Source organism: Ambystoma mexicanum, chromosome 6p (assembly GCF_040938575.1).
Source record: "Ambystoma mexicanum isolate Mex_15411 chromosome 6p, UKY_AmexF1_1, whole genome shotgun sequence".
Classification (NCBI taxonomy): Eukaryota; Metazoa; Chordata; class Amphibia; order Caudata; family Ambystomatidae; genus Ambystoma; species Ambystoma mexicanum.
This window is the reverse complement of record NC_090935.1, coordinates 435,696,892-435,768,980: the sequence shown is the minus strand read 5'-3', so window position 1 is coordinate 435,768,980 and position 72,089 is coordinate 435,696,892.

Below are 72,089 nucleotides of genomic sequence, written 5' to 3'. Positions count from 1 at the left end.
GGCAGCCCCAGGACCTTCCCCTCTTCTACTGGAGCTGCGCGCGGAGAACCATATTGCAGCACCCCAGCGTGAGATGGCCTCTCCTCCTGCTACTCTTCCACAGCGAACGGCTGACCCCGCTGCGAGTCCCGCCAACCAAATCATTCACCGGTTGGGCACAACCCCAGTTGAATCCCCTGGCCAGCTCTGCATCATAAGGAGTGGGGCATCGGTACTGTGCAGACCCGCGGTGAGTGACACCCGCGCTTGCCCCCCACGTACATCAAAGTTCAGCCTCCCCAATCTTGCAACAAAGACCTGTGGCCCCATTGAGTCTATGGAAAACCACTGCACAGTGCCATCAATCCCTACTGTGTCACCCTGAAACTACGCATCAGACACTGGTTCATGCCCTGGCCCAGCGCTGAAGCCTCCAAGGACCCCGTTCCAGCTGCAGGGCCATGCCCGCGACCTGGTCCTCCTTTGGCTCATTGCACATACGTTGTCCGCTCTCTAGGGCTCAGGTGCAGGCGTCAAGCTCACCCAACAGTGAGACCACCAAACACAGAAAAAAAACCTGGCTGGCAATACTGGACGCCCAAGCCCAATGGTCACATCGACGACAAATACATCCCATAAGCCCACGGCGAGGCACATAAGAGCAACATCCCTCTGGCCTTCAAATAATAATGCCTCAGTCTCTACACCAAGTTAGTGCCTGACACATACCTCAAGGTCCTACTAAACAGTTGAGGGTCCGAGGGTTGGGCCTCCAGTGTTTGGGGCATGTGCCCTCCTCAGACGCAACCTGCCCTCCATCAACCCAACTAATCACAGTTACGTCCTACCAGTAAAGCGGCAAAACCGAACACACAACGATAAGGGGCGCATACAAACCCAGAGGACATGCAGAAGAGTCCCCCAACTTTCTCCTCCTGGAATCAATCTGGAGTCATCCCGTCATCCAAAGAGACGAAGTTGTGACCGCGCACCTTGGGTCTGCAATTTAACCCCTGCATATCGCCACACCAGCAGCTCCTTTACTTATCTACGCTAAGCAAAACCTGGCGCGATACAAGTTTTCCTTGGCTCCAGACACACCTCAAATACCAAAGTACACAAACATGGCATTGAAAGGACCAGAAGCGGCCTCGACCAAAGCAGACATCGCTGACCTGCTCACTGAAATGAGGGGCATGAGAGCGGACATTGGGAATAAGATCGACAAAATCACAAACAGAATAGACAAAATGGAGGAGAAGCTCAAAAAGTTGAACATAATCAATCCTCATCAAGTACGATGGAGATGCAAATAGTCCAGCGTCTTGCGGAGATTGAAAACAAGGAGGAAGAATTTTGCTTGAAGGTCGATGATCTGGAAAATAGAGAGCGCCGCAACAACATACATGTATTTGGCATTTGGAATCCGAGCTATACCTAAAGAAAACCCTACATGACATTCTGAAGCTACTCTTTAAGAATGATACAGTGGATGAACCTAAAATAGATCGGATTCACAGAGCTGGGGGCAGGCCAGGTGGCCCGAGAACGGTACTAGCTTGGTTCCATAACTATGCAGACAGAGCTCGAATCCTGGAGAAAGCTAGGCTCATGCCGCAAATCACAATGGGGGAAGCGAACATCACCATCTATCAAGATTTATCCTCCCTCACGCTGGCACTGAGAAGAAAGTGTCTCCCGATCACCAAATTCCTCAAGGATTAAGGCATAAGATACCACTGGGGCTACCCATTCTCACTTACATTTGAATGGGAAGGAACAAAGACAAAATTGATCTCCGAGAGAGACATCTCCAACTGCATAGCAGACTTATTGAGCGCCCAAGCAGAGGGGGCAGCCCTCGGTGAGCAGGGGAATGAGGACAGAGAATGGCGTATTAAAGGATACAAGGATCCAGAAAGTTCAGGAGGATGAATGCCTCCCCAGACATGGAACATTGACACTCCGACCAACCCAATCACTCTCCCCAGGGAGAGACACAAAAGGATAAGAGTGGAATAAGGTCATAACGAGGCAAAAGGTGACCTACAACTAACAGTCAACCATTAAAGTACGGCAGTAGATCTCGGTGAATACAGGTACCGCTAGCGAACTTGAAACATGCCCGAACATGACACTTACTCTATAGTTGTAATCTAGTTGGGCGATGGCAGGTTTATAACCTCCTTCATGCAATGGGGGGACTGTGGGCTCAAAGTTAACTTGTTTATTATATAGATAGGACCGCTCGTTGTGTGGTCCACACTGGTGGTCCGAAAGTGGCTGGCTGATGTTAACTCGGCCGGATCGGACGCCATAAGGGGCGGGGAGGGGGTGGAGGGGTATGGCACTGAGTCAACTCAATGTTGAGGGGGTAAGGGGGGACGGGGTGGGGTAAGGGGAAGAAGATGAACCTCTATCCGTATTATCCGTTGTGCACGCGGAACGCACACTGACAACCGTCAGGTCATTCCTGGCACATTCTGTTAGCAAAGAACCAGGTATATGGTTCTACAAGCCAACAGAGGCACTAAAACAGGCACCAAATCCTCACAATGTCAAGCACACTTAACAACAACAAACTGAGCATATGCACACTCAATGTAAAGGGTCTAAATTCCCCCACGAAACGATCCATGGTGGCCAGAGAATACAAACGGTCTAACATTGACATCCTATTCCTCCAAGAAACACACTATCAAAAGGGGGAGGAAAGGGCGATCCCGGGTGGTTGTGTAGGTTACTCCCTTTGGAGTTTGGGTATCTAAAAAAAGGCGGGTGTGGGGAGCCTGGTCCGGAAAAGCCTCCGTATGTCGATTCTGAACACCTGGGTTGACACAGAAGGAAGGGCGGTGCAAGTCATTGGAAGTATTCACAACACAATTATCACTCTCGGCACAGTCTATGCTCCCAACAAGGGACAAAAAGGATTCCTTTATAAAACTAGTGAACAAGTGTTCAAAATGGCCATCCAGTCCTTAGGGGCCATTTTAACACCTGGATGAACAGTTCCCTAGATAGACAAACGAAGGCAGATGTGCTCAACCCACTACAGCCCCAAGAGGAAGATGATATCAAAACGACCCTTACCCTATATGGTCTCACCAATAGATGGCACCACCTTCACCCGGTTGATGGCGGCTTTACCTTCCGCTCGATCCCACATGAGACCCTCACACAAATTGATTATGTATTCCTCTCTGAGGGCCTGGTACGAACACTCCAAACTGTGAACAAATACCCCATTACATGGTCAGACCATGACGTGGTCATGGTGGAGATACGGTGGGAGGGATTTGCCCCCCGGAATACAAAGTGGAGATGCAATGAATCAATGTGGTCGGACACGGTCTTCATGGACGACCTTGAAAATGAGATCAAACAATTTTTTGTCACTAATGACACGCGGGAGGTTGCGAAGACTTCTGTGTGGGAAGCAGCCAAAGCCACATGGAGAGGCATCCTTGTTAGGGAGGGAGCCCGGAAAAAAAGGGAACGCACCGTATTAGAAAAAAGCATTAGAGAAAAGTTGAATATGGCAGAAAAACTAGCACAATCAACCCCTCAGGAGAGATCAAAATACATCAGCGAGGCCAGAGAACTAAGTGAGGAACTTAAAATATTGGAAGTGGGCAAAATAACTCCTGCAATATTTTAAACAAAAAATACAATGAAAAAGGTGACAAGGCAGACGCCCTCCTGGCAGCCCGACTCCGAACGCAAAGGGCAGAGAGATGAGTGGATGTGATAGAGAGAACAGATGGCACACTCTTAGACACAATAGAGTCCTCCCCAGAGAGAATAAGGGAACCATTTGCCTCCTTCTATGAAGGTCTGTATACTAATGACCCACCTCTCCCGCCATGGGCCATTCACATATACCTCAAGGAAGCAAAACTCCCGGCACTGACACACATAGAATCCAAATCCCTAGAAGCACCAGTCAGGGAAGAGGAGGTGATGGACGCCATCAAGCATTTAAAAACAGGGAAGGCCCCAGGGGATGATGGATTCACCCCAGGCTTCTACAAATCATTTTCCACGTTTCTCGCCCCCTTTCTAGCGACCCTATTTAATGATATATTCGAGAATGGCCGGGCGCCCCCGTCCTTTGCACAGGCCCTACTTCCCTGCAGCTCTCTGGCCGGCCTCTCTTGGCCCTCTTCCTGCTCCTCCCTGCAAGGCAAAAAACCTTGGGGTCATCTTCGACTCCACACTTTCCTTCTCTCCTCACATATCCGACGTCTCTAAGAGGTCACACTACCAACTACACCTCCTCAGAGGTATCCTTCCTTTCCTCTCCTTCCCCCAGAAGCTCACTGTCTCTAGAGCCCTGGTTCTCTCGAAGCTGGACTACTGTAACAGCCTCTACCTAAATCTGCCCGCCTCTACTCTCCGCCCTTTGCAACTCATCCAGAACAGGACTGCAAGACTTGTCCTTGGCCTCAAGCCCAGGGACCGTATCTCTCCAGGACTGAATATCACTACACTGGCTCCCAGTGACTGCGAGGATCAAGTTCAAAACCCTTTGCATTGTCCACAAGGCCGCCTGGGGCCTTGGGCCAAAATACCTTCAACTCTCTCTTCCTAAATATCTTCCTTCTCGTGCTCTTCGCTCATCCGCCTCCAACTCCCTCAGGGTCAGCCGCGTCTCCAAACAACGAGTTGGGGGCAGATCTCTCTCTGCTGCAGGGGCCTCCCTCTGGAACAGCCTTCCTGCCTCCCTGAAACTTGAGGAGAACCATCTCTGGTTCCGGAAGCACCTCAAAACCTTCCTCTTTGCCTCCGCCTTCTCTCCCCCTCTCCCCTGCTAAAATTACTGAAACTGCACTGAATCTGCAACTGGGCCACTCACCGTTTTCGGTCCTTGGCCCAGCCACTGTCCCCTGCACTGCCTCCCTGGCAACCCCTGCACTGCGGGACTGTGTCTGTATCCCTACAGCCCCCCTTCCCAGCACTTGTCTGCACTTACCTCCAGCTGGCCCTTGTAATTTATCCTGCATGCTATAACCCTGTACTGCACTTTTCCCTCTAGCTTCCCCCCCCCTGCACTTTTCCCTTCCCCTCTACCCTTGCACTTGCACGATCTGAATGGCACCTGGCCTAGTAGGATCGTTGTCTGTCTCCCCTTGTTCCCCCCCACCTCGTCGCGCCTTGAAACACTTGTGTATAGGCGCATTACAAATGCCATATCATAGCATATCATACAGTCATACCGAAAGAGGGCAGAGATCCAAAACACTGTGGATCATATCGGCCCATATCGCTTCTCAACATATATGCCAAAATATATGCAAGAGTCCTCGCAGCCCGTTTAGAAACCCACCTGCCACGACTAATACATCCAGACCAAGTTGGCTTTGTAATGGGGGGAGACAGGGCGCTGACACGATGAGAAAAACACTCCACCTGATATATGAAACACAGGGAATGCAAGGTGACCCAACCCTCCTGTCCCTTGATGCTGAGAAGGCCTTCGAGAGGGTCCTCGTGGAGATAGGGCTAGGCCCGAGACTCCGCCTCGCCATAAAGGCAATATACAGATGCCCGCAGACATCGGTGACCATAAATGGTGGCTACTCCAGATGGTTCGCATTGGAAAGAGGGACAAGGCAGGGCTGCCCGCTATCCGCTATACTATTTGTTTAGTCCCTCGAACCACTAGCACAGAGGCTTGATGATAGGGTTTCTTGCCGATGACATACTTCCACACCTTACCGATCCCCTTGATTCAGTCTCGGCAGCGCTAAATACAACTGAACAATATGGTCAATTAGCTGGCCTCAAAATTAATACCGGGAAATCAATCCTGTTTCCGATCGATAAAAATAGAGATGGCGAAGTGGATAGATTTACCCCCTTGGGAATGAAAGTCAGCCTCACCACACTTAGATACCTGGGCATCAACGTTACCCGGGAACCTGACACTCTGTACCAAGCTAACTCCCCCCCCCCCGTCACTAACATTGCAGAAAGACATGGACAGATGGGCCAGACTCATGATCTCATGGTTAGGCCACCAAAACGCTATTAAAATGGTAATCCTCCCCAGGATATTGTATCTATTCCAGATGCTCCCCATCAAAATGCCCAAAGAATACTTCACTGTCACCAGGATAATGACCTTCCTATGGCAGAATAAAAAACCCAGGGTCCCTAGATCCCTTCTTCACCTTAGGAAAGATAATGCAGGGGTTGGCCTCCCGGACCTGGAACTGTACTATAAGGTGGCCCAACTACAAGTTTTAATTCTGCATTTGAGACAGCAGACAGACTTGCAATGGATAGCCCTAGATAACTTTCACATCCGCCCATACACTGTTGGGGAGTGGCTATGGGTCCCTGGCCCCCAACTACGAAATAGCATCAAAAACCACCCAACCCTCGGGACCATATGGGCGATATGGAAACCAGGCAAAGATATGAAAGGGGTCACGTCGTGGCCCTCCCCGTTGGGACATCTCTGGGTACCAGGGATTTGCGATGACATATCTGAACCATTGAGCTATCAATCCTGGTATGAAGCTGGGCTGGAAAGAGCTGGGCAACTATGGAGAAATAAAACCTTTATAAGCATACAAGAACTCAGATAAGCACTTGCCATAGGCCCATTATCAGTGTTTCAATACTTAAAATTGAAAGGCGTTATGACACGGGAGGTATGGAAAGATCATTTGCAAAGGGACCTTACTGCCTTTGAAACATTTTTAGACACTTGCTCAGGCTCCGGAGCCCTAATAATTGCAATGTACACAGCACTAATAGAGACCCATACAGCCCCCACAACTACACTAAAGAATAGATGGGAAATGGATTTGGGTGGACAGCTCTCACAAGAGCTTTGGTTGCAAATGTGTAGGCAGACAGCAAAATTCTCAATCTCCTGCCAACACAAGCTGCACACACTCAAATTATTATACAGGTGGCAATATGACCCGTTAAGACTTTCCAAAATGTATCAAGATGTGAGTCCATATTGTTGGAGAGGCTGTGGACAAAAGGCAGACTATTGGCACATGTGGCGGCGATGCAGTGCGGTACAAGCATACTGGGACGAAATTCTCAGTTGGATCAAAGAATTATATGAAGAGGAGTGGGAAAAACACCCCTTACTGACTCTATTCGGCCTAATTGAAGATGAAGAGAACATCCTTAAGGCTCTTAAAATGGTCTCGGGATTACTGTTAGCCGCAAGGGCCTGCCTCACAATGACCTGGAAAAGGCCAGCCCTCCCCACCAAAACTGAATGGATAAGCGTTGCCCGCAAAATTTTTAGAATGGATAGTCTGAGAGCCGCCCTGCATGGAGACCGCACTTCTGTTGAAAACGAATGGTCAGAATTCCATGGCAAATATATTACGTGAACAAATGTGTGCATAATATGCCAAAATGATCTGAAATATGCTCCTCATCTGCTGACTGTGTCTGTAAAAAGTTGTCTGCTTCTATACAAGCGCCCCTGTTTATTCATAAGATTAAGGTTCCGTTGAAGACCTCAACGTGAGGCAACAGAAACATTCCCGCTTCGCCAACGGACATACAAGAATGGGAGGGGGGTCGGGTATTAAGTTGCATCCATTTGATTTACATGATGTTATACGGGTGATGCCGCCTCATTCTTGGTATTTTGCTTTGAAGATAATGTTTGTATGAAAATGTTGAAGTTCTCTTCTGTAAAATCAATAAAATTGGAATTTCAAAAAAAAATAAATATTATGTATCACGTCATTGGGGACTAGCCAAGCCCATTGCTTGTTGTGTCACCAATATACTCACTGGCTGCCCAAGTTAGGGGTTTATTAATCATATTGCTCCTCAGTGTAACAGCCAGTTGGTTATGATTACTCTCTGCTCTTTCAGTAATGGCTACATCGATCATCATACGACAATCCATTGCACTGGTAATGAAACAATCAGCAATCGAAGAACAGTGGGAATTATTGAAGGTTTTCCTGCCCCGTGTATCCAAGGGCATCCTACCATTCATTGGGTGGAAACCATATTCCAACAAGATCCGATGTGACTACTACCATGATCCCCTATGCCCGTTCTTGGCCTGAGTCAAAAAAGATGTTCTGGAAGCTGTCCCCCGACTTCAAATTGAAATCCCTGCCATAGGACTGCAATGACATCTACGGCTGCCCTTCACCTCATCTCCCCGAGAGCTCAAAAGACAAGATTTAAGTACTGTTAATCTGTTACAGAATTCTTTTTTGAAGGCGAATCATAAAAATGTACCAGGAGAATGACACATCTTGTTGGATCACGCAATCTCACAAGAAGAAGATGGGGTGCACATTAACACCAATCAACTGAGAAACCACTGGCATCAGAGAGACACACACAACCCACCCGCCCCCCTCGAATTTCAGTCTTTGGTGGTGTTTGTAGCATCTGGTTTAAAATAGGTGACACATCCCTTCAATAAAGAGGGAGTTTTTTTGTGCAAGGGCTTTGGCTAAGGGCTTTGGCTAAGGGTTGATATGGCTGATCGTGCTGCTCATATGCTGAAGATTTCCTCATTTTGTTCCAGCGTTTCTGCCTCTGTGAAATCATTGGCCATTACATTCATGGTAAAGCTGCAGTCTGACCGCTGTGAAAGAGACATTTCAACCAGTTTGTTACAACTATTACAACTGTTCCAGCAAGATTTACAACTGTGTTTACTTTATTTCCCTAGTGCTCCTGCGGCCCCTCCTTCCTCTCCCAGAAGCCCATATCATCTACTGCCCCCGCACATTCGCGTGCGCGCATTTGGGCAAGGGCCTTGGCTAAGTGCTGATATGGCTGATAGAGCTGGAGGGCAAACGGGGGAAGCACTTTGTGATAGCGTTCAAATCATTTATGTTGATTATATCTTTGAGTATTTCATAATAGCAAACTGTGCACAAACATTTTGACATATCAGAATGGATGGCAAAAATGTATACTTTCATGACTGACATGCTGCCTACGAGATTCTTCTCGGAGTGTCCCTCTGTAAATCACACCTCCTCGAAATGTGGAAATCACGTATCAAACGTAACACGACAAGGTAAAGCTTCTCCGCATTGTAGGTCAATTTCACTTGCAACTGATATTCAAAAATTCTGCACTGAACATTTTACTGAAAGCGTGTTATCTAATAGCAAGGTTTCACTGTTACCCGACCTTGAAGGGCCTTCACCGGTGATGGGCTGTCAGACTGATCTAACACGGACTCAACCTATTGACCTATGCTCGCTGTCACACTCCCTTCTGGCGGCGTTCACAGAAACAAATCTCTTGGGAGATTGTGCTCTGCCGCTGAACGCCCAAGTGGTGACTACGGTTCAAGTACATACCATTCAAGAACTCTCTCAAACCCTTTACTAACTGAAGTAACACATATCTCCCAAAACCCCTCACACGAACATTCGACTATTCCGTCTATAACGCCGGAAAATGGCGTTGTGTCCCAACAGGACCAACAAAGTGCTCCCTTTGATTGTGATAATTTATCACAATATCCTGTAATGTTTATAGATTCCCATCACAACTCCTAAGTTTTATCTGTCTCGTTGATTCAACCCACACTGAGACGAATGAACACCCATCACCATATTGTCAGGAAGCATCTACACAGGCTGAGGATGTATTTGCGGAAACCACCCTTCAGGCCATGAACACAGCGTTATTCTCTCTAGCAAAGCTGTATGAAACATTAGATTCACGCCTGGCTGACCCAAATTTCTTACTGCAAGAATTACTAGAATCTAAAATCTTGCATGTAGTAATGGCCCCTTCTTTACCCTCTAATGACAATTTGGACCATGATCTTACCGGTGCTCAACTTCTGGTTGCTCCTTCTAAAATTGAGGATGTTTGAGTCAATTCAATTGCTCCAGATCCTTGCGTTCTAAAACAGGAAAATACCCCCATTAAACGAAACGGTTGTGCTATACAACAAGGGGAGGAATTAGACAAAATAACAACACCTAATCTTGACCCGGCTGTGGAGCCTACAGAACTTGCACTGAATGCAGCTGATTGCAAGAAGGTAAATAATCCAACCTTCAATATTTTTGCTGTACAAAATAAATCTACTTCAAAAAAGTCAAAGAATGAAAAAATATCCAAGGTACAAAAAAATAAAAACTCTCTGCACTTTGTCAAGATGCTGTCATTGCCAGACAGAGGAACTAAAGAAAAAGGGGCAGCAATTGTGAGAAAATATGTAGCCTTGTAAAAAATAAAGCCGTCTGCATCTCAGATAAATAAGATCAATGATGAAATTAACTCTTCTCCTGTTCACAACCTGCAATATGCCCCTCTGGGTGATTTAGATGTTGAAATTAATTAAGTCAGTGCTGCTCCCCCTGGGCTAAAAATGGCTTCGTCATTGCAAACAAACATAAGCAAAGTGCCAGACATCGCTCCCATAGACTCTGTGAAAGAGTCTCCTCTAACCACGTTGGAGAGGAGGCACGAAGAAATCCAGAAATCAATGGGTATATTTATGTCTCGACCTGCTGCCCTTTTAAAATAAAAAGCACAAACACAGACTGACAAATTGTCAAAACATCCATCGCAAAACAAGATGATACACACAACGCCAGCTCAACCTAGAGATGACTTTGTGGGTGCAACTAGACAGCAAACTCATCCAAATATGACTGGACTATCGAGCATCAAAAATATTGAAACAAACATTAAACCAAAGGGAAGACATAACACTACACATTTCTGTCTTATTTTACAGTGTCGAGGTGGTGACTTTGGTATGTTTGACCAAAATAAGTTGTCTTTCTTGTACATACTGAATAATGTCCTTTCTCTACAAGATGTCATAACTACTGACCTAGCGCAGATTGAATGTATTCATGATTACGATAAATCAGTGGTTAAGATATGGATGTTTTCAGGATTAGTCCGAAACGCCATCTGGCAAACAAGACATAGGGCCTAATTACATGGATGGCGGTAAGGATTCCTTACCGCCTTACTACGAGGTCCCTTTGCGGGTTGGGGGATTTAACGCCTGCTTTTTGCAGGCGTTAAAAACCAACCCGCAAAGGGACCCAGGGAGCTAATTACGGTACCGCAATTTGCGGTACCGTAATTAGCGCCTTCCCCATTCCCATTGAGCCCTATGGGCCAAAAATGGGGAAGGGCAATGGTGGAAGGGGGAATTACCGCCCCGCCAACCTTGGAATGAGGCGGTAATTCCCCTTTCCGCCAAGGCGGTGCCGGTATTTTACCGGCATGAACCATGGCGCTAATAGCACCATGGTTCTCTGCCATCCGTGTAATGAGGCCCATAATATATATAATTTGGGATTTATGTTGTTACATCTCGCTGAGGTGGATCCTGTGGATAGTCAGAGGGCCTCATTACGACTGAGGCAGAACAGGTTAACAGGCTCTGCTAAAGGAGGCGGACCCGTTAAACCCGTTCCGCCTCATTACAAGCTCCCCTCGCGGAACCCGGTAAGTAACGCCTGGTCAAACCAGTCGTCCTTCCCGGGACCCGCGAGGGAGCACACAACGGGCCGCTCGTAATCGGCCCGTTGTTTGCTCCCTCTCCCATTCCCATTGAGCCCTATGGGGGCTCAAATGAGAATGAGGAAGGTCTGGGCCTGGGTTCCTGGAGGGAGGAATTACCGGGCCCTCCGAACTTTCAATGGCCCGGTAATTCCCCATTCAGGGAACCCGGACCCAATTTTGGCGGCGCCATGCTGCCAGTAGCGGCATGGCTACCGCCAAAGTCATAATGAGGCCCAGAGACTGTCTAAGTATCAAGGAGCTGTTCAGAACAACTCCTGGTTGAATTACCCTATGACAATTTCGTACTCCACTGAGGAATTCAATCACCCTCGCTCTGCCATGCCCTCAGACTCTAGAGATTAGTCAATAACAATGCAAGTACATTCCAAATAACATCTTCAAATTGGCCTCCTAGAATACGCAAGACCATAAAAATCTGATGTCGCTTCAGTAACTTTTTTATCCCAATATGACATCATTCTATTGCAGGAAGTGTGGCTTAGGACTCTCCTGGTCTGGGAAAACATCAACTATCCCTGATTGCTGCCGTAACTCCATTGAGAGGAAGACCCATGGTGGGTCTCCTAATAGCCACCAAGACCTCTAGTGGTCTGACTCTAGAATCGTGGGCCTCCCCGAATAGTCACATCCAACTAGTTAAGATCACATACAATACAACATGTATTGCTTGTTTAAACTTATATTGGAATCATTCTATCATTAAAGATTCTCGCTTCTTCAAGGATTCAGATACTTGTCTTGATCTTATTACTAAAGATCCCTCTATAACTCATACAATTGTAGCTGGTGATCTTAATATGAATTGTCTGAAAGTGAAAGGGGCTAAACTGAGGGAGACTGAAAGAGAAAGGGCTTACCATGGTCAATGGTTCTGTACAAGATGACATCCCGCCAAATAACACCTGGCACCGTGGCAACCTTTCTTCCCTGATTGAATATGTGTATGTCGACATCAAGTTGTTTGCAGCAGTAAACACCTTTAAAGTGATTGCCCAAGATCTAAGCGACCATAATATTCTTGAACTGATATGGGAATGGTCAGGTAATATCAATAACAGTGCGGAATTCTACAATGTTGATCTAATGTTATTAGCCAAAAGCAATAGATTTAGATGGACTTCATTGTCTTTAGATAATATATTGACAGCTATATCATATCCAAAAGATATTCTAAGATCATATATCCATCATCAAGATGGAATATATGTAGCCATTCTCAAGATTTTTAAACAAAAATAACAACATGGATCTTTAACTAACCAAATATATTCACATACGTATGATGAAGATATTAGAGTTCATAAAACCAGGCTCAGGATGGAAATTAGCCATCTTGTAAATCTTCCTCTGCCTGAAAAAAATTGACAATCTTCTAGACTCAAGAACAAGTACAATAACTGGCTTAAACTGCACAAAGCTGACATGATTTTGAAAGATGCTTGTGTCATGGTGCACTCCGTAGCATCAAAAAGTTCTGCTATGATCTGGGGATTTGATAAAAACAGCATATGTCAGCTCACAATCAATTACACAGATTAATGCAGTTACGGAGGAAGTTTGGACTCAATATTACACTTCATTATACACTGATGTACACTGGCCCAACTATGCTCCTCCCCTTGTTGTCAACATGAGATCTCAATTAATAATCAATCAAGCTGACATATTAGTTAACATCAAAGAATTGAGTATGTCCAGAGCTCCTGGCCTGGGTGGGCTCTCCAATGTAATGCTAAAATCCAATCCTGAAGCTTGGTCTAGTATCTTGAGAGTTATATTACATCAAACTGTTCACTCCCAAATAATTCCCCACTCGTGGAAGAAATGCATCATTGTACCCATACATAAAAAGCGTGACAGATTGGTACCTCAAAAGTACAGACCAATAGCGCTCTTGGACGCTCCCGGAAAATTCTTTGCTTGTCTGATTTGAGATGATTTCAATAAGTGGACCAGCTCCTTTAATATAAATGATCTATTTCAGATGGGTTTCATGCCAGGGCTAGGAACTTCAATTAACTTATACATACTTCATGCTATTAAAGAACATGAGACCTAAATTAAACACCCTTTATTCTTGGCGTACATTGATTTTGAAACCGCGTTTGATTCTATGTCCGGGCATCCCTTGTTTAAAAAGCTAGCAGCGAGTTCTTTCCTCAAACACCTGCAACATTGTACATGTGAATTCCACACCAACATTTCCATTCAAATACGATTGTCCATGGATGGTAGATTAACGCGCTGCATTGACACCTTTAAATGATTGCAACAAGGTCGCCTTTTGGCATCCTCTTTATTTAACTACTTTATAGCAGACGTAGCAGCTGATTTTGCTAACGTGATATCTGACTCCCGTTGTTTAAAGGATTTCACGATCCCCTGGCTGTTTTACGCTGACGACCTGGTGTTGTTGGCGAAAACTGCCAGGGCTGTAAGCCTTATTGGACAAACTGGAAAAGTATGTGACTCACAACAAATTAACTGTCATTTTAAATACATCAGAGGTGATGATCGTTACCTCAACATATGCGAAAAAAATGATCCATCAAGTCTGGTCCTTTCAACAACACTCTCTTGGTAATGTACTAGAATATGAATATCTGGGCCTTAATGTTAATACCTTGTGGTCAGATGCTCCATAATACATTGAAATGAGAACTAAAATGAGAACAGCCATTGCTCAGGCCTCGATTCTACATCAAAAGTATGGAACTTTTTCACTTAAACCATTATTAATCTACTACTGTCAAAAAACTGTTCCAACTGTAATATTTGGTGCTGAAACTAGGACGTGGCGAGATGAGTCGTTTTGGTCGACTATGGAGGGCATGTTTTGGAAGACCTTATTAAGACTACCTGAGGTTACGGCGATATGCTTATTGCACTATGAATTGGGGTTAACCCCCCTTTACACAATGTATATGTGGAAATTATGTGCTCTCTCCCGGAAGTGCATTATGAGCACCATTTTACATGTGCTGTCTAACTACAAGAAAGCAACTACCCATACAACAATGGCAATCTGGCAAGAAAAGGTAAAGGACTTTTTACAAGAGGCGGATGTCTCAGAGGAGTTATTGACTTTAAATCCTGATAAGGCGAAACATAGAATCATGCTCTGGGACTGGATTAGTACTTGGAACAATGTCTGAAAACCAAACATGTGAAAACATTCTCCACTGTAATTAAGAAACATAGAACGCCTGAATCTTATGTGTTAAAATTTCCTCGCTCTAAATACAGAGATCTTTTCCTGAGGTTTAGACTCAATGTATGGCACACGCAAGATATACTTGCCAAATGGAAATTGATTCCCGGTACCAAGAATGTTTGTTGGTTCTGTAAGAACTCTGATACCCCTGAAACTTGACCACATCTGATATCAACCTGTCCCGTGCTTCTAGACAAAAGAATTGCTTATTTTAAATCCAATTTTGAAGCCTATAGATTTTTGACAGTTGAACATTTCTGGTATAAAATGTATAATACTGACACAAACAAATTGAGAATTGCTGTTATACATTTTCTATTGTCACTTAAACTTGGAGATAATGTCTCAGAAGTGTAAGAAAATCTCTCTAACATGTGAAGCTCTGGCTGACATAGATAAGATGTATTATTTAATTACTGAATGCATAGCCCTCAAGAAATGATTGATGAAAAATATGTTTCATATGCTATTATTTTAATTTATTTCAAGATAAGGAGATCGTAGTTCATTCTAATTCTGAGGAAAACGTAAGATGTAAAACCAGTATATGTTATCATGTGGATCATGAGAAATTAATCCTTTTTCTTTTTTTAACTTGAATAATTGTGAAGATATGTGAATATATTGAAAAGTTGATTTATCAGCTATATCAATAATAAAAAAAAAATATATAAAATAAAGAGGGAGTGAGGGACCAGATCTCCTGTAGGCAGATGCCATTCTGCTTTTTAATGTACATGGACAGATCCTTATCATCAAGCCTATTACTCAGGCCTTCAATGTTCCATGTTAATACCATATACTTGACATGGTGTGGTATTGTTTCAATGGAGGGGCTAGCATAATCCGCTCAACATGCGTTGAGAATTTCATGCAGCATTTTATCGTCCATTACAGTGATCTTTTTTGGAAGGGTGTTGTTAGTGTCTTCTTTTCTGACAACTACATTTCTGAGCATGTAGTTGTAGCATGCGAGTCCCTACTTTTAATGTTCAATTTAAGTGAGGTACGTATATATTAAAAAGGAGATGTCTGATCCTTGTGATACTCCACAGTTATTTTCCATGAAACAGGGAAAGTAAATGATTCTGCCATTAGCTTGAGTTGGTTAAGCAATGGTTGTGAATGGGTTGTCATTAAAAGAAATGTCATTGTTTCGATCAATCTGTGTGCTGCATTTACGGCTTGCTGGATATGTTTAATCTTATTTGGGTAGTGCTTGGTGATATTGTTGAACTGATTCTGGGAGACTGTGCATGTCTTTATACAGGAGGAAGTGTTTCCTCATTTTCTTGATGAGTTTTCCCATTCCTTTCTTGGCTCGGGCACGTAGCCATTCTGATGCATTTGATAGTGTAGAGTCTTAGATGGTATTATTGTTGCTTTTCATAGTCATATCTGTCACGGTTATGACCCCTTACCCTGCTGGTAGAAGTGTTTCTGCCAAACCTGTTCTGGTTTATAGTTTCTTTCAAAGGTGTAAGGATATCAGGTGCTACTGAAATTTACTTTTGTAGAATTTTCTCATTTTTCTCAAGAATCGAGAGAGCGTGGTCTATTAGAGTTCCGAATTCCTCTAGTTTGAGTGATTTCCAGCTACTGATGGCAATGACTGAATGCTCTCTGTGATTCAGGAGCCTTCAAGTTGGTGCATTGATAACCAAATGTAGTATCAGGTTGTCATCCCACCAAATGAAGATGGGAGGGGCTGCGGTGGTCAGATGTTCTTTGCAGAAAATGGCATTGAGTGTATATCTGGCAGAATGAGTTGCCCCCTTGACCATGTGTTTAAAGATAAACTATGACCATGATGGAGCTCAAAGATTTGTTGGAAATTTGATTTTCTTTCACAAATCATATATTGAATTGTCCAGGAATCATTAGCTGCTGGTGTTCCACGATAAGGTTTGCTACTGTGCCTGAGAGACTTTATCCAATGGTGGGATAGTTGAATAAAAGGTGTATAGGGAGTGATTTACAGTTGTGATATCTATAGACGTATTGTTGTTGCAGTTGTGAGGTATTCTTTGCTTGAATGGCTATCCCTTCCCCTCTGTTGCCTACCTTTGTGTGCTACAACTGTGTAGTCCTCTGATATTCATGTTTCTGTGATGAAAGAATGTTGGTGCCTCTGTCTCTGAGGATATCTTGGATCTCTGTTCTTTGCTTAGACGTGTATTTTATTGTTCACATCTTAGCTCCATTTGATTCTGTTTGATGCCCTCTGCTGGTCTTGCCTTAAAGAGTTGTCTTATCCTCCATGTAAGTGGAATTATATCACCATGGGTGGTTGGTGGCTGCTTCGTTAGGACAGGTTCCTTATTAAATATATCTTGTAGGTTTCATGTTGGGTAACTGTTTTCGTAGGCCTCATGGTTATTTGCTGAACTCTCCCTTTTAAATAGTCGGGAATGCCAGTCCTTTGTAATGAAGATTGAGTACTAGTTGAATGTTTCTGATAGAGCTGTGAGATCCATGTATCTTTTGGTTGGGGGGTGGCCATCAGTTTTCCACTGGAGAAAGTAGTCATTCTGACACTGGTGTCTGTGTGTATTGATTGTAATTATTGTTATTTTATAACTTTGTTTATAACGAGGACCAGTTTCTAAGCGCAAGCCCGGGATTCATACTTGTGTTGCTACGCGTTGTCTTGCTTCCGAGACAAACCAGTTGTACCCAAGATATCCTCCTGGCCTATAGAACGCAATCCAAATTGGCTGTGGACTCTTCATAGTCATCTGTGTACTTTGTTTGCATTGCCATTTTAGCCGGATTCCGTCTGATCTCCTTTACACTGCAGTTTGAGCAAGTCTATAAATTGAGAGATTGCATGAGAGAGAAGTGATTTTTTGGTCTTGGTTGAGGTCCCTCCCTCCCTTCTGTGTCTTTGGTGAAGTTGTTAGGTGTTGTGTAGGTGAGAGGATCAGTGATTCACCAAACAATGTTTCTAATATTGATGTAGCCATTTCGTGCATAAAGTCACATAGCACAAAACAACAATGCCCATGGAACTGTGTATACACATCCAATGGCTCAATCCCCAAATCCTTCTTTTGCTGAGCTCTCGATACATCTACCAACCCTTGATGCTGACATTAAGGCATGGTGTAGTAAAAAATGTTATTCTCCCTACGGGTCGGCCATGTTTTTTTAAGCCTAAGTGGCTCGATTTTAGAAAACTTTCCTATGGACCTTACCCGGGTTTTCGTCCATTAAACGTATGCGAAAACAAGCACCAGGGAGCCCCCATTTTCTGATAATCCTATCTTTTCCCCGATCGCCCTGGCTGACCTGCTTTTGCGGCACTAAATCAATTCCCCCGCCCCTGAGCCTGTCATCAGCAGACTCGTACCGCCCATTTCCCAACGCCGAAGCACGTCTCGTGTCAACATTCGCTGCGCTTCAGCTAATGACGTGTCGCCATGGAAATGGCAGGACGCCTCTTTCCTCAATAAGTATAAACAGACCGTTTCGATTCCATTCCTCTCTCTGTGTTACTTTGAGTATTCTGTGACTCGTTTCAGTGCTCTGGTCAGCTACCTTCGCTGCTTGTAGCCCGTGTGAACAGATACCAGTACCACCGCTATAAATTATTTTAGTTTGTTTAACACACAATGGCTACAATAATGCCCTACATGTACGAGCCTGAGTAGACCGAGGAGGAACTACTGGAAAGGGAAGTACGCGAAAACGATGGGGATTCGGACGGCAGTTGGCAGGACGAATCAACAGATGAAGAGCCTGGGCCTAGTCGAATGGATGGCGTCTCCACCTGGTGCACATGCAATCGGTGCAAGCTAATGCCAACTGAGGACGAGAACTGCTGCTGCCGAGAAAACTCTGGATGCCTGGCCTACATTTCGGAAGGCGAGCCACAACCGCAATGTATCACCGAGCTGCCAGACTTCAGGGCAGCCTGCCTCACACGGGCCGGGTTGAGAATAATGATGGTGCTTATGCACGAACTTCGCGCAACTGTTTGTCCTCGTAATCCGAGTAACGAGTAAGTATACTATGCTTGTCATGCCACTCCTATTTCATGTTCTTCTACTATATCCAAAATTACATCTACATATCATTGTAAAGCATGTAAGTCGTTCAATAGTGTGCATTGTCTAGATAGCATTTGTCCGTGCGGAATGCCATTAGTTACAAGAATTGTCATTGACAACAAACGTTTATTAAACTTATCTTGGTCACTTAAAAACAGTTTGTTTCATTCCTTTTCACAGGTGATACAGGCTGGTGGCCTATCGTTCCTTTACATGGTGGCTCCACGGGAAGCTTGGACACCGCGTTCGAAGAGTGATACCCGCCTGTGCCGTTCGTGCCATTAGAGAAACGTTCCCGAGTGACAGCGGTCAGTACAGGGGATTTTCTCTCGCTGTGCTGCAACCTGACCTGTATAATCCTTAAAGTCTTATATTTTTGTGTCATGAAAATAAGATACAAAATAAAACACCACATATATTTTAACAACGTTTGTTTCGATTTTTTAAATGAATCAAGCGTGTCTCCATTCAAGGATGGACGTCAGACATTTGTGCTCCGAATGGGTGAAGGTCTGGTCGCTGTGAAGCAGGGTGGTCGCTATCTATCTAAGCTAACATAACATATTCTCGATAATGCATGCACTAAATAACACTTGTTCAAAGTCTTTCAGTAGGTTATGTCTCTATAAAAGTCACACATATATCTATACTAACAATTACCATTGGATTATACAGGCCTTAGGGTCTTGACCACTATAATACACCGGTTGAAGTGTGGGTCTGTGCTCACAAGAATCTACGGTATGTGGCATTTGTTATTGATAAGCAACGATATACTGTTATTGATATAAAGGTGATATACTATATATTGATATAAAGGCGGCGCGCCAGTGGATGAGCGCTGGCATGAGGGGCTGTCAGGGGCACGAAAGGCCAAGGTGCCAAACTACATGTACACTTCAAAAGGTGTCCCACGCCAAGGGGCCATCGGTCACATGGCCTCCTCAGACCCCGTGTCTCCAGCCAGGCCTCCCCTTGAAGCAGGCCGCCCCCCTGCAATCCACAAAAGTGTGTCTCCATTCAGCAGTCTTCCTGTGCCTTATCTGCACGCCCCAGGCCCATCCATCCCACCCCTCTGTATCAAAGGCGGTTCGCGCCGGTGGATGCGTGCTGGCATGGGGGGCTGTGACGGGCGCAAACGGCCAAGGTGCCAAACTACATGTACACTTCAAAAGGTGTCCCACGCCAAGGGGTCATTGTTCACATGGTCTCCTCAGACCCCGTGTCTCCAGGCAGGCCTCCCCTGAGGCAGGCCGCCCCCCTCCAATCCACATAAGTGTGTCTCCATTCAGCAGTGTTCCTGTGCCTTACCTGCACGCCCCAGGCCCATCCATCCCACCCCCCTGTATCAAAGGCGGTTCGCGTCAGGGATGCGCGCTGGCATGGGGGGCTGTCAGGGGCGCGAAAGGCCAAGGTGCCAAACTACATGTACACTTCAAAAGGTGTCCCACACCAAGGGGCCATTGTTCACATGGTCTCCTCAGACCCCGTGTCTCCAGGCAGGCCTCCCCTGAGGCAGGCCGCCCCCCTGCAATCCACATAAGTGTGTCTCCATTCAACAGTCTTCCTGTGCCTTATCTGCACGCCCCAGGCCCATCCATCCCACCCCCCTGTATCAAAGGCGGTTCGCGTCGGTGGATGCGCGCTGTCATGGGAGGCTGTTAGGGGCGCGAAAGGCCAAGGTGCCAAACTACATGTACACTTCATAAGGTGTCCCACGCCAAAGGGTCATCGGTCACATGGCCTCCAAAGACCCCGTGTTTCCAGCCAGGCCTCCCCTTTAAGCAAGCCGCCCCCCTGCAATCCACATAAGTGTGTCTCCATTCAGCAGTCTTCCTGTGCCTTATCTGCACGGCCCAGGGCCATCCATCCCACCCCCCTGTATCAAAGGCGGTTCACGCCAGTGGATGAGCGCTGGCATGGGGGGCTGTCAGGGGCGCGAAAGGCCAAGGTGCCAAACTACATGTACACTTCATAAGGTGTCCCACGCCAAAGGGTCATCGGTCACATGGCCTCCAAAGACCCCGTGTCTCCAGCCAGGCCTCCCCTTTAAGCAGGCCGCCCCCCTGCAATCCACATAAGTGTGTCTCCATTCAGCAGTCTTCCTGTGCCTTATCTGCACGGCCCAGGGCCATCCATCCCACCCCCCTGTATCAAAGGCGGTTCGCGCCAGTGGATGAGCGCTGGCATGGGGGGCTGTCAGGGGCGCGAAAGGCCAAGGTGCCAAACTACATGTACACTTCAAAAGGTGTCCCACGCCAAGGGGCCATCGGTCACATGGCCTCTTCAGACCCCGTGTCTTCATGCAGGCCTCCCCTTCAAGCAGGCCGCCCCCCTAATACCACGACATACATACGTCATTCATTCACAAACAAACCCCAGTTTCTAATACTTTAAAAACCACTCAATATGTCTCATGAGAACATCTTTGTGCTTTGCAAGTCAACTCCTGAACGTGCTACCTGGGAACCACTGAGATCTATGCTAATCTGCTCGTCGTCGTGCTATCCGTGAACTTCTGTGACCGCTTTGAGCATACCCATCAGTGCGCTACCTGTGGCCATCCACCTATTCTCCCGCAACATACTGCTCTGCTTGCTGAATCCAACTGTTTGTTGGTCAAGATAAGGCCATGTATCCTGGTCATATTTCGCAGATTTTTAAATTTCTATCTATTTGCGAGTAGAGTACCCAATAGTGCTATGTTCATTGGTCTCATTGCTATTGACTTGAATTTCCATTGCTATGCTATCAATAGATCTATTTATTTTCATCTGTGCCAATTGTCATCGAATTCCATCCTTTGGGGTTCCAGTCTATGATGTAAACATGTTTCCTTCTTGTGCAATACAGAACATCCAAGGGATGAGTCACATTTTCAGTTTTTAGTCACATCATTTATACATTTCTGCAATTTATGCAAATACTAAGCCGCACATAATGAATTGGTATTGTTCCTGCGACCAAAACAAACCTTGCATTGATCATTGTATGATTCATTTACTTTTGTATCAAATCTTTATTCTTGAAGATTGTATAATAATGTTGATATTTACTTTTCAGATTTATCAACAATGCCTGCCTGTTCGATTAGCGGTTGCCCTTTGAAGACCCATGCGAAATCTGAAGGCACTACATGTATTCCCGAAAACTGTTGATCGAATAAGAGAATGGGTCAGACATTGCGGATATCCACTGGATGAGCTGGAGAGTAGAGTCCAACAAGTCTTACAGGGCAAGAGGGGTGATCGATACCGCATCTGCAGCCGGCACTTTTCCTTGGACATGTACACAACATCTTGGGTAACAAAGAAGAATAAACGGCGAACGACACGGAAATTGCTCGAAAACGCTATTCCCACTCTATTCGTCCACATTCCGCCACCAGTGAGTCAAGTGTCCGGATTTAGCTTTAGGCCTTGGGGTAGTGTGTAGGTATCCGAACGGATTAATTGATATTGTAGGTGTTCTATCCCTTGTAATAATTTCGATATTGATATGATTGTATAGTTTTTTGAATAATGACATTTACCAATATATTCTTTTTCGATTTCATAACCCACAAACGCAATGTATATATATGGGAACAGGGAACTGTGCTGTATTAGCATTTTGCAAGTATGTTGTCGCCTTACATGGCTATTTTTAATATTGGCATTTCATTATCAATCATCAATTTACCTTTACAACTTCTTGACTATCCCTTGAATCTGAAGCAAGAACATTCTACATCCTTGACATGGTTGCAGTTATCAACCACTTCTAGCGCATATCAGGTAATCTTACTAGGCTAATCCGCTACAGACCTGTTTTATGTATGTCAAGTAATATTTTTATTTTATTGTGTAATCATTTTACCAAATGTTTGGTTAGTGCTTTCCAATTGATATACACCTTTGTTATCGTCCACTCGTGTTTGTTTTCGGTTATAATTAGTGTTATCCATACTAATGCAAGTACTGTCTTTCAGGGAGATGCTGAAGCGTCCGCCACATCTACAACATTTCTAGATGTTCTTCAACAGCAGGAGGTATGGATACTGACATCTCCATCGAGCGTCATCATCAGAGCTGGAATTCTTGTTGTTTGATTGTTCTACACAATGTTTCATTCGTGGTTAGCCGTTGATATGTACCTGTGCTGTCGACCCCAGGTGTGTGTTATGTTTTCACTATTGTAATCCTCACTAATGCAAGTACTATGTTTCAGGCAGTTGATGCAGCGTCAACCCCTGCACTTGATGCAGAGCCTGACATTCAAGTAATTCCAGGGGAAGTGGAAGCGGGACCATGCGTATACGAATCGGCGCAACAGCTTTTGGAAGTGGCCACTACATTTGCAACATCCATAGATATTCTTCAGCAGCACGAGGTATTGATAATGACAGCTCCATCATGCGTGATCATATAACGTGATTCCATTTGCTATACTTTCTTCCCTATTAACGCAAGTGCTGTGTTTCAGGGAGATGACGAAGCTTCCACTACAATCACAACATCCAATTTAGATGATGCAGATGTAAATAAATCGGAGAAATAAGTCGATGAAATGTGATCATATTTAGATTTTCCTTGATTCTTTTGGACAATGCATCATTTGCGGTTATCTCTTTATATGTACCTGTGCGTTCGGCCCCAAGTGTGTGTTATGTTTCCAATATTGAAAACCATACTAATCCAAGTACTATGTTTCAGGGAGACGACGGAGCTTCCACCACAATCACAACATCTCATTTAGATGATGCAGATGTAAAGGAATCGTTGAAATAAGTTGATGAAATGTGATCATATTTGGATTTTCCTTGATTCTTTTGGACAATGCATCATTTGTGGTTATCTCTTTATATGTACCTGTGCCGTCGACCCCAAGTGTGTGTTGTGTTTCCAATATTGAAAAGCATACTAATGCAAGTACTGTGTTTCAGGGAGATGCGGATGCCTCCTCTCCAATACAACCATTCATGGCAGTCCATGCAGAGCCAGAGGTATGGATACTGATAGTTTCATCGAAATAGATCATCACTGGTCGAATACTTGTCGTTTGATTGTTGCACACAATGTTTAAATCGTATTTGGCTATTGAGATGTACCTGTGCGTTCGTCCTCACGTGTGTTTTATGCTAACAATATTTTGATACATAGTAATGAAAGTACTATGTTTCAGGGAGACAATGGAGCCTCATTCCGTGCTGTCTATGCGGATACAGAAAATATAGTCATTGCAGCGCAAGAGGAAGGGAGGACATGCGGAAAACGAATCGGAGCTACAGCGTGCAGATGTTGAAGGTCGAGTCAAAAAAGTTGCAAAGAAAAAAAAACAAAAAAAGGTTAGTTACAAACAGTTCATAACTTTAAAAAAAATGTTTGTGCTGGGGACTATTCTATGTTTTTTTCCAGTCAATTCTACTACACTCCATCTTGTGTTTAAACTGAACATCCCTTTTCCAATCTCTCCTCCAGTTACCCGTGGGTGTCAGAACTATACACACACAGACAGTGAAGCGAATGAGAGATGTGGCTTGCCAGACCGTGTACACTATGGAGGAACTATTAATTGAGGCGAGGCGTGTTCAGGCTCGAGATGCTCATGTCCAATGGCCAGAACATGAATTAACTGTGTTTGGAGACTACAGCAAAGTTGCATTGGACCATAGCTACAGTGCGACCACACCACCACAAGAAGATGTTATTGAATGTATTGAAGATAGCTCTGAAGTAGTTGCAGATCAATTTACACAATCTACACCTGCCAAAAATTTGCCACCAAAAAACCTGTCGACATTGTTGTGTTCTTCCATCAATGTTGAAGTAATAGATGTTGAAATGACAGAGAATGAACCAGCCGCAGCATCCATAGACAAATCAGAACTTGATATCACCGATATTACTTTCCAATGTGTTGAAATCTCCACAACGTCAAAGGCCGAAACAAAGTTGACGCAGGATGACAGTCTAATGATAGAGAGCAAATACATTGTATTCGACATTTGTTTGATGGAAATTATAAGTATGCTGAAATGTGTGCATTCCATTAGAGGGAAAGTATGTGGGAAGCCATTGATTAATGTGACTCGTCAAATAAAAGGCAGTAACGTCAAAATAAATGCCGCCTGTAGATTAAATCATAGGTTCTCATGGTCTGCACAACCGATGCGGGGGAAACTGCCAGCAGGCAATCTACTGTGTGCAGCTGCAGCACTTTTTAGTGGCTCCAGTTTTAGAAAGTTAGAGGCTTTCTTTCAGTTTGTGGGACTCCATTTCATTTCTAAAGCGCTGTACTACATATACCAACGTGATTATCTGTTTCCGGCCATTAGTGATGCTTGGAAAATTGAACAATTGTCTCTAGCAAGTACATTCGAAGGCAAACGATTCATGCTAGCCGGCGATGGACAGTGCGACAGCCCTGGATTTTCTGCCAAGTACTGCACCTACCACTTTCAGGACATGGATAGTAAGAAAATTGTGAGCTTGGTGGTCGTGCAGGTAACACAATGTACATCCTCAGTGGCCATGGAGAAACTAGGTTTTATAAAATCAGTGGAATATCTACAATCGAGGGGAATGCACATCGACCTCATAGCCACGGATAGACACGTTTCAATTGTCAAGACAATGAGAGAGCAGTTCCCACATATTAAACATCAATTTGACGTATGGCATCTTGCTAAATCAATCAATAAGAAAATCTCGGCTGCAGGGAAAAAAAAAAGGTTTTGAAAGTATTTTGCAGAGGTCACATTCTATCACCAACCATCTTTGGTGGAGCTCAAAAACTTGTGAGTGTTCAGTGGAAATACTACTTGAAAAATGGCGGTCACTGATGCACCACTGTACCAACGTTCACCGCTGGACAGCAAATGAACATTTCCACCAATGTGAACATGGCCCTTTGTCCCCAGAGGAGGCACGGAAGAAGAAGTGGTTGATTCCATCTTCACCGACACACAAAGCCATTGAGAAGATTGTTTACGACAAAACTCTATCAAGAGATTTGAGAGGACTGACAGAATTCTGTCACACAGGAGATTTGCATTTTAGCTTTAGGTGCATGAAACATCGCACTCTACTAGCGGTCTTGGCCCATAACAGCAATGCTGGATGTGAACAATCTAGGACTAGGGGTAAAGTAAGGATGCCTCGCTACACTAAGGTGTTTTCAAAACGAAGTAAGCAATGGGTGATCAAACCAGTCTATGATGAAATGCAGTTCGACTTTGTGAAAGGCCTTATTGTTGCTGTGTTAGAGAAGCACAGATATGGAATTTTGGACGTTTCTGTGCAGAGCAGTGATCCATTGCCACCGAACATTGGGACTGTGCCATGCCCACCTGAAGCACAGCTGATTGTGAAGTACAAATCCCGGTTTAAATAATTGCAATACGATTGTCATTTTGTAAATAAATGTTATTGTACAGTGTACCTGTAAACCTAACCCCTACCTTCACCATCATGGGTGGCGAACAAGCTGGGTTTCATCTTTGAATTCTCTCTATTCACCTCACATATGTGTATGTATATATTTTTCTCATGTCTCATCTCATGTAAATGTAAATGCTGCGCACTGTTAATGCAGGGGAGGCTTGCGTATTGCAAATAATAAAACAAACAAACAAACAATAAATCTCACTTTTAACTCAACTCCTGTGGTACTTTATACTTTCCCTGACCTTCCGCCCAAAATTAAATGTCTCAATTTGGGCTGCAAAGCTCGCAAACAACGGGGACATAATTGGGGCACTTAGAACGTGCCAGCCAAGCGGGCCGTGGCATTTGGGAGAGAAGCCACTTCGCATTTGCACATTGAGGCGCACTACATAGACGGATTCTAAACTTCAATTTCTCACAGATGCCTATACTATGTGATGTTGCAAATAAAGAATGCGAAGGACAGCGCCCAGATGAGGCCCACAAGTCGCACTGGAAGTATAAGGGTCTATTGTTTTTTGACCTTGAGACAGGGACCATGCTGAAAGAACTACATTTGAAGGGAGTGCGCAATAACGTAAGAGACGATAAGGCAGAAAATTCAGAAACTAGACCGAGTTTCATTTTAGGTCAGTATACGAAAAATCGTTGTCAAGAGCACGGTCCGTTTTACAGACTGCATTACGAAGAGACACAATGGAAATTTCAAATATAATGTAAGTAAATCTTTACACGCTTTTATACCGGAATGAAGATTTAATGAATGGATGCATGAATAAATGAATGAATGAAGAGCTAGGAAAAACAAGTAAAACTGTTCGTAGTGGGCACATGGGCATGCAGGTCCACTGGTCTCACCGATCTCGGTCCTTGGCCCAGCCACTTTTCCCTGCACTGCCTACCTGCACTACGGGACTGTCTCTGTATCCTATAGCCCCTTCTCCCGGCATTTACCTTGCACTTGCCACCAGCTGGCCCTATTATTTAATTTGTATTCAACTAACCATGTACAGCCCTTCCCCATGCGCGATCAGAAAGACACCTGGCCTAGTAGTATCGTTGTCTGTCTGCCCTTGTTCCCCACCTGCCTCGTCACGCCTAGAAACACTTGAGTATAGGCGCGTTACAAATGCCATATTATATACCATATCATTCATCACGCATGTAGACTAACTGTCGTTTATCATTGTGTGTTGGCCTCGATTTATCTTGTTACTTTTCGCATTGATTTTAGAGACAAACATACTCCATTGAACTATCCTTGCAAGCAAATAGTTTTTGATCGGCCGTAATAAATAAAATGAGTAATATTAATGAAGTTCGGCTAGCGGGACTAATTATCATTTTTTTGTTTTCATAACAGGTATTTGATCCCATTCTGCCACTGCCATCTGTTTGAGACACCGGCGGATGGATTCTTCAGCAGACACCTGCAGCTTTGTGTCAACAACTGGAGCACGATCACCATATTATGGGACGATCGCCAAGGGCCCACATGCCCTTACGCTGTACTAGTGGCTAGAAGCAACATAACAACCTTTAGGCTGGACTAGTGCCTAGTTGATGGAACAGCCTTGCGGTTCACCTTGCTACCAAAGTGATTCTTTTTACGAAAATGAACACCCTGTGTACCATAAAGGAACAGCGCGTGACTCAAGATGAAACGGAACAGTTATTGCGGATACAGATAAAAGAAAATAAATGGCTTCCGGAGTTCATATGGCAATTGCTGAATATTCTCTAAACATTTAATGTCAAATAAATGTACTTTACCAAATGTACCGTGTTGCTGTTTCATTTTAAAGTACAGTTTCATATTCCGAATTGTGGCGCGCTGTGTTGTGAGTTGATCTGTGTTGGTTTCCGGGTTCTGTGTGGAAGACGACTGGGCGCATTTGCCTATGCAGCACAGAAACGTCACGGGGAGAGGCGGGGAATATGAATGTTTTGATAATGTCAGGCTCAGGGGCAGGGGAATTGATTTAGTGCCGCAAAAGCAGGTCAGCCAGGGCGATCGGGGGAAAAGATAGGATTATCAGAAAATGGCGGCTCCCTGGTGCTTGTTTTCGCGTGCGTTTAATGGACGAAAACTCGGGTAAGGTCCATAGGAAAGTTTTCTAAAATCGAGCCACTTAGGCTTAAAAAAACATGGCTGACCCGTAGGGACAATAAAAATTTTTACTAGACCATGCCTTTAGTATGGCAGAACCTGATACCAAGGAACCAATGTTAAAATGCAGCACACTTCAACACCAGGGACTTCATAGATTTTATATTTCATGACATGACTAGCAGAATGTACCCACATTCCGCACAGGTTCTGTAGACAGGGATGATAACACTCTCATCAATTGTTGAAAATCGCTTTTCCGAGTCACTTTTCACTTGATGTGCATTGCACTCTGAAGTAAACTGCACTGAGAATGGGCGTGTGTGGCTGGCTGACATCGCCCGGAGCAGATGTGGAGGGGAGATGAGAGTTGCCGTGCTGCAGCATACCGTGACTTTTTTTGTGCTCTCCCCACCTGTAGCCTCACACTGGCATGGAGCAGTGCATTGCAAATATCTTGGAAACAGTGCATCCTTGGGTCTTGAAACCTTTGAGTTTTGTTCCTCGCATAAAATGAGCTTTGTCCAGCTCTTCTACGATCACATTGATGTTTTGTTTCAGGAAACTGTCTCATGTGTAAAGAAGCTGAAATCCAGGGAAAGTGGTGGTGTGTATAAATGTCATTTGGCCAGTAAAGAGAGTCCTAACAGGTAGCTATGCAGAATTTGGTGCAGATTAGTGCAACGGGGTGGAATTGTATAAAGAACAAACTAACAGATTTTCTGCTTTATATAAGTTCACTGCAAAGTCTTTGTTAAAGGAACGTTATGGTTAAGTTGCACTAATAAAAACCCACGAAATCCAATGAAAAAACGTTGTTAAAGGGACGTTATGGTTAAGTTACAATATTAAAAACCCATGCAATTCAATGTAAAAACGTTGTTAAAGGGACGTTATGGCTACTAGTAAACCGAAAAACCCCAGAAATTTACCAGTTATGGTAAGCTAAGCAACCATACCTCGCACCACCACCATGCACTGCTAAGTCAATCACCCAGTACATGAAAGATTCCATCACAAATGTCATTGATGAGATCACTGATAACATCACATAACTGGGCCACTTCTTTTGGTTCACTGACATGTCTAGGCTAGTTTTTATTTTTACTGACAATGATAATTGTAAAAATTAAAATAGTGCTATATATGTACATTAACCTTCTTAACACTCCCTCATTGCCTGCTTTAAACCATTCACACATATATCCATCAATCACTATGCCAAATATTTTTACATAGTGCTCCTATACATGCACATATGCATTGTGCAGTGACAGAAGTGCATAAATAAAAGGGGCATTATGGATGGACAAGTGCTCATGGGAGCCCAGGAGGGAAGAGCCAAGGGATGCCAAGGTGGGAGGCCACTAGCTAACTGTTGGGACAGAGGAGTCCCAAGGTTGGTTGGGGCACATTTTAACCATAACATCCCATTAACAACGTTTTTTCTGTCAATTGGATATGTTTTCAAAATGTCACATCACTGTATATAAGTTATTAATAATTCCTCTTTTAACATCTATGAAACAGCTATAAGACTCCTTTAACAAACATATTTTTTTGCAATGCATACCTATTTACGTCGTTATCAGCAGCGCATACCCCAATAGGCAAATCACAGTAGACATTTGTCCTTGCCGAAGACCAGGTCCTCTATCTATGGCAGAAAAGTTATATCACTATTTTTTGTACTAGACACTCACAAAAAGTAAAACACAGGACAGATTTACAAAAGCATGCTTTCAGATCTTTGCTGATGCTCCTCGCACAACGTTGCTGCAAACCCGTCCAGCACTCTGGGCTGAAGCCGCAAGTAGATTTTTTTCCCATTTAAACCTACTGCTTCAGTTATGCCGCATGCCCACATCTATGCTGCAATACCGTCCAACACTCCGGGCTGCAGCCGCAAGCAGATTATCTTCCCATTTAAACCTACAGCTTCGGCCATGCTGCATGCCCCAATAAGAAAATCAGAGTAGGCATTCGTCCTTGCCGAGGGCCAGGCCAATTGTCCATGCACCAAACCTATATCACTATTTTTTGTGCCACTGCCCATGGCAAAAACGTTATATCACAGGACAGATTTGCAAAAGCATCATTTCGGGTCCTTGCTGGTGCTCCTCATGCAAGTTTGTTGCAATCCCATCCAGCACTCCGGACTGCAGCCGCAAGCAGAATTTCTTTTCCCATTTAAACCTCAGAGTAGGCATTTGTCTTTGCCGAGGGCCAATCCTATTGTCCATGCACCAAACATATATCACTATTTTGTGTGCTTACATTTGGACACTTTGGAAAAATAAAACACAAAACAGATCTGCAAAACCATGCTTTCAAGTCCTTGCTGATGCTCCTCACACAGGTTTGTTGTCATTCAGTACAACACTTCAGACTGTAGACGCAAGCAAAATATTTCTTCCCATTTCAAACTTAGGGTTCGGCTATGCTGCATACACCAGTAATCAAATAATAGTACACAATTATCAAGTAATTGCAGGGAGGTTGAATGGGTAGATCACTGTGCTTCATCTAGTGCTTTAAACAGATTACCCTGCTGCTAGTGGTGGGGTTCTTTTGTGAAGGTTCCCCTCCTTCAAGTGTTAGGTTTCGAATAGGTGAGTGAGCCCTGTTCACCTCAGCACTGGGTTATTCAAAAAGTAACTGTTGTCGTAATGAAGCAGTCTTCAAAACCATTCTTGATGTTATATCTATTGTTAGAACTCAGCCGACACATAATTCGACTCTCTAGAGTCTTTCTAGAGGCATGTGGATTGTGGGCCAGTCATTGCTGCGAGGTTTTGGAAATGAGTCCAGTATCCAATCCCGATATCTTGTCCCACTATGGTTTACAGTAAGGGTGGGCAATGATTTCAAGGGGTGGCCTGGGTAGCTGGTTCGGCATGTTTGGTAATTGTCTGCTGATTAGCATTGTCCCGGAGTGTATGCAGAGATAGTCACGGCGATCTGTTGATGCAGTCCTGTGCAGCACTTTGGGCTGTAGCCACGAGCAGAATTTAGCCACAGCCGGAATTTCTTTTCCCATTTGAACCAAACCTGATTTTGAAAAACTTCACCACATAGTCAGTGCCTGGTGGCCATGCCCACTTTAAACCCATGCCATTGCCAGTGCTTCGTGGTCATGGCCAGTAGCCAGATTGTCCAAGTCATGGTATGACCTGGACAATCTGGCCACTGCCCATGGCCACCGGCTATTCCTCAGTCACCAAAGGTATATCACTATTTGGTGTACCTACATTATGACACTTTTCAAAAAATAAAACACGGACACAAATGCAAAAGCATGCTTTCAGGTGATTGCCAATGCTACTTGCACACTTTACTGCAAATCCATCCATGCTTTATTTTTTGAAAAGTGTCAAAATGTATGTACATAAAATAGTCATATAACTTGGCTCCCAGTTCACAAACTCCATTTAGACTTTGCAGAAAAATTCAAGATTGGCTCTATATTCTTTCTAAAATGTGCACATTCGTCAAACGACAACAAAATTATAAGCCAACTAAAACTGAGGAAACCTCCCCTCTAATTTTCCCTCCTCTTCTCAAAATTCCACCAAACTTTGCAGAAACATCCAATTCTGGTTCTTAAATCTGCTTTCAAACATTTGTAAAGATTTGTGGAATGCCACCAAATGTATAAGCCTTTCAAATATTTTGGTACCCCCCACTAATTTTGTTCCATGTTGGCAAAACAGCTGCAAACCTTGTAGACCCATTCAAGGTCACGTCTAGAATGATATCATAAAATTTCAGGCACTTTCACCAATCCTGTAATGCAAAAATATGTATGGATTCCCCCCAACATCTGAGATGTTCGGGAACATTACCGGGGTGTCTAGAACTGTTCGCGAACTTCGAAGGTGGAAAACCACCCATTTTTTTTAGCTTTTTATGGCCATATTCTATCCCATCCTCATCCCCCCTTAACTCCCCAGATATAATTTCACTAGATTCACAAGTGCATTGTTGTGTTTTTTTAAATGATTTTTACCACGAAGTCCGTGGACTATGGGCGCTGTTTGCAAATCCAACATGGTGACTGTTTCAAAAGTTTTGACGCACCTCAAGTTTTTCACCATCCAGTCAGCGGGCGTGTCCGTGGACATCATGACAGCCCTTCGGTCAATCGGAGGCCTGTCCATGTAGCAAAGAGTGAAGTGAGTCCACAGACAGAATCCAGATTTACATTAGTTTTGTACCTACTTTTTAGCCATTTAAAAAAAAAAAACACTGGGTGGGTGTACACCAAATTTACAAATGCACGCTTTCGGGAGCAAGTTGCTGCTCCTGCTGCAAATCTGGTGAAAATCCTTCCAGCGGCGGGCTGTAGGCATGAGCAATTTTTTTTCTCCATTGCATCTGTGTGGAAAACCACACATTTGGAGACCTCATCTATAATTCCACCCCTCTTTACACAACCTCAGCAAACTTTGCAGAATAAGTCCAAGAGGGCCATATACCTTCTTTGCCAAGTTTGGTGAGGATTCGTCTGGGGGGGGGGGGCAAAGTTATAGACTGCCCAAAAAAAGCTCTTCCTATGGGTTGAGCAACTTAGCCGCTACCGCAGGACGTGTATTATACAGTGATATCCCAATGAAACTCAAGTTAAAGTTCAAACATATATTTACATGGAATATATTTGTCAGGACTGGTTCATTGTTTCTGGACATCATTATCCCGTTTCTCTGCTCACTCTATGGTATTTTTACTAGTCTTTGCCTTCATCATTTTGTTTTGGTTTTAGGTGCATGCTTTGGCAATCCTGGCCGATATGTAGGCTTAAAATACCTGCCATGTCTATTTACACTACAGCAGGTAAATTACAAAATATCATTCTGGGGCTGCCTGGCAAACTCAGAAGGTGGCCCAATCTAACCATAGGGTGTGTAAGATGTGAATGTTGTTGGTAGCAAAAGACAAGGGAGTTGGATTGACAACATTCATAACATAGTACTTGTGGCCCTACATTTAAAATACAAAATTGTTGTATTCCCTAAAGTACTTATTGCTGGAGAATAGCCATCTGGTGAGGGTGCGATAGCAAGAGCTTTTTTGATTTTTGTTAACTTAAAATGAGGTGGGTACTTCTTTTGCTGAAAGCGGGTTCTGCTAATTAAAACCACCACTTTTCTAAATGCCCCATGCCAAATTAATAGTGCAGACATGTGTCACAGTGCACGTCTAAAGGTCAGATTAGCATCCCTGACATATTGAGGCAAGAGGGACCCATTGGCCTTGGGCATAACGCTGTGTGATTGCATGGGGGGAGGGAGTTTTGGACATCCGTGGATGCATTTTTGTCATTTGCCCTAGGAACCTCATTGCCATGAAACCACCCTGATATTACCATTGTAATGAATCCTCGCTAGCTAATGAAGCCTTTCGACCACAGACATGCCTGCATAGACAGAAAGAAGATCTATTTGTACTATACTTTAAACAGTACAGTCGGCCAATGTATTGTTGTTTATCAGAAATGTCACTCTTTAGAATATGGGCGGGGCTGAATCCGGGTTCTTTCATTTAGTGCTTGGTGTATTCTGTATTCTTGAGTTTAGTAATAGTACCACCTGGCGTTTACATTATGTTATATCCCAGTAGGGTTTTATTAGTATAACAACTAGCTATTTTTATTAGTAACAGAGCAGCAAAAACCAATGTTAACAGCTGTTCTATAAAAGGAGCTTACACACAGAGATGAGGAAGCAGGCGCGTTGTGATGGGTTATTAGCAGTGTCAGCCTATGCAAAAGAGGTTGGATGGCAGTCGGGGGAAAAGTGAGAAAAGAGAAGCTGCGGGAGCGTTGAAAGGTGGTTGTTCTTGTTTAGAAATGAGCATGAGGCATTTGAAGGAACTGCCACAAAGGCCTTTCTATGGACCATTTGACAATTTACTTTATAGTGGAAAGGAGCGCAGCAAAATGACTATATTAAATGCCGTGCATGCTTGAAAGCTACACACAGTAACAGTGAATAACATTCCAATAACAGAAAAAAGAAGAAGATGAAGGAGGAAAGAGGCGTAATTTTTGTACAGATATCAAAGGCGGGGAATTGTGCAGAAAAAAAGAAAACATGTAGGGTCTTTGCTACAATATGGAGGAAGCCGGCAACGCAGTGAATGATGGCAGGTGGAAGAAATTCAAACAAGGTGTCAAAATGAGACAGTGATGGCCCAACACCATGGGCAGGGGGTTGCCGCCCCCCTCGCCTGAGTGGTAGGCCACCACCGCACTTGAGTGTCAGGGAGAATAGTCCCTTGTGTGCTTTATTTGCATGGGGGACTGTGCTGCCTGCATCTCAGCAGGGGCACGTGCCCCACCACAATTGTTTGGTTGTTGCTTCGGCACCCTTTCAGCTCTGCAACACATGTAGTGCACAACCATGTAAGGTGGCAGCCGGTTGAAGACTGGCCCCAACACTTCCCAATATTGTGCTAGTAGCATCGACATGATGCCTGTCAGGAGAGGAGTCCTCTCCTGTCAGTCAACGTATCCACGTTGCGGCTCCTGTCAGTCAACGTATCCACGTTTCGGAGACCAGCAATGTGGACACTCCAAATTAAAGACGAGGACTTCTCTCCTATGGCAGTGTGTTTAAGTGATGGAGAGCATGGGAGGGCCATCTGGTAATCCCTGTGGCAGCATGAGCATATGTGGAGGATGAATGCAGGTAAGTTAAGTGTTTTAAAGCAAAATTATTGGTATGCATGCATATATGGATTGCATTCATGTATGTATGTTTGTTGGTGTTTGATTTCATAAATGCATGCATACAAGGTGTTGATTCAATGATGTGCAAATGCACTGTTGAAGGTGTCTGTGTGCGTGCGTGTATGTCAGCCCCACCCCATTGCTGCTCGGGGCGTGGCATTCTTTTTTGCTTAATGCTTGATGCACAGTAACACGCATCAAGGGTAAAGCAAATGATTCCTTTAACCATGATTCGCATGATTACTGTGCATTAAATGTAACTGGAACATATTAACTGTTATTACATGGCTAGATTGCCCTATACTGATGTTAGGCCAGTTTAGCCACATAATAACACCTATGTTTGCTTTACCCTTGATCCGCAGTTGCTGTGGATCAAGGATAAAGCAAATATGACAAGTATTGTCACTGGTCTACATTGAATGTAGGCCACTCTAGCCAGTGTGACGGATTTGGGAAATTCTTTCCTTTCCCCTAAAGGGGTGCCACCCCCATTGAGGCTAGAGAGGCGAGCCCACTCTGCAAGACCCTCCCTAGTGGTTTGGGAAAGTGGTACCTCACTGGGAGTGACTCCCCTTAGCGGATGGGAACTCACAAGATAGAGTGAGATCACCCATAAAGACTACTCTCTGCACCCAAGATGTTTTAGAGGTGGTAAGGCCTTTTCTGTTTGTCTGAAACCCCTGCTTAACCATCCTCAGACTCCACATCTGATAATCATAAACCTGTAACCTCTGATTGCAGAGACAGCTATCAAAATAAACACCAACATCTTCACCTGGAGGAAGAGATTCCCTGGCCCCAATCCTACTAGCAGGGGTGGAGACATTAAGAGTGCATCCTGCTGCTGCTGGAGCTCTAAAAGAAGTCTCCTGGAGACGGGACCACAGCGGGGATGTGGTGGGGTAGGAGCCCATGGAACTCAGCTGAATCAAGGAACGCTGAGGGTGAAAACTCTTCAGTGCCCATATCAAGAGTCCCAGAAGAGTGAGAACCCCGAAACATTGATGAGCCCCGTAGAAGGCCGCCGAGAAAAGAAGCAATAAAGCAGCAGGCGTAGGTGAATACTGACAGTATCAGAAGCACCGATCCTCATTTCTTGAAGCACCACGAGATATCAGGTTCATGGGCCATGGACTGAAGTGTCCAGAGCATTGAAAACCAGGAAAGCAATGTTGACCAGTCCCATAAGGTGTGGGAGGATAGCTCAGGGGCAACATGTTGTCTTGAAAGAAAGACCACCGTTTTCTGGCATTAAGCACGTTATGAAAATAAAGGCTTGAGGTTAATAGGTTGGAAGGGATGCAAACCCCAACAGAAATAGAACATAAATGCCTATGAGGTAGAAGACCCATGAATAGCCAGCAGGACGCAAAGAATGATGGCAATCCAGAAGGCCAAGAGAGCTTTTGGGAAGGAGGCAGCCCTGTCCCACCTCCCTAAGTGCTTTAGAGTGAGGCAAAATGCATTTGAAGCACTATGATGGGCCAGGGAAGAGGGGGGATGGTGAAAGGACCACCCCCCAATACAAAGGACCCGATTTCAATATAACCATATATAATCAACCCACATAGTGTAGCGCGCGAGCAGCATTGCTATTTTGCATTGATATTAGTAATTATAGGTAGAACGGAGGCCTGCGCTGCGAATTCAACATTGTACGTACTAGGCCCAAATTGCAAATTGCGGGACAAGCGAAATCTCCAGCCATGCCTCAGCTCCCATGAGGACAGCCCACACCCCCTACCACCACAAGATCTATTTGTTGTTCTAACAGTGTTGCAAAGATGTGTGCCCCAAATGGCCCCAACACTTCCCAATATTGTGTTAGCAGTACCGACACGATGCCTGCCAGGAGAGGAGTCCTCTCCTATCATTCAACGTATACACATTCCGGAGACCAGCAATGTGGACACTCTAACTGAAAGACAAGGACTTCTCTCCTGTGGCAGTGTGTTTAAGTGACAGAGAGAATGGGAGGGCCATCATGTAATCCATGTGGCAGCATAAGCACATGTGGAGGATGCATGCAGGTAAGTTAAGTGTTATAAAAATTGCATTGATTGATTGATTGATTGATATTTTATTTCTATCACACTCGTACAGAAGTGTTTCAGAGCGCATTGGTATACATGCATACATATATGGATTGTATTCATGTATGTATGTTTGTTGGTGTTTGATTGCATGAATGCTTGCATGCAAGGAGTTGTTTGAGTGATGTGCGAAGGCACTGTTGAAGGTGTTTGTGTGCGTGTGTGCATGTCAGCCCCACCCCATTGCTGCTGGGGGAATGGCATTATTTTTGCTTAACGCTTGATGCACAGTAACATGCATCAAGGGTAAAGCAAATATGTTATTTAACCTTGATCCACAGTTACTGTGCATCAGGCTAGTCTGCCCTATACTGATTGTAGGCCTGTCTAGCCACATAATAACACTTATGTTTGCTTTACCCTTGATCCACAGTTGCTGTGGATCAAGGGTATAGCAAATATGACAAGTGTTGTCACTGGCCTACATTGAATGTAGGCCACTCTATCCAGTGTGACAGATTTGGGAAATTCTTTCCTTTCTCCTAAGGGGGTGCCACGCCCAATGAAGCTAGGGAGCTGAGCCCACTTTGCAAGACCCTCCCTAGGGGTTTGGGCAAGTGGGACCTCACTGGGAGTGACTCCCTTAGCAGATGGAATTCACAAGATAGAGCGAGATCACCCATAAAGACTGTACTCTCTGCACCCAAGATGTTTTAGCGGTGAAGGGTGAAAGCTCTTCAGCAAGTCTGCATATCAAGTGTCTCAGAAGGGGTGAGAACCCCGAAACCCTGACGAGCCCCGGAGAAGGCAGCCGAGACAAGATGAAATAAAGCAGCAGGTGGAGATGAACGCTGCTAGTATCAGAAGCACTGATCCTCACTTGTGGAAGCACCGCAAGATATCTGGTTCATGGGCCACGGACCGTAGTGTCCAGATTATTGAAAACCAGGAAAGCAATATTGACCAGTCCCATAGGGTGCGGGAGGATAGGTTAGGGGCAACACATTTGTCTTGGAAGTAAGACCGCACTTTTCTGGTATTAAGCACGTTATGAAAATAAAGGTTTGAAACTTAATAAGGAGAAAGGGATGCAAACCCCAACAGAAATAGAACAGAAAAGCCTATGGGGTAGAGGACCCATGAATAGCCTGCAGGACACAAAGAACAATGGAATCCAGAAGGCCAAGAGAGCTGTTGGGAAGGGGGCAGCCCTGTCCCACCCCCATAAGTGCTTTAGAGTGAGGCAAGATGTGTCATGCGGTATGGGTGTTGTTGGTCGGTATGGCAGCGCTGGAGTGCTGTATCAGCCGTAGCCCGGTAGTCTCCTAAAATGGCATCCCGAAGTATGAAGCCCGCACAAGTATCTCTTGTTCAGCAGGAACCTTTGGCTCCACCCCTTGGAGCTGCGGAGACTCAAACAGAGCCGATTCCAACAGTTTCTCACATAGCTTGTCCAAGCATACTATCCATGAGTTTGTTTTCTCTGTTACCCAAACCTTTCTTGCACTTTGATTCTAGCCCTTTCTGTTATTGTGATCCTTATTTTGTGAACCTCCTCCAGATCTTGTCTTTGTAGACGTACGTGTAAGTTTCCATACAACCCAAACAGATGGACAGTACGCTTCCGGGTAGGAATCGAGTTCCGTTTCCTAGGTTACCATCAGGCTTAAGAGTCACCATATCGTTTTCCTGTAATTCTCTCCGATAGGTAGCCAGCTGCATTTTTCAGTGTGGCACAATGCTAACCTAGTCCCTCCACAGCTTGCAGTCTGCGATCCCGCTGGCATTCTCTCTCTGACTAAATTTGCACTGCCTTATCTACGGCTACGAGTAAGTCAGTGTGTCCTTTACGATCAGGGACTCCTCCCTCACCCTACTCTCTCTATAACTGCTATCTAATGGTCCTTTTCAGCTTTCCTATGCCCAGACTCTGCTCGAGCAAAACGCCTCCACTCTCATTAACCTGGGCAGTGACCAAGACAACTTGGTAAGGGGTTTGGGTGTAGGAGATTAGCGTAGGGAAGTACACTGTTTAACCTAGCTCCTTCTTCTTTTAGTAACCAGATCAAGACAGGTTCCAGCATTTGTTGATGAGGACTTCACAAGACTCACCAGATCTAGAAGCTTGAGACCTCCACACTGCGGCAGCAGAGGGCAGACAGGGTATTATTCCCGAGAGGGATTCCCTGAAATCCCTGTCCCTGCCTTGCTATTCTTAGCAGGAGGGTGCAGGGCAACCAGGGGGATCTTCCATTCTTCACAGACTGCAACGTTTCAGGTTAGTGCTGTATTGTTTGCTGTACCTTGTTCCATGTGCCTATCATTACAAGATGCATTTGAAGCACTATGATGTGCGGTGAAAGGACCACCTCCCAATACAAAGGACCCACTTCAATATAATCAAATATAATCAACCGACTATGTGTAGTGCAGGGCGCGACCAGCATTGCTATTTTGCATAGATATTAGTAATCATAGGTAGAAGGGAAGACCTGCGCGGCGAATGCAGCATTGTATATACTAGGACCAGATTGCGGGACGAGGGAAATCTCCAGCCATGCCCGAGTTCCCATGAGGACAGCCCACACCCCCTATCACCACAAGATGTTATGTTATGTTATGGTCACTTGTATAGCGCAAGGTTACACAAGGGCATCATGGCGCTGGAGAGGCAAGTAACTAAAAATTAGATAACAAGTCAGCCAATCAACTGCAATAATTAAAATAGATATGTTTTTAAGGTTTTCCTAAACACCCAATGGTTTGGCATTTGTTTCATAGCAATAGGGATATCATTCCACAGCTGAGCCGCAGCAATAGAAAACGCCCGACCCCGAACACGGGAATAACGGAAGGAGGGCACACATAGCATGCCAGTTGATGTTGAGCGAAGTGAGCGCTTTGGAAGATAGCGCACAAACTTAGTTTGGAGATACTCCACTCCCTGATCATATAGAGCCTGATGGACAATACGTAATGCTTTGAAGCGTGTACGCTGAGTCAGTGGAAGGAGCGCAGAACTGGGAAAATATGGGCCCCATAGAGTGACCTTGTCGCAACCCGTGCTGCCAGGTTTTGAAGATGTTGAAGTCAGTAAATCAGACGCTTGGGCTGCGCCAGGTAAAGAGAGTTGCAATAGTCCAACCTTCTCAGTACCATGGCAGCCACAACCGGCGGGCGTACTGCTACTGGTATCAAGTGGAGCACCCTTTTTAGAATTTTCAACTGGAAATGCCCAGTCTGACATACAGCCGAAACTTGGGCATCCATGGACAGATTGGCAGACATGATCACCCCCGAATTCTTCACTTTAACTGAGGGTACTGGGAGAGAACCCAAGGAATACAGCCAAAATTAAGCAATTCAAAGTGAGGGGTCAGGGTGAGATCCCACCATGAACACCTCCGTTTTGTCCCCATTCAGTTTCAACCAGTTGTGGCACATCCACTCCCCCACCGCTGTCAGGCACTTATAAAGGCACAATGACACCTCAGCCCGGTCAATATCAAGATGAATCAAGATCTGGGTGTCGTCGGTATAAGAATAGCACCTGATGCCGAAGGAGCAAATGAGGCGCAGAAACAGAAAAATATAAATGTTGAATAGGGAACAAAAAGAATAGGGGACAAAGTGGAACCCTGTGCAATACCACAACTGAGGTGACAAGAGTCATATGTGAAAGGAGGAAGAGAGAGAGATTGGGATCTATCGGCCAGGAAAAAAGAGAACCAAGCCAGAACTTGACCCAATAGACCAATTAGGGCCAGGCAGGTGAGCAGGGTAGAATGATCGACGGTGTCGAAAGCCGCAGACAGATCTAATAAGGTCCGGGCACCGACAACCCCTGTATTCACCAGCCTGGCCATGTCATCCTAGACAAAAATAAGGACGCTCTCTACGCCTCTGCCTGGACGAAAGCCTGACTGTTCCGCGTCAAGAAGATCCGATTATTCAAGGAAGGAAGATAGACTAGGAGAGTCCAGTGATTCCAAGAGCTTCATCAAGAGAGTGAGAAGAGAGATAGGCCAAAAATTAGATAGTATAGATGAATCTAATGACGGTTTCTTCAAAAGTGGGATAACTATGGTAGCCTTAAGCTCAGGGGGATGAACCAAGATTGGCAGGAAGAATTCACAGCATTTGTGATTTCCCCTGAAAGGTCAGGCGAGATCTCTTTCAGGATTCCCAGTGGTACCACGTCAGAAGGAGCACTCGACTTGATCACCACCTCTTCTGAGAAAAGAGGGAAAGAGGACCAACTTGGGCGAATACTGCTCAGATCATCATTTCAATTTTCCGGGTGAAATTGGATTTTTTTGCAATTAGATTTGCAGTTGAGTAGGCAGATAGGCAGGCCTCATAATATATCTTATCATCAAGGTCATACTTAATGCGCCATCTCCGTTCCGAGTTTCAGTCGGGTGGCCTTCAACTGTTCCAAAAACCATGATTCGGAAGGAAACCTACGAGGTTGAAAGCATCGGAGAGGAGCCACTTCATCAGCGGCTACCTGAAAAGCAGCAGACACTGTTGCAAAGATGTGTTTTTTACTCAAGAGGAATGTGCTCTACAAGGCCGTGATCACAGACCGGCACCTGGTTTGCATGTTATCTCACACTGGCCAATGCATGACCCGGGCCATCCCCAGGCGACCAAGAGTTAAAGCGCATATAACTGACTACACTTTAAGATCACTGAATTCAATGGCACCAGTGGCCCTTTGACCACCGACCCCAAAGTAACAAGTTCTGAAATTTTCAAAGAGGACGGACGGGGCACATCGTTAAGCGACAATCATGTGATTTGCATTGCAAGGGGCTTGGAGGGATACATTATAGTTCAAAATGAGGATGGAGACCTTGGAGCCAGATGGCATGGAAGGGAGTGAGAGGAATGGGTGTGTGAAGTATAGAGTGTCCCAGAACCTCCTTTGTGCTCTTCTTAAGGCCTGTATATCGATAAAGTAACATTATGTCAGGAGTGTAGTTAATTTGTTCTTTGACCTTCAACATGAGAAGAAGATGATCACAGCAGCACCCACGTGACGGAAGACGGGCGGACTGGGCTGGAACCAATGAACTAGCATCTCTTATGGAGCAGGTGGATCATGTATAGGCACACACCAACCAGCCGAGTGGGTTTTTACTGTATGTATTGTGTCAATTATGACAATGTTTTCCTTTATAAGATTCTGCGTGTACTGCTTTTCAGCAGAATATCCTTGGCAGCAGAGTTCTTTGCAGTTGCTCTCATCTGCGTGTGATATTAAAACTTGTTATCCTTACAAGATTGACTTGGGCCTTTCTTCCCTAGCGGGTTGTATTCTCTCTGGTGTGAGCGATTAGGGGTGTGCCTCCAATTGGTGACCCTGACGTGATCCCAGCACCCCCACGTATTTGCAGAGGCTGCCAGGCCGCTTTTCCAGAAGGAGCCGCGTGCAGCTACAGTGACTGGTCCTGAAAAAAATCACTTGAGAAGTCCCCTCCACTTATTGAAGTGGGGCACGGCTCTTCAAATAGTGTGGGCCGGTGTTGGAACCCTGTGACAGAGGAGTTTGGGTAAGCACGCACATGTGAGTAGGCGCTTGTAAGCAATAACAAGTAGGGAACAGATGCATGGGAAAGTGTGAGAGGTGTGAGCATCTGGAGAACTAGGTCGTTGATGTGACATGGGTGAGGTTTGTATTATTTCTTGTTAGTGTTTGAACTGTGAAGAGATTTTTTCGCTAAGGCATTATAAGATAAGAAAAAGGGAATGCAAATGTAAGGCAGGGAGCCGCTCCTCTGAAGGGGAAGGTAGGTTAAACCACAAAAAAAGTATATTATTTAAAGGAGGAATACCGAAATAAAAGTAGTGGTCTCATAATAGGCCTGGGATAAGGAGTGGTTGTTATTTTAGCTTGTTATTGTAGTGTATTGTATTCATGCTCTAGTGGATAAAGAACAGGCCCTAGGTGGTACAGTAACTGTGTGTGCCACCGTGTTGTGTGGCATTAGATGATTTTGTGGAGTGGTGTATCTTTGCGAGGAACGGGGACAGAAAAAAGTGGGGGTTGATTTTATTTCTTGTCAAAATCAAGTGGCTGCCTGCGCAACGTGTTATCGGGTCCTTGCGGGGTCAGTAAGAGATAGACATCACTAGCATGGGGGGAGGAACACCAATAGAGTACATGTATAAGGCCCTGCCACTGTATCGTGACAGGGTGGAGAAATACCATAAACAGTGGATCGCAGAGACAGGCGGAGGGGGATGCCCTGCCCATGGCCAGAGGAGGGTTCACACAATAAGAGCATCTTGGAACACATGTCCACATGTTTAGTAGATACGTATAAGGAGAAGTAGGTACCAAAGAGAAAAGTAATATTAGACATCTGGAACATGTTTGAAGACATATAAGACTAAGGGGATGGAGTAGGGCACAGAGACAGAAAGATGGGAAGTTCAGGAAGGGAGGAGGGCAGGGCACCAGTGGAGCACTGGGGAGTTTATCGCTTGACAGCATGTCCTGCAGAAGGATACATAAATCTAACTTATATACCTGTCATGACAGCAATCCCTTCTGCTGTGGTAAGGACCCCTTCAGCACCAGTAACACCATAGGCTACCGCTCCCTCACCCCGTACATAAACCCACCTGAAGTATCAGCATCCGCGTGTGTCAGGTCAAGAGAGTTCAGCATCCTCAAGAGAGGTAAGGGATGTAGGGACACTGGAAGATGGATCAGGAGAATGGAGATCAGGGTATTTTTTGCTTAGAATGGATACTGAAGGAATACAAAATGTATTTGTCGAAAAGGAAGGAGGCCGGGTTAAGTGGACAATCTTCAGATTAGATACAGTGGTGGGAAATGTCGAGAGGGAGGACGATAGTGACTCATTCGATGAGGAACAGGGCGAAGAAGAAGGAAGGTGTGAAGAGGGAGGCCAAGAGTACCCCCAAGCAGTAGGCACATGAGCAAAGGGCAGGTTGAGGAGTAGGAGTGGCCGGGTGGCATTAGTAAGAAAAAGGGGAAGTGTGAAGAAGGGTACGGGTAAAGATGCAGATGCCCCTGATACATAAGGAGGCGGGAAGAGCACACTTTATGCCCTGGCCCTAGTTGGATAAGAATAATTTAATTAAGACCCTCTCACAGCTCACAGCAGGGGCGAGCAACTGGATATACGAATTTGAAAAGCAAACAGCAGGGGTGCCCCTGGCAATAGGGGCTATCAAGAGCTTGATGGTTTCTATAATTGTAACACGTCCCCGCCAGTCTGGGGAGGTGTGGGTTAAAGCTGCGTATCCGGAATAACCCAGCGGGACGATGAACATGATGAAGCATCGTTTAACAGAATTAGAGCACATGTGTGGGATGCATTACGGAGGGCTTTACCGGATGCCCCTGATTTACGGTCCCTGATGCAGTGTACAATGGGTGAAGATGAGGATCCAGCTAACATTATTTTTAAATTACAAGAGATGTGGAGAGCTGAAATGGGAGGAATGTGGGATCATTCAATATTGTTCTTCTATTTTATTGTAAAGAGAGGAGTGTCAAAGGAAGTACAGAAGGCTTTAGATGAGATTGTTGGTATTGAGGCAAAGGGGTGGCTGGAGATACAGAGGGCCTGATTCATGGAAGTGTTTTATAATGACGCAAACCCATAGGAAAACATTCCATGAATCAGTCCCAGAGTATATCATTGCAAAAGGGTTAAGGAACAGTAGAGGGAAACAGCTCACAGGCAACAGGTGGAAGAAGCAACATTAGCAGAAAATAAACTGGCAAAGGTTGTCGTTCAGGTGCCTTTGTCGACACCTGCACAGGTGGAGGGGATAGAGAGTACCCAACAAGTTGGCAGTGCCACTATTGCTGCACTCTGGGCTGAAGGAGGACAAGAACAGTGGGGGGGGTAACAGTATCCCGTCCCACATTGGCAACAAGGAGGACGTCAGTGAGGAAGAGAGGGATTTCAAGGAGTAATAGGGGGAGGTTTTGGACCCATAGGGGGTGGGTTTGGACCATCCCAATGTTGGAATTGTTTAATGTGGGGGCATTCTGCAAGGGAATGCAGTAGCAGGTATGCAATGGGGTATAATTACGGGTCACAGCGGTAGGGCCAAGGGCCCCAAGTGCCCCAAGGACTAGGGTATCCGCAACAGGGACAAGGATATTAGAACCAAGGGTATCTAAAGGGGCAACACCAAACATATCATCAGCAGCCTCAAGCAGCTGAAATGCAAATGTGGCATCCGTCACAGCACCAGCAGGGAGGTACTGCCCCAATGAGCAGGGTATCGAGTGGGGCTACTGCTCCCTTTGGAGGAGCAGCAGTGATGGGGGTAACCCCTTCTGATTCCCTGGAACAAATACATATCCTGATTAGGACAGCCCACAGAGAGCACTCGTGTGTCCGGTCTTGTCAATGACCAACCCCCCTGAAGAGGAACCTTTGGTTGGGGCGTAGATAGGAAACAAACAGTTCATATTTAAGGTGTAACTAACTCATGTATCATGGAGTGAAAATTTCCCTTATCAGGAAAATATCTTCACGCACAGGGATTCTTTCAGGCTATTTCCAAGGTTCCATACACTGAGGAGCTGGATCTAAATGTAGGAAGGAAAGTAGTGCGGGCACCCTTACTATATTTTGAAAGTGTCCCTGTTCATTTACTGGACAGGGACCTGCTTAGCAATTAAACATGACAATATCATTTACAGATCGTGGTATAGTTTGCTCCACACCTGGGATGTGCGCTATAAGAGCGATGTTGATAATAAACACAATGACAAGGGATGTGGTGGTCCACGGTACTTCCATGGACCCTGACATCTTCATTTATGGTATTACTATGCTCGTGGATGCTCTGCCTCAGATAGCTAAACATTGTTGGCGAGTGCCTACAGATTTCATCTTTCATCCAGCAGTGTCACCTGAGGTGGTGGCAGGAACAATATTGTTGCTGGCTTTACAGGGATTGTTCATCTCTGACAAGAGGGTTGTGTTAGGAAAGGACAAGGACAGGTGTGAGTGGTGTACTGTATAGATCCAACAGTACAGCTAAATTAAGTGATGGATGACTAGTTGTTTGAGAATGATGACAAAGATGGGGAGATAATATTAGAGATGTGTATCTCCTGTGACATAATATGAAGGTGCAGTATTAACCCCACCCCTATTTCTTGATGAAGATTTACAACATGTGCCTTCACAGTTGTGGTCAACAAATCCACATGATGTAGGATTACTGAAAGACGTGACCCCTGTGCTTATAACACTGAAGCCAGGTGTGGTGCTGCCCAGTGTAAGACAATATCCATTATCGAGGGAGGTAGAGGAGGGTATTAGAAAGACAATACAGGCCCTACTGGACCAGCGGATCATTGTGCCATCACGTCTCTGTGTAACACAGCAATATACCCTGTCAGGAAATCAACAGGGAGCAATAGCCTGTCAAGAATTCAACAGGGATCAATTGGAGAATGGTCCAGGATGTACGCACCCTCAATAATGTGGTACAGAAAGAATTTCCAGTCATCCCCAATCCTGCGACAATTGTATGCAGCATTCCCTCCCACGCCAAGGGGCCATCGGTCACATGGCCTCCTCAGACCCCGTGTCTCCATGCAGGCCTCCCCTTCAAGCAGGCCGCCCCCCTAATACCACGACATACATACGTCATTCATTCACAAACACACCCCAGTTTCTAATACTTTAAAAACCACTCAATATGTCTCATGAGAACATCTTTGTGCTTTGCAAGTCAACTCCTGAACGTGCTACCTGGGAACCACTGAGATCTATGCTAATCCGCTCGTCGTTGTGCTATCCGTGAACTTCTGTGACCGCTTTGAGCATACCCATCAGTGCGCTACCTGTGGCCATCCACCTATTCTCCCGCAACATACTGCTCTGCTTGCTGAATCCAATTGTTTGTTGGTCAAGGTAAGGCCATGTATCCTGGTCATATTTCGCAGATTTTTAAATTTCTATCTATTTGCAAGTAGAGTACCCAATAGTGCTATGTTCATTGGTCTCATTGCTATTGACTTGAATTTCCATTGCTATGCTATCAATAGATCTATTTATTTTCATCTGTGTCAATTGTCAACGAATTGCATCCTTTGGGGTTCCAGTCTATGATGTAAACATGTTTCCTTCTCGTGCAATACAGAACATCCAAGGGATGAGTCACATGTTCAGTTTTTAGTCACATCATTCATACATTTCTGAAACTTATGCAAATACTAAGCCGCACATAATGAATTGGTATCGTTCCTGCGACCAAAACAAACCTTGCATTGATCATTGTATGATTCATTTACTTTTGTATCAAATCTTTATTCTTGAAGATTGTATAATAATGTTGATATTTACTTTTCAGATTTATCAACAATGCCTGCCTGTTCGATTAGCGGTTGCCCTTCGAAGACCCATGCGAAATCTGAAGGCACTACAATGCATGTATTCCCGAAAACTGTTGATCGAATAAGAGAATGGGTCAGACATTGCGGATATCCACTGGATGAGCTGGAGAGTAGAGTCCAACAAGTCTTACAGGACAAGAGGGGTGATCGATACCGCATCTGCAGCCGGCACTTTTCCTTGGACATGTACACAACATCTTGGGTAACAAAGAAGAATAAACGGCGAACGACCCGGAAATTGCTCGAAAACGCTATTCCCACTCTATTCGTCCACATTCCGCCACCGGTGAGTCAAGTGTCCGGATTTAGCTTTAGGCCTTGGGGTAGTGTGTAGGTATCCGAACGGATTAATTGATATTGTAGGTGTTCTATCACTTGTAATAATTTCGATATTGATATGATTGTATAGTTTTTTGAATAATGACATTTACCAATATATTCTTTTTCGATTTCATAACCCACAAACGCAATGTATATGTATGGGAACAGGGTACTGTGCTGTATTGAGCATTTTACAAGTATTCTGTCGCCTTACATGGCTATTTTTAATATTGGCATTTCATTATCAATCATTAATTTACCTTTACAACTTCTTGACTATCCCTTGAATCTGAAGCAAGAACATTCTACATCCTTGACGTGGTCACAGTTATCAACCACTTCTAGCGCATATCAGGTAATCTTACTAGGCTAATCCGCTACAGACCTGTTTTATGTATGTCAAGTAATATTTTTATTTTATCGTGTAATCATTTTACCGAATGTTTGGTTAGTGCTTTCCAATTGATATACACCTTTGTTATCGTCCACTGGTGTTTGTTTTCGGTTATAATTAGTGTTATCCATACTAATGCAAGTACTGTCTTTAAGGGAGATGCTGAAGCGTCCGCCACATCTACAACATTTCTAGATGTTCTTCAACAGCAGGAGGTATGGATACTGACAGCTCCATCGAGCGTCATCATCAGAGCTGGAATTCTTGTCGTTTGATTGTTCTACACAATGTTTCATTCGTGGTTAGCCGTTGATATGTACCTGTGCTGTCGACCCCAGGTGTGTGTTATGTTTTCACTATTGTAATCCTCACTAAAGCAAGTACTATCTTTCAGGCAGTTGATGGAGCGTCAACCCCTGCACTTGATGCAGAGCCTGACATTCAAGTAATTCCAGGGGAAGTGGAAGCGGGACCATGCGTATACGAATCGGTGCAACAGCTTTCGGAAGTGCGCACTACATTTGCAACATCCATAGATATTCTTCAGCAGCACGAGGTATTGATAATGACAGCTCCATCATGCGTGATCATATAACGTGATTCCATTTGCTATACTTTCTTCCCTATTAACGCAAGTGCTGTGTTTCAGGGAGACAACAAAGCTTCCACTACAATCACAACATCCAATTTAGATGATGCAGATGTAAATAAATCGGAGAAATAAGTCGATGAAATGTGATCATATTTAGATTTTCCTTGATTCTTTTGGACAATGCATCATTTGTGGTTATCTCTTTATGTGTACCTGTGCGTTCGGCCCCAAGTGTGTGTTATGTTTCCAATATTGAAAACCATACTAATCCAAGTACTGTGTTTCAGGGAGACGACGGAGCTTCCACCACAATCACAACATCTCATTTAGATGATGCAGATGTAAAGGAATCGTTGAAATAAGTCGATGAAATGTGATCATATTTGGATTTTCCTAGATTCTTTTGGACAGTGCATCATTTGTGGTTATCTCTTTATATGTACCTGTGCCGTCGACCCCAAGTGTGTGTTATGTTTCCAATATTGAAAAGCATACTAATGCAAGTACTGTGTTTCAGGGAGATGCTGATGCCTCCTCTCCAATACAACCATTCATGGCAGTCCATGCAGAGCCAGAGGTATGGATACTGATAGTTCCATCGAAATAGATCATCACTGTCGAATACTTGTCGTTTGATTGTTGCACACAATGTTTAAATCGTGTTTGGCTATTGAGATGTACCTGTGTATTCGTCCTCACGTGTGTTTTATGCTAACAATATTTTGATACATAGTAATGAAAGTACTATGTTTCAGGGAGACGATGGAGCCTCATTCCGTGCTGTCTATGCGGATACAGAAAATATAGTCGTTGCAGCGGACATGCGGAAACGAATCGGAGCTACAGCGTGCAGATGTTGAAGGTCGAGTCAAAATGTTGCAAAGAAAAAAAAACAAAAAAAGGTTAGTTACAAACAGTTCATAACTTTAAAAAAATGTTTGTGCTGGGGACTATTCTATGATTTTCCAGTCAATTCTACTACACTCCATCTTGTGTTTAAACTGAACATCCCTTTTCCAATCTCTCCTCCAGTTACCCGTGGGTGTCAGAACTATACACACACAGACAGTGAAGCGAATGAGAGATGTGGCTTGCCAGACCGTGTACACTATGGAGGAACTATTAATTGAGGCGAGGCGTGTTCAGGCTCGAGACGCTCATGTCCAATGGCGAGAACATGAATTAACTGTGTTTGGAGACTACAGCAAAGTTGCATTGGACCATAGCTACAGTGCGACCGCACCACCACAAGAAGATGTTATTGAAAGTCTTGAAGATAGCTCTGAAGTAGTTGCAGATCAATTTACACAATCTACACCTGCCAAAAATGTGCCACCAAAAAACCTGTCGACATTGTTGTGTTCTTCCATCAATGTTGAAGTAATAGATGTTGAAATGACAGAGAATGAACCAGCCGCAGCATCCATAGACGCATCAGAACTTGATATTACCGATATTACTTTCCAATGTGTTGAAATCTCCACAACGTCAAAGGCCGAAACAACGTTGACGCAGGATGACAGTCTAATGAAAGAGAGCAAATACATTGTATTCGACAGTTGTTTGATGGAAATTATAAGTATGCTGAAATGTGTGCATTCCATTAGAGGGAAAGTATGTGGGAAGCCATTGATTAATGTGACTCGTCAAATAAAAGGCAGTAACGTCAAAATAAATGCCGCCTGTAGATTAAATCATAGGTTCTCATCGTCTGCACAGTCGATGCTGAGGAAACTGCCAGCAGGCAATCTACTGTGTGCAGCTGCATCACTTTTTAGTGGCTCCAGTTTTAGAAAGTTAGAGGCTTTCTTTCAGTTTGTGGGACTCCATTTCATTTCTAAAGCGCTGTACTACATATACCAACGTGATTTCCGGCCATTAGTGATGCTTGGAAAATTGAACAATTGTCTCTAGCAAGTACATTCGAAGGCAAACGATTCAGGCTAGCCGGCGATGGACAGTGCGACAGCCCTGGATTTTCTGCCAAGTACTGCACCTACCACTTTCAGGACATGGATAGTAAGAAAATTGTGAGTTCGGTGGTCGTGCAGGTAACACAATGTACATCCTCAGTGGCCATGGAGAAACTAGGTTTTATAAAATCAGTGGAATATCTACAATCGAGGGGAATGCACATCGACCTCATAGCCACGGATAGACACGTTTCAATTGCCAAGACAATGAGAGAGCAGTTCCCACATATTAAACATCAATTTGACGTATGGCATCTTGCTAAATCAATCAATAGGAAAATCTCGGCTGCAGGGAAAAAAAAAGGTTTTGAAAGTATTTTGCAGAGGTCACATTCTATCACCAACCATCTTTGGTGGAGCTCAAAAACTTGTGAGGGGTCAGTGGAAATACTACTTGAAAAATGGCGGTCACTGATGCACCACTGTACCAACGTTCACCGCTGGACAGCAAATGAACATTTCCACCAATGTGAACATGGCCCTTTGTCCCCAGAGGAGGCACGGAAGAAGAAGTGGTTGATTCCATCTTCACCGACACACAAAGCCATTGAGAAGATTGTTTTCGACAAAACTCTATCAAGAGATTTGAGAGGACTGACAGAATTCTGTCACACAGGAGATTTGCATTTTAGCTTTAGGTGCATGAAACATCGCACTATACTAGCGGTCTTGGCCCATAACAGCAATGTCGGACGTGAACAATCTAGGACTAGGGGTAAAGTAAGGATGCCTCGCTACACTAAGGTGTTTTCAAAACGAAGTAAGCAATGGGTGATCAAACCAGTCTAGGATGAAATGCAGTTCGACTTTGTGAAAGGCCTTATTGTTGCTGTGTTAGAGAAGCACAGATATGGAATTTTGGACGTTTCTGTGCAGAGCAGTGATCCATTGCCACCGAACATTGGGACTGTGCCATGCCCACCCGAAGCACAGCTGATTGTGAAGTACAAATCCCGGTTTAAATAATTGCAATACGATTGTCTTTTTGTAAATAAATGTTATTGTACAGTGTACCTATAAACCTAACCCCTACCTTCACCATCATGGGTGGCGAACAAGCTGGGTGTCATCTTTGAATTCTCTCTATTCACCTCACATATGTGTATGTATATATTTTTCTCATGTCTCATCTCATGTAAATGTAAATGCTGCGCACTGTTAATGCAGGGGAGGCTTGCGTATTGCAAATAATAAAACAAACAAACAATAAATCTCACTTTTAACTCAACTCCTGTGGTACTTTATACTTTCCCTGACCTTCCGCCAAAAATTAAATGTCTCAATTTGGGATGCAAAACTCGCAGACAACGGGGACAAAATTGGGGCACTTAGAACGCGCCAGCCAAGCGGGCCGTGGCATTTGGTAGAGAAGCCAGTTCACATTTGCACATTGAGGCGCACTACATAGACGGATTCTAAACTTCAAGTTCTCACAGATGCCTATACTACGTGATGTTGCAAATAAAGAATGCGAAGGACAGCGCCCAGATGAGGCCCACAAGTCGCACTGGAAGTATAAGGGTCTATTGTTTTTTGACCTTGAGACAGGGACCATGCCGAAAGAACTACATTTGAAGGGAGTGCGCAATAACGTAAGAGACGATAAGGCAGAAAATTCAGAAACTAGTCTGAGTTTCATTTTAGGTCAGTATACGAAAAATCGTTGTCAAGAGCACGGTCCGTTTTACAGACTGCATTACGAAGAGACACAATGTAAATTTCAAATATAATGTAAGTAAATCTTTCCACGCTTTTATACCGGAATGAAGATTTAATGAATGGATGCATGAATAAATGAATGAATGAAGAGCTAGGAAAAACAAGTAAAACTGTTCGTAGTGGGCACATGGGCATGCAGGTCCACTGGTCTCACCGATCTCGGTCCTTGGCCCAGCCACTTTTCCCTGCACTGCCTACCTGCACTACGGGACTGTCTCTGTATCCTTCAGCCCCTTCTCCCGGCATTTACCTTGCACTTGCCACCAGCTGGCCCTATTATTTAATTTGTATTCAACTAACCATGTACAGCCCTTCCCCATGCGCGATCAGAAAGACACCTGGCCTAGTAGTATCATTGTCTGTCTGCCCTTGTTCCCCACCTGCCTCGTCACGCCTAGAAACACTTGAGTATAGGCACGTTACAAATGCCATATTATATACCATATCATTCCTCACGCATGTAGGCTAACTGTCGTTTATCATTGTGTGTTGGCCGAGATTTATCTTGTTACTTTTCGCATTGATTTTAGAGACGAACATACTCCATTGAACTATCCTTGCAAGCAAATAGTTTCTGATCGGCCGTAATAAATAAAATGAGTAATATTAATGAAGTTCGGCTAGCGGGACTAATTATCATTTTTTTGTTTTCATAACAGGTATTTGATCCCATTCTGCCACTGCCATCTGTTTGAGACACCAGCGGATGGATTCTTCAGCAGACACCTGCAGCTTTGTGTCAACAACTGGGGCACAATCACCATATTATGGGACGATCGCCAAGGGCCCACATGCACTTACGCTGTACTAGTGGCTTGAAGCAACAGAACAACCTTTAGGCTGGACTAGTGCCTAGTTGATGGAACAGCCTTGCGGTTCACCGTGCTTCCAAAGTGATTCTTTTTACGAAAATGAACACCCTGTGTATCATAAAGGAACAGCGCGTGACTCAAGATGAAACGGAACAGTTATTGCGGATACAGATAAAAGAAAATAAATGGCTTCCGGAGTTCATATGGCAATTGCTGAATATTCTCTAAACATTTAATGTCAAATAAATGTACTTTACCAAATGTACCGTGTTGCTGTTTCATTTTAAAGTACAGTTTCATATTCCGAATTGTGGCGCGCTGTGTTGTGAGTTGATCTATGTTGGTTTCCGGGTTCTGTGTGGAGTCGCGCAGAAGACGACTGGGCGCGTTTGCCTACGCAGCACAGAAACGTCACGGGGAATATGAATGTTTTGATAATGTCAGGCTCAGGGGCGGGGGAATTGATTTAGTGCCGCAAAAGCAGGTCAGCCAGGGCGATCGGGGAAAAGATAGGATTATCAGAAAATGGCGGCTCCCTGGTGCTTGTTTTCGCGTGCGTTTAATGGACGAAAACTCGGGTAAGGTCCATAGGAAAGTTTTCTAAAATCGAGCCACTTAGGCTTAAAAAAACATGGCTGACCCGTAGGGACAATAAAAATTTTTACTAGACCATGCCTTTAGTATGGCAGAACCTGATACCAAGGAACCAATGTTAAAATGCAGCACACTTCAACACCAGGGACTTCATAGATTTTATATTTCATGACATGACTAGCAGAATGTACCCACATTCCGCACAGGTTCTGTAGACAGGCATGATAACACTCTCATCAATTGTTGAAAATCGCTTTTCCGAGTCACTTTTCACTTGATGTGCTTTCCACTCTGAAGTAAACTGCACTGAGAATGGGCGTGTGTGGCTGGCTGACATAGCCCGGAGCAGATGTGGAGGGGAGATGAGAGTTGCCGTGCTGCAGCATACCGTGACTTTTTTGTGCTCTCCCCACCTGTAGCCTCACACTGGCATGGAGCAGTGCATTGCAAATATCTTGGAAACAGTGCATCCTTGGGTCTTGAAACCTTTGAGTTTTGTTCCTCGCATAAAATGAGCTTTGTCCAGCTCTTCTACGATCACATTGATGTTTTGTTTCAGGAAACTGTCTCATGTGTAAAGAAGCTGAAATCCGGGGAAAGTGGTGGGGTGTACAAATGTCATTTGGCCAGTAAAGAGAGTCCTAACAGGTAGCTATGCAGAATTTGGTGCAGATTAGTGCAACAGGGTGGAATTGTATAAGGAACAAACTAACAGATTTTCTGCTTTATATAAATTCACTGCAAAATCTTTGTTAAAGGGACGTTATGGTTAAGTTGCACTAATAAAAACCCACGAAATCCAATGAAACAACGTTGTTAAAGGGACATTATGGTTAAGTTACAATATTAAAAACCCATGCAATTCAATGTAAAAACGTTGTTAAAGGGACGTTATGGCTACTAGTAAACCGAAAAACCCCAGAAATTCACCAGTTATGGTAAGCTAAGCAACCATACCTAGCACCACCACCATGCACTGCTAAGTCAATCACCCAGTACATGAAAGATTCCATCTCAAATGTCATTGATGAGATCACTGATAACATCACATATCTGGGCCACTTGTTTTGGTTCACTGACATGTCTAGGCTAGTTTTTATTTTTACTGACAATGAGAATTGTAAAAATTAAAATAGTGCTATATATGTACATTAACCTTCTTAACACTCCCTCATTGCCTGCTTTAAACCATTCACACATATATCCATCAATCACTATGCCAAATCATTTTACATAGTGCTCCTATACATGCACATATGCATTGTGCAGTGACAGAAGTGCATAAATAAAAGGGGCAGTATGGATGGACAAGTGCTCATGGGAGCCCAGGAGGGAAGAGCCAAGGGATGCCAAGGTGGGAGGCCACTAGCTAACTGTTGGGACAGAGGAGTCCCAAGGTTGGTTGGGGCACATCTTAACCGTAACATCCCATTAACAACGTTTTTTCTGTCAATTGAATACGTTTTCAAAATGTCACATCACTGTATATAACTTATTAATAATTCCTCTTTTAACATCTATGAAACAGCTATAAGACTCCTTTAACAAACATATTTTTTTGCAACGCATACCTATGTACGTCGTTATCAGCAGCGCATACCCCAATAGGCAAATAACAGTAGACATTTGTCCTTGCCGAAGACCAGGTCCTCTATCTATGGCAGAAAAGTTATATCACTATTTTTTGTACTTGACACTCACAAAAAGTAAAACACAGGACAGATTTACAAAAGCATGCTTTCAGATCTTTGCTGATGCTCCTCGCACAACGTTGCTGCAAACCCGTCCAGCACTCTGGGCTGAAGCCGCAAGCAGATTTTTTTCCCATTTAAACCTACTGCTTCAGTTATGCCGCATGCCCACATCTTTGCTGCAATACCGTCCAACACTCCGGGCTGCAGCCGCAGGCAGATTATCTTCCCATTTAAACCTACAGCTTCGGCCATGCTGCATGCCCCAATAAGAAAATCAGAGTAGGCATTCGTCCTTGCCGAGGGCCAGGCCAATTGTCCATGCACCAAACCTATATCACTATTTTTTGTGCCACTGCCCATGGCAAAAACGTTATATCACAGGACAGATTTGCAAAAGCATCATTTTGGGTCCTTGCTGGTGCTCCTCATGCAAGTTTGTTGCAATCCCATCCAGCACTCCGGACTGCAGCCGCAAGCAGAATTTCTTTCCCCATTTAAACCTCAGAGTAGGCATTTGTCTTTGCCGAGGGCCAATCCTATTGTCCATGCACCAAACATATATCACTATTTTGTGTGCTTACATTTGGTCACTTTGGAAAAATAAAACACAAAACAGATCTGCAAAACCATGCTTTCAAGTCCTTGCTGATGCTCCTCACACAGGTTTGTTGTGATTCAGTACAACACTTCAGACTGTAGACGCAAGCAAAATATTTCTTCCCATTTCAAACTTAGGGTTCAGCTATGCTGCATACCCCAGTAATCAAATAATAGTACACAATTATCAAGTAATTGCAGGGAGGTTGAATGGGTAGATCACTGTGCTTCATCTAGTGCTTTAAACAGATTACCCTGCTGCTAGTGGTGGGGTTCTTTTGTGAAGGTTCCCCTCCTTCAAGTGTTAGGTTTCGAATAGGTGAGTGAGCCCTGTTCACCTCAGCACTGGGTTATTCAAAAAGTAACTGTTGTCGTAATGAAGCAGTCTTCAAAACCATTCTTGATGTTATATCTATTGTTAGAACTCAGCCGACACATAATTCGACTCTCTAGAGTCTTTCTAGAGGCATGTGGATTGTGGGCCAGTCATTGCTGCGAGGTTTTGGAAATGAGTCCAGCATCCAATCCCGATATCTTGTCCCACTATGGTTTACAGTAAGAGTGGGCAATGATTTCAAGGGGTGGCATGGGTAGCTGGTTCGGCATGTTTGGTAATTGTCTGCTGATTAGCATTGTCCCGGAGTGTATGCAGAGATAGTCACGGCGATCTGTTGATGCAGTCCTGTGCAGCACTTTGGGCTGTAGCCACGAACAGAATTTAGCCACAGCCGGAATTTCTTTTCCCATTTGAACCAAACCTGATTTTGAAAAACTTCACCACATAGTCAGTGCCTGGTGGCCATGCCCACTTTAAACCCATTGCCAGTGCTTCGTGGTCATGGCAAATAGCCAGATTGTCCAAGTCATGGTATGCCTTGGACAATCTGGCCACTGCCCATGGCCACCGGCTATTCCTCAGTCACCAAAGGTATATCACTATTTGGTGTACCTACATTATGACACTTTTCAAAAAATAAAACACGGACACAAATGCAAAAGCATGCTTTCAGGTCCTTGCCAATGCTACTTGCACACTTTACTGCAAATCCATCCATGCTTTATTTTTTGAAAAGTGTCAAAATGTATGTACATAAAATAGTCATATAACTTGGCTCCCAGTTCACAAACTCCATTTAGACTTTGCAGAAAAATTCAAGATTGGCTCTATACTCAAACGACAACAAAATTATAAGCCAACTAAAAATGAGGAAACCTCCCCTCTAATTTTCCCTCCTCTTCTCAAAATTCCACCAAACTTTGCAGAAACATCCAATTCTGGTTCTTAAATCTGCTTTCAAACATTTGTGAAGATTTGTGGAATGCCACCAAATGTATAAGCCTTTCAAATATTTTGGTACCCCCCACTAATTTTGTTCCATCTTGGCAAAACAGCTGCAAACCTTGTAGACCCATTCAAGGTCACGTCTAGAATGATATCATAAAATTTCAGGCACTTTCATTGAGTGGTGCCAAATTTGTACACCATCCAAAAACTGCTTTTCACCAATCCTGTAATGCAAAAATATGTATGGATTCCCCCCAACATCTGAGATGTTCGGGAACATTACCAGGGTGTCTAGAACTGTTTGCGAACTTCGAAGGTGGAAAACCACCCATTTTTTTTAGCTTTTTATGGCCATATTCTATCCCATCCTCATCCCCCCTTAACTCCCCAGATATAATTTCACTAGATTCACAAGTGCATTGTTGTGTTTTTTTAAATGATTTTTACCACGGAGTCCGTGGACTATGGGCGCTGTTTGCAAATCCAACATGGTGACCGTTTCAAAAGTTTTGACGCACCTCAAGTTTTTCACCATCCAGTCAGCGGGCGTGTCCGTGGACATCATGACAGCCCTTCGGTCAATCGGAGGCCTGTCCATGTAGCAAAGAGTGAAGTGAGTCCACAGACAGAATCCAGATTTACATTAGTTTTGTACCTACTTTTTAGCCATTTAAAAAAAAAAAAACACTGGGTGGGTGTACACCAAATTTACAAATGCACGCTTTCGGGAGCAAGTTGCTGCTCCTGCTGCAAATCTGGTGAAAATCCTTCCAGCGGTGGGCTGTAGGCATGAGCAATTTTTTTTCTTTTCTCCATTGCATCTGTGTGGAAACCACACATTTGGAGACCTCATCTATAATTCCCCTTCCCCCCCTTTACACAACCTCATCAAACTTTGCAGAATCAGTCCAAGAGGGCCATATACTTTCTTTGCCAAGTTTGGTGAGGATTCGTCTGGGGGGGGCAAAGTTATAGACTGCCCAAAAAATGCTCTTCCTATGGGTTGAGCAACTTAGCCGCTACCGCAGGACGTGTATTATAGAGTGATATCCCAATGAAACTCAAGTTAAAGTTCAAACATATATTTACATGGAATATATTTGTCAGGACTGGCTCATTGTTTCTGGACATCATTATCCCGTTTCTCTGCTCACTCTATGGTATTTTTACTAGTCTTTGCCTTCATCATTTTGTTTTGGTTTTAGGAGCATGCTCTGGCAATCCTGGCAGATATGTAGGCTTAAAATACCTGCCATGTCTATTTACACTACAGCAGGTAAATTACAAAATATCATTCTGGGGCTGCCTGGCAAACTCAGAAGGTGGCCCAATCTAAGCATAGGATGTGTAAAATGTGAATGTTGTTGGTAGCAAAAGACAAGGGAGTTGGATTGACAACATTCATAACATAGTACTTGTGGCCCTACATTTAAAATACAAAATTGTTGTATTCCCTAAAGTACTTATTGCTGGAGAATAGCCATCTGGTGAGGGTGAGATAGCAAGAGCTTTTTTGATTTTTGTTAACTTAAAATGAGGTGGGTACTTCTTTTGCTGAAAGCGGGTTCTGCTAATTAAAACCACCACTTTTCTAAATGCCCCATGCCAAATTAATAGTGCAGACATGTGCCACAGTGCACGTCTAAAGGTCAGATTAGCATCCCTGACATATTGAGGCAAGAGGGACCCATTGGCCTTGGGCATAACGCTGAGTGATTGCATGGGGGGAGGGAGTTTTGGACATCCGTGGATGCATTTTTGTCATTTGCCCTAGGAACCTCATTGCCATGAAACCACCCTGATATTACCATTGTAATGAATCCTCGCTAGCTAATGAAGCCTTTCGACCACAGACATGCCTGCATAGACAGAAAGAAGATCTATTTGTACTATACTTTAAACAGTACAGTCGGCCAATGTATTGTTGTTTATCAGAAATGTCACTCTTTAGAATATGGGCGGGGCTGAATCCGGGTTCTTTCATTTAGTGCTTGGTGTATTCTGTATTCTTGAGTTTAGTAATAGTACCACCTGGCGTTTACATTATGTTATATCCCAGTAGGGTTTTATTAGTATAACAACTAGCTATTTTTATTAGTAACAGAGCAGCAAAAACCAATGTTAACAGCTGTTCTATAAAAGGAGCTTACACACAGAGATGAGGAAGCAGGCGCGTTGTGATGGGTTATTAGCAGTGTCAGCCTATGCAAAAGAGGTTGGATGGCAGTCGGGGAAAAAGTGAGAAAAGAGAAGCTGCGGGAGCGTTGAAAGGTGGTTGTTCTTGTTTAGAAATGAGCATGAGGCATTTGAAGGAACTGCCACAAAGGCCGTTCTATGGACCATTTGACAATTTACTTTATAGTGAAAAGGAGCGCAGCAAAATGACTATATTAAATGCCGTGCATGCTTGAAAGCTACACACAGTAACAGTGAATAACATTCCAATAACAGAAAAAAGAAGAAGATGAAGGAGGAAAGAGGCGTAATTTTTGTACAGATATCAAAGGCGGGGAATTGTGCAGATAAAAAGAAAACATGTAGGGTCTTTGCTACAATATGGAGGAAGCCGGCAACGCAGTGAATGATGGCAGGTGGAAGAAATTCAAACAAGGTGTCAAAATGAGACAGTGATGGCCCAACACCATGGGCAGGGGGTTGCCGCCCCCCTCGCCTGAGTGGTAGGCCACCACCGCACTTGAGTGTCAGGGAGAATAGTCCCTTGTGTGCTTTTACTGTGCTGCCTGCATCTCAGCAGGGGCACGTGCCCCACCACAATTGTTTGGTTGTTGCTTCGGCACCCTTTCAGCTCTGCAACACATGTAGTGCACAACCATGTAAGGTGGCAGCCGGTTGAAGACTGGCCCCAACACTTCCCAATATTGTGCTAGTAGCATCGACATGATGCCTGTCAGGAGAGGAGTCCTCTCCTGTCAGTCAACGTATCCACGTTGCGGCTCCTGTCAGTCAACGTATCCACGTTTCGGAGACCAGCAATGTGGACACTCCAAATGAAAGACGAGGACTTCTCTCCTATGGCAGTGTGTTTAAGTGATGGAGAGCATGGGAGGGCCATCTGGTAATCCCTGTGGCAGCATGAGCATATGTGGAGGATGAATGCAGGTAAGTTAAGTGTTTTAAAGCAAAATTATTGGTATGCATGCATATATGGATTGCATTCATGTATGTATGTTTGTTGGTGTTTGATTTCATAAATGCATGCATGCAAGGAGTTGATTCAATGATGTGCAAATGCACTGTTGAAGGTGTCTGTGTGCGTGCGTGTATGTCAGCCCCACCCCATTGCTGCTCGGGGCGTGGCATTCTTTTTTGCTTAATGCTTGATGCACAGTAACACGCATCAAGGGTAAAGCAAATGATTCCTTTAACCATGATTCGCATGATTACTGTGCATTAAATGTAACTGGAACATATTAACTGTTATTACATGGCTAGATTGCCCTATACTGATGTTAGGCCAGTTTAGCCACATAATAACACCTATGTTTGCTTTACCCTTGATCCGCAGTTGCTGTGGATCAAGGATAAAGCAAATATGACAAGTATTGTCACTGGTCTACATTGAATGTAGGCCACTCTAGCCAGTGTGACGGATTTGGGAAATTCTTTCCTTTCCCCTAAAGGGGTGCCACCCCCATTGAGGCTAGAGAGGCGAGCCCACTCTGCAAGACCCTCCCTAGTGGTTTGGGAAAGTGGTACCTCACTGGGAGTGACTCCCCTTAGCGGATGGGAACTCACAAGATAGAGTGAGATCACCCATAAAGACTACTCTCTGCACCCAAGATGTTTTAGAGGTGGTAAGGCCTTTTCTGTTTGTCTGAAACCCCTGCTTAACCATCCTCAGACTCCACATCTGATAATCATAAACCTGTAACCTCTGATTGCAGAGACAGCTATCAAAATAAACACCAACATCTTCACCTGGAGGAAGAGATTCCCTGGCCCCAATCCTACTAGCAGGGGTGGAGACATTAAGAGTGCATCCTGCTGCTGCTGGAGCTCTAAAAGAAGTCTCCTGGAGACGGGACCACAGCGGGGATGTGGTGGGGTAGGAGCCCATGGAACTCAGCTGAATCAAGGAACGCTGAGGGTGAAAACTCTTCAGTGCCCATATCAAGAGTCCCAGAAGAGTGAGAACCCCGAAACATTGATGAGCCCCGTAGAAGGCCGCCGAGAAAAGAAGCAATAAAGCAGCAGGCGTAGGTGAATACTGACAGTATCAGAAGCACCGATCCTCATTTCTTGAAGCACCACGAGATATCAGGTTCATGGGCCATGGACTGAAGTGTCCAGAGCATTGAAAACCAGGAAAGCAATGTTGACCAGTCCCATAAGGTGTGGGAGGATAGCTCAGGGGCAACATGTTGTCTTGAAAGAAAGACCACCGTTTTCTGGCATTAAGCACGTTATGAAAATAAAGGCTTGAGGTTAATAGGTTGGAAGGGATGCAAACCCCAACAGAAATAGAACATAAATGCCTATGAGGTAGAAGACCCATGAATAGCCAGCAGGACGCAAAGAATGATGGCAATCCAGAAGGCCAAGAGAGCTTTTGGGAAGGAGGCAGCCCTGTCCCACCTCCCTAAGTGCTTTAGAGTGAGGCAAAATGCATTTGAAGCACTATGATGGGCCAGGGAAGAGGGGGGATGGTGAAAGGACCACCCCCCAATACAAAGGACCCGACTTCAATATAACCATATATAATCAACCCACATAGTGTAGCGCGCGAGCAGCATTGCTATTTTGCATTGATATTAGTAATTATAGGTAGAACGGAGGCCTGCGCTGCGAATTCAACATTGTACGTACTAGGCCCAAATTGCAAATTGCGGGACAAGCGAAATCTCCAGCCATGCCTCAGCTCCCATGAGGACAGCCCACACCCCCTACCACCACAAGATCTATTTGTTGTTCTAACAGTGTTGCAAAGATGTGTGCCCCAAATGGCCCCAACACTTCCCAATATTGTGTTAGCAGTACCGACACGATGCCTGCCAGGAGAGGAGTCCTCTCCTATCATTCAACGTATACACATTCCGGAGACCAGCAATGTGGACACTCTAACTGAAAGACAAGGACTTCTCTCCTGTGGCAGTGTGTTTAAGTGACAGAGAGAATGGGAGGGCCATCATGTAATCCATGTGGCAGCATAAGCACATGTGGAGGATGCATGCAGGTAAGTTAAGTGTTATAAAAATTGCATTGATTGATTGATTGATTGATATTTTATTTCTATCACACTCGTACAGAAGTGTTTCAGAGCGCATTGGTATACATGCATACATATATGGATTGTATTCATGTATGTATGTTTGTTGGTGTTTGATTGCATGAATGCTTGCATGCAAGGAGTTGTTTGAGTGATGTGCGAAGGCACTGTTGAAGGTGTTTGTGTGCGTGTGTGCATGTCAGCCCCACCCCATTGCTGCTGGGGGAATGGCATTATTTTTGCTTAACGCTTGATGCACAGTAACATGCATCAAGGGTAAAGCAAATATGTTATTTAACCTTGATCCACAGTTACTGTGCATCAAGTGTAACAGAAAAATTTGTTGTGTTATTACATGGCTAGTCTGCCCTATACTGATTGTAGGCCTGTCTAGCCACATAATAACACTTATGTTTGCTTTACCCTTGATCCACAGTTGCTGTGGATCAAGGGTATAGCAAATATGACAAGTGTTGTCACTGGCCTACATTGAATGTAGGCCACTCTATCCAGTGTGACAGATTTGGGAAATTCTTTCCTTTCTCCTAAGGGGGTGCCACGCCCAATGAAGCTAGGGAGCTGAGCCCACTTTGCAAGACCCTCCCTAGGGGTTTGGGCAAGTGGGACCTCACTGGGAGTGACTCCCTTAGCAGATGGAATTCACAAGATAGAGCGAGATCACCCATAAAGACTGTACTCTCTGCACCCAAGATGTTTTAGCGGTGAAGGGTGAAAGCTCTTCAGCAAGTCTGCATATCAAGTGTCTCAGAAGGGGTGAGAACCCCGAAACCCTGACGAGCCCCGGAGAAGGCAGCCGAGACAAGATGAAATAAAGCAGCAGGTGGAGATGAACGCTGCTAGTATCAGAAGCACTGATCCTCACTTGTGGAAGCACCGCAAGATATCTGGTTCATGGGCCACGGACCGTAGTGTCCAGATTATTGAAAACCAGGAAAGCAATATTGACCAGTCCCATAGGGTGCGGGAGGATAGGTTAGGGGCAACACATTTGTCTTGGAAGTAAGACCGCACTTTTCTGGTATTAAGCACGTTATGAAAATAAAGGTTTGAAACTTAATAAGGAGAAAGGGATGCAAACCCCAACAGAAATAGAACAGAAAAGCCTATGGGGTAGAGGACCCATGAATAGCCTGCAGGACACAAAGAACAATGGAATCCAGAAGGCCAAGAGAGCTGTTGGGAAGGGGGCAGCCCTGTCCCACCCCCGTAAGTGCTTTAGAGTGAGGCAAGATGTGTCATGCGGTATGGGTGTTGTTGGTCGGTATGGCAGCGCTGGAGTGCTGTATCAGCCGTAGCCCGGTAGTCTCCTAAAATGGCATCCCGAAGTATGAAGCCCGCACAAGTGTCTCTTGTTCAGCAGGAACCTTTGGCTCCACCCCTTGGAGCTGCGGAGACTCAAACAGAGCCGATTCCAACAGTTTCTCACATAGCTTGTCCAAGCATACTATCCATGAGTTTGTTTTCTCTGTTACCCAAACCTTTCTTGCACTTTGATTCTAGCCCTTTCTGTTATTGTGATCCTTATTTTGTGAACCTCCTCCAGATCTTGTCTTTGTAGACGTACGTGTAAGTTTCCATACAACCCAAGCAGATGGACAGTACGCTTCCGGGTAGGAATCGAGTTCCGTTTCCTAGGTTACCATCAGGCTTAAGAGTCACCATATCGTTTTCCTGTAATTCTCTCCGATAGGTAGCCAGCTGCATTTTTCAGTGTGGCACAATGCTAACCTAGTCCCTCCACAGCTTGCAGTCTGCGATCCCGCTGGCATTCTCTCTCTGACTAAATTTGCACTGCCTTATCTACGGCTACGAGTAAGTCAGTGTGTCCTTTACGATCAGGGACTCCTCCCTCACCCTACTCTCTCTATAACTGCTATCTAATGGTCCTTTTCAGCTTTCCTATGCCCAGACTCTGCTCGAGCAAAACGCCTCCACTCTCATTAACCTGGGCAGTGACCAAGACAACTTGGTAAGGGGTTTGGGTGTAGGAGATTAGCGTAGGGAAGTACACTGTTTAACCTAGCTCCTTCTTCTTTTAGTAACCAGATCAAGACAGGTTCCAGCATTTGTTGATGAGGACTTCACAAGACTCACCAGATCTAGAAGCTTGAGACCTCCACACTGCGGCAGCAGAGGGCAGACAGGGTATTATTCCCGAGAGGGATTCCCTGAAATCCCTGTCCCTGCCTTGCTATTCTTAGCAGGAGGGTGCAGGGCAACCAGGGGGATCTTCCATTCTTCACAGACTGCAACGTTTCAGGTTAGTGCTGTATTGTTTGCTGTACCTTGTTCCATGTGCCTATCGTTACAAGATGCATTTGAAGCACTATGATGTGCGGTGAAAGGACCACCTCCCAATACAAAGGACCCACTTCAATATAATCAAATATAATCAACCGACTATGTGTAGTGCAGGGCGCGACCAGCATTGCTATTTTGCATAGATATTAGTAATCATAGGTAGAAGGGAAGACCTGCGCGGCGAATGCAGCATTGTATATACTAGGACCAGATTGCGGGACGAGGGAAATCTCCAGCCATGCCCGAGTTCCCATGAGGACAGCCCACACCCCCTATCACCACAAGATGTTATGTTATGTTATGGTCACTTGTATAGCGCAAGGTTACACAAGGGCATCATGGCGCTGGAGAGGCAAGTAACTAAAAATTAGATAACAAGTCAGCCAATCAACTGCAATAATTAAAATAGATATGTTTTTAAGGTTTTCCTAAACACCCAATGGTTTGGCATTTGTTTCATAGCAATAGGGATATCATTCCACAGCTGAGCCGCAGCAATAGAAAACGCCCGACCCCGAACACGGGAATAACGGAAGGAGGGCACACATAGCATGCCAGTTGATGTTGAGCGAAGTGAGCGCTTTGGAAGATAGCGCACAAACTTAGTTTGGAGATACTCCACTCCCTGATCATATAGAGCCTGATGGACAATACGTAATGCTTTGAAGCGTGTACGCTGAGTCAGTGGAAGGAGCGCAGAACTGGGAAAATATGGGCCCCATAGAGTGACCTTGTCGCAACCCGTGCTGCCAGGTTTTGAAGATGTTGAAGTCAGTAAATCAGACGCTTGGGCTGCGCCAGGTAAAGAGAGTTGCAATAGTCCAACCTTCTCAGTACCATGGCAGCCACAACCGGCGGGCGTACTGCTACTGGTATCAAGTGGAGCACCCTTTTTAGAATTTTCAACTGGAAATGCCCAGTCTGACATACAGCCGAAACTTGGGCATCCATGGACAGATTGGCAGACATGATCACCCCCGAATTCATCACTTTAACTGAGGGTACTGGGAGAGAACCCAAGGAATACAGCCAAAATTAAGCAATTCAAAGTGAGGGGTCAGGGTGAGATCCCACCATGAACACCTCCGTTTTGTCCCCATTCAGTTTCAACCAGTTGTGGCCCATCCACTCCCCCACCGCTGTCAGGCACTTATAAAGGCACAATGACACCTCAGCCCGGTCAATATCAAGATGAATCAAGATCTGGGTGTCGTCGGTATAAGAATAGCACCTGATGCCGAAGGAGCAAATGAGGCGCAGAAACAGAAAAATATAAATGTTGAATAGGGAACAAAAAGAATAGGGGACAAAGTGGAACCCTGTGCAACACCACAACTGAGGTGACAAGAGTCATATGTGAAAGGAGGAAGAGAGAGAGATTGGGATCTATCGGCCAGGAAAAAAGAGAACCAAGCCAGAACTTGACCCAATAGACCAATTAGGGCCAGGCAGGTGAGCAGGGTAGAATGATCGACGGTGTCGAAAGCCGCAGACAGATCTAATAAGGTCCGGGCACCAACAACCCCTGTATTCACCAGCCTGGCCATGTCATCCTAGACAAAAATAAGGACGCTCTCTACGCCTCTGCCTGGACGAAAGCCTGACTGTTCCGCGTCAAGAAGATCCGATTATTCAAGGAAGGAAGATAGACTAGGAGAGTCCAGTGATTCCAAGAGCTTCATCAAGAGAGTGAGAAGAGAGATAGGCCAAAAATTAGATAGTATAGATGAATCTAATGACGGTTTCTTCAAAAGTGGGATAACTATGGTAGCCTTAAGCTCAGGGGGATGAACCAAGATTGGCAGGAAGAATTCACAGCATTTGTGATTTCCCCTGAAAGGTCAGGCGAGATCTCTTTCAGGATTCCCAGTGGTACCACGTCAGAAGGAGCACTCGACTTGATCACCACCTCTTCTGAGAAAAGAGGGAAAGAGGACCAACTTGGGCGAATACTGCTCAGATCATCATTTCAATTTTCCGGGTGAAATTGGATTTTTTTGCAATTAGATTTGCAGTTGAGTAGGCAGATAGGCAGGCCTCATAATATATCTTATCATCAAGGTCATACTTAATGCGCCATCTCCGTTCCGAGTTTCAGTCGGGTGGCCTTCAACTGTTCCAAAAACCATGATTCGGAAGGAAACCTACGAGGTTGAAAGCATCGGAGAGGAGCCACTTCATCAGCGGCTACCTGAAAAGCAGCAGACACTGTTGCAAAGATGTGTTTTTTACTCAAGAGGAATGTGCTCTACAAGGCCGTGATCACAGACCGGCACCTGGTTTGCATGTTATCTCACACTGGCCAATGCATGACCCGGGCCATCCCCAGGCGACCAAGAGTTAAAGCGCATATAACTGACTACACTTTAAGATCACTGAATTCAATGGCACCAGTGGCCCTTTGACCACCGACCCCAAAGTAACAAGTTCTGAAATTTTCAAAGAGGACGGACGGGGCACATCGTTAAGCGACAATCATGTGATTTGCATTGCAAGGGGCTGGGAGGGATACATTATAGTTCAAAATGAGGATGGAGACCTTGGAGCCAGATGGCATGGAAGGGAGTGAGAGGAATGGGTGTGTGAAGTATAGAGTGTCCCAGAACCTCCTTTGTGCTCTTCTTAAGGCCTGTATATCGATAAAGTAACATTATGTCAGGAGTGTAGTTAATTTGTTCTTTGACCTTCAACATGAGAAGAAGATGATCACAGCAGCACCCACGTGACGGAAGACGGGCGGACTGGGCTGGAACCAATGAACTAGCATCTCTTATGGAGCAGGTGGATCATGTATAGGCACACACCAACCAGCCGAGTGGGTTTTTACTGTATGTATTGTGTCAATTATGACAATGTTTTCCTTTATAAGTTTCTGCGTGTACTGCTTTTCAGCAGAATATCCTTGGCAGCAGAGTTCTTTGCAGTTGCTCTCATCTGCGTGTGAGATTAAAACTTGTTATCCTTACAAGATTGACTTGGGCCTTTCTTCCCTAGCGGGTTGTATTCTCTCTGGTGTGAGCGATTAGGGGTGTGCCTCCAATTGGTGACCCTGACGTGATCCCAGCACCCCCACGTATTTGCAGAGGCTGCCAGGCCGCTTTTCCAGAAGGAGCCGCGTGCACCTACAGTGACTGGTCCTGAAAAAAATCACTTGAGAAGTCCCCTCCACTCATTGAAGTGGGGCACGGCTCTTCAAATAGTGTGGGCCGGTGTTGGAACCCTGTGACAGAGGAGTTTGGGTAAGCACGCACATGTGAGTAGGCGCTTGTAAGCAATAACAAGTAGGGAACAGATGCATGGGAAAGTGTGAGAGGTGTGAGCATCTGGAGAACTAGGTCGTTGATGTGACATGGGTGAGGTTTGTATTATTTCTTGTTAGTGTTTGAACTGTGAAGAGATTTTTTCGCTAAGGCATTATAAGATAAGAAAAAGGGAATGCAAATGTAAGGCAGGGAGCCGCTCCTCTGAAGGGAAAGGTAGGTTAAACCACAAAAAAAGTATATTATTTAAAGGAGGAATACCGAAATAAAAGTAGTGGTCTCATAATAGGCCTGGGATAAGGAGTGGTTGTTATTTTAGCTTGTTATTGTAGTGTATTGTATTCATGCTCTAGTGGATAAAGAACAGGCCCTAGGTGGTACAGTAACTGTGTGTGCCACCGTGTTGTGTGGCATTAGATGATTTTGTGGAGTGGTGTATCTTTGCGAGGAACGGGGACAGAAAAAAGTGGGGGTTGCTTTTATTTCTTGTCAAAATCAAGTGGCTGCCTGCGCAACGTGTTATCGGGTCCTTGCGGGGTCACTAAGAGATAGACATCACTAGCATGGGGGGAGGAACACCAATAGAGTACATGTATAAGGCCCTGCCACTGTATCGTGACAGGGTGGAGAAATACCATAAACAGTGGATCGCAGAGACAGGCGGAGGGGGATGCCCTGCCCATGGCCAGAGGAGGGTTCACACAATAAGAGCATCTTGGAACACATGTCCACATGTTTAGTAGATACGTATAAGGAGAAGTAGGTACCAAAGAGAAAAGTAATATTAGACATCTGGAACATGTTTGAAGACATATAAGACTAAGGGGATGGAGTAGGGCACAGAGACAGAAAGATGGGAAGTTCAGGAAGGGAGGAGGGCAGGGCACCAGTGGAGCACTGGGGAGTTTATCGCTTGACAGCATGTCCTGCAGAAGGATACATAAATCTAACTTATATACCTGTCATGACAGCAATCCCTTCTGCTGTGGTAAGGACCCCTTCAGCACCAGTAACACCATAGGCTACCGCTCCCTCACCCCGTACATAAACCCACCTGAAGTATCAGCATCCGCGTGTGTCAGGTCAAGAGAGTTCAGCATCCTCAAGAGAGGTAAGGGATGTAGGGACACTGGAAGATGGATCAGGAGAATGGAGATCAGGGTATTTTTTGCTTAGAATGGATACTGAAGGAATACAAAATGTATTTGTCGAAAAGGAAGGAGGCCGGGTTAAGTGGACAATCTTCAGATTAGATACAGTGGTGGGAAATGTCGAGAGGGAGGACGATAGTGACTCATTCGATGAGGAACAGGGCGAAGAAGAAGGAAGGTGTGAAGAGGGAGGCCAAGAGTACCCCCAAGCAGTAGGCACATGAGCAAAGGGCAGGTTGAGGAGTAGGAGTGGCCGGGTGGCATTAGTAAGAAAAAGGGGAAGTGTGAAGAAGGGTACGGGAATTGGGGTAAAGATGCAGATGCCCCTGATACATAAGGAGGCGGGAAGAGCACACTTTATGCCCTGGCCCTAGTTGGATAAGAATAATTTAATTAAGACCCTCTCACAGCTCACAGCAGGGGCGAGCAACTGGATATACGAATTTGAAAAGCAAACAGCAGGGGTGCCCCTGGCAATAGGGGCTATCAAGAGCTTGATGGTTTCTATAATTGTAACACGTCCCCGCCAGTCTGGGGAGGTGTGGGTTAAAGCTGCGTATCCGGAATAACCCTGCGGGACGATGAACATGATGAAGCATCATTTAACAGAATTAGAGCACATGTGTGGGATGCATTACGGAGGGCTTTACCGGATGCCCCTGATTTACGGTCCCTGATGCAGTGTACAATGGGTGAAGATGAGGATCCAGCTAACATTATTTTTAAATTACAAGAGATGTGGAGAGCAGAAATGGGAGGAATGTGGGATCATTCAATATAGTTCTTCTATTTTATTGTAAAGAGAGGAGTGTCAAAGGAAGTACAGAAGGCTTTAGATGAGATTGTTGGTATTGAGGCAAAGGGGTGGCTGGAGATACAGAGGGCCTGATTCATGGAAGTGTTTTATAATGACGCAAACCCATAGGAAAACATTCCATGAATCAGTCCCAGAGTATATCATTGGAAAAGGGTTAAGGAACAGTAGAGGGAAACAGCTCACAGGCAACAGGTGGAAGAAGCAACATTAGCAGAAAATAAACTGGCAAAGGTTGTCGTTCAGGTGCCTTTGTCGACACCTGCACAGGTGGAGGGGATAGAGAGTACCCAACAAGTTGGCAGTGCCACTATTGCTGCACTCTGGGCTGAAGGAGGACAAGAACAGTGGGGGGGGTAACAGTATCCCGTCCCACATTGGCAACAAGGAGGACGTCAGTGAGGAAGAGAGGGATTTCAAGGAGTAATAGGGGGAGGTTTTGGACCCATAGGGGGTGGGTTTGGACCATCCCAATGTTGGAATTGTTTAATGTGGGGGCATTCTGCAAGGGAATGCAGTAGCAGGTATGCAATGGGGTATAATTACGGGTCACAGCGGTAGGGCCAAGGGCCCCAAGTGCCCCAAGGACTAGGGTATCCGCAACAGGGACAAGGATATTAGAACCAAGGGTATCTAAAGGGGCAACACCAAACATATCATCAGCAGCCTCAAGCAGCTGAAATGCAAATGTGGCATCCGTCACAGCACCAGCAGGGAGGTACTGCCCCAATGAGCAGGGTATTGAGTGGGGCTACTGCTCCCTTTGGAGGAGCAGCAGTGATGGGGGTAACCCCTTCTGATTCCCTGGAACAAATACATATCCTGATTAGGACAGCCCACAGAGAGCACTCGTGTGTCCGGTCTTGTCAATGACCAACCCCCCTGAAGAGGAACCTTTGGTTGGGGCGTAGATAGGAAACAAACAGTTCATATTTAAGGTGTAACTAACTCATGTATCATGGAGTGAAAATTTCCCTTATCAGGAAAATATCTTCACGCACAGGGATTCTTTCAGGCTATTTCCAAGGTTCCATACACTGAGGAGCTGGATCTAAATGTAGGAAGGAAAGTAGTGCGGGCACCCTTACTATATTTTGAAAGTGTCCCTGTTCATTTACTGGACAGGGACCTGCTTAGCAATTAAACATGACAATATCATTTACAGATCGTGGTATAGTTTGCTCCACACCTGGGATGTGCGCTATAAGAGCGATGTTGATAATAAACACAATGACAAGGGATGTGGTGGTCCACGGTACTTCCATGGACCCTGACATCTTCATTTATGGTATTACTATGCTCGTGGATGCTCTGCCTCAGATAGCTAAACATTGTTGGCGAGTGCCTACAGATTTCATCTTTCATCCAGCAGTGTCACCTGAGGTGGTGGCAGGAACAATATTGTTGCTGGCTTTACAGGGATTGTTCATCTCTGACAAGAGGGTTGTGTTAGGAAGTGACAAGGACAGGTGTGAGTGGTGTACTGTATAGATCCAACAGTACAGCTAAATTAAGTGATGGATGACTAGTTGTTTGAGAATGATGACAAAGATGGGGAGATAATATTAGAGATGTGTATCTCCTGTGACATAATATGAAGGTGCAATATTAACCCCACCCCTATTTCTTGATGAAGATTTACAACATGTGCCTTCACAGTTGTGGTCAACAAATCCACATGATGTAGGATTACTGAAAGACGTGACCCCTGTGCTTATAACACTGAAGCCAGGTGTGGTGCTGCCCAGTGTAAGACAATATCCATTATCGAGGGAGGTAGAGGAGGGTATTAGAAAGACAATACAGGCCCTACTGGACCAGCGGATCATTGTGCCATCACGTCTCTGTGTAA